General features: G+C 36.3%; 4 protein-coding genes across 6 annotated transcripts in view; 1 reads left to right on the forward strand and 3 right to left on the reverse strand.

The window, feature by feature from the left end:
- Positions 1–3,880: 3,880 nt before the first annotated feature.
- On the reverse strand, positions 3,881–18,834 carry LOC125665235 (adipolin-like). The gene is made up of 8 exons (XM_048897887.2): positions 17,091–18,834; positions 10,243–10,368; positions 8,618–8,729; positions 7,802–7,842; positions 7,469–7,627; positions 7,175–7,374; positions 4,528–4,606; positions 3,881–4,347 (listed from the first exon to the last, which is right to left on the reverse strand). The coding sequence occupies exons 1-8, from the start codon at positions 17,226–17,228 to the stop codon at positions 4,249–4,251; spliced, it is 954 nt and encodes a 317-aa protein (XP_048753844.2). The 5' UTR covers positions 17,229–18,834; the 3' UTR covers positions 3,881–4,248.
- A 13,888-nt stretch (positions 18,835–32,722) lies between these two features.
- LOC125663720 (nucleolar protein 10-like) lies at positions 32,723–39,782 on the forward strand. The gene is made up of 2 exons (XM_048896048.2): positions 32,723–32,910; positions 37,804–39,782. The coding sequence occupies exons 1-2, from the start codon at positions 32,831–32,833 to the stop codon at positions 39,752–39,754; spliced, it is 2,031 nt and encodes a 676-aa protein (XP_048752005.1). The 5' UTR covers positions 32,723–32,830; the 3' UTR covers positions 39,755–39,782.
- Positions 39,783–41,209: 1,427 nt separating this feature from the next.
- Positions 41,210–59,847, reverse strand: LOC125663721 (CUE domain-containing protein 1-like). 3 transcript variants are annotated; one of them, XM_056153081.1, is made up of 11 exons: positions 59,765–59,847; positions 58,644–58,904; positions 56,033–56,185; positions 53,662–53,819; positions 52,395–52,932; positions 51,127–51,331; positions 50,826–50,891; positions 50,056–50,172; positions 48,084–48,159; positions 47,803–47,917; positions 41,210–45,447 (listed from the first exon to the last, which is right to left on the reverse strand). In XM_056153081.1, the coding sequence occupies exons 2-11, from the start codon at positions 58,836–58,838 to the stop codon at positions 45,346–45,348; spliced, it is 1,725 nt and encodes a 574-aa protein (XP_056009056.1). In that variant the 5' UTR covers positions 58,839–58,904; positions 59,765–59,847; the 3' UTR covers positions 41,210–45,345. The 3 variants fall into 3 exon arrangements, with proteins under 3 accessions (XP_056009056.1, XP_048752007.1, XP_056009057.1); XM_048896050.2 differs by having other exon boundaries at positions 52,395–52,935; XM_056153082.1 differs by having other exon boundaries at positions 47,768–47,917; positions 52,395–52,935; positions 59,765–59,835.
- Positions 59,848–66,009: 6,162 nt separating this feature from the next.
- The window catches only part of LOC125663723 (protein MTO1 homolog, mitochondrial-like), a 71,504-nt gene continuing 67,945 nt past the window's right edge, over positions 66,010–69,568 (reverse strand). Inside the window, exons 15-16 of the mRNA XM_048896053.2 lie at positions 67,206–67,263; positions 66,010–66,154 (exon numbers count right to left, since the gene is read on the reverse strand). Of these exons, the coding sequence (XP_048752010.2) occupies positions 66,044–66,154; positions 67,206–67,263 (169 nt within the window). The 3' untranslated portion in view covers positions 66,010–66,043. The remainder of the gene's footprint in view (positions 66,155–67,205; positions 67,264–69,568) is intronic.

The raw sequence follows: 69,568 nt of genomic DNA on the forward strand, positions 1-69,568 counted from the left end.
CAGATTTTTTTTAGGTATTGCAGTCCATAATTTTGCAACAAATTTCATAAACGTGATTTCAACAAAAGAAAATTCGAATTAGATATACACTAGTATTATTGCTGGGATGATATTGTGATGTAAATCTTTAAACATTACAGAGTCTCTAACTGTTTCGGTTCTTGTTGTCCATGATACGAATTGATAGTTATGAATTGATTGCCGTACGATATTCTTCTAGACAAATTTTCCAGGGAACCTTGCTTCATTTAGAAATATCTGTAGATAATTTAGTAGATCACATTTTAACAAGATTTGCCAAATGTCCAGTACAAATCCAGTTACTCGTTTTCCTTCGTTGGTTATAAAGTCATATAATCTGTATAAGAAAATTCGTTTTGATAAGTTGTTCAATCCAAGGTTACATAGTCTACCAAAGAACTTTATTTGTCGATTTGCGCTTCGATGGGATATAGTCCAAGCATGCTCTTGCACATATCCGAACAGGTGGTAATCCTAAAGTTATATATGTCTTTTAAAACAAAACGTTGAAAACGATTCATTTGTTGTAGGTCTGATTCCTTTAAATTGTTCCAGATTTCACATCCATATAATGGAGATGGGAGTATCAGTATTTTGTAAAGACTTATCAGAAGTATTGGGTTATTGGTTTTGTGTTGTTTGAAAGGTCATTCCGAATGGCAAAGTATGATTCCCTGCCTTTGTTACATTTTAACATAGTTCTTTCTGTAGAATCAAATCTAACATGTTGAATAATAGTCTTTGTAATTATCATTTATAAGCATATACTATAATTTCCTAATGTCCAGGATCTTTGTACTGTGTGTTTCTTTTACCAAATATGACGACATTGGATTTCTGAGCATTAAAAGAGAAGTGCCATAAACACGAGTAGGTATAAGCATTGTCTAACAACTTTTGTAAACCAAGAGCACTTGAACTTAAGCATGCAATATCATCAGCTAATATTGGGTTTGTTGATTTTGCAATAAAAACACCAAAATTATGTTCGGTACATTCTAGCATATTTAACAATTCGATGATAAATACACAATAAAGAAACCCTGAGAGAACATCTCCTTGTCGGACACCTTGTTAGATAGCAAACCAGTTGGACATTTGGTTGTTAACAAGAATACTGCTTTCATTATCAATATGACAATCGTCTATAAGTGACCAAATCTATAGTAACGATACTTAATACAATACACTGTATTTTGGATGTTCAAAAGAATATCTTATAAATTTAAACAAAAACTGGTTTGTACCGGAGTTTAATTGAAAGGTGATGATAACGAACAGTGATCAGTCTCATAAATCCCATAAGCAATACAAAATAGATAGTTGGGCAAACACGGACCTCTGGACACACCAGAGGTGGGATCAGGTGCCTAAGGCTAGAAGTAAACATTCCCTGTCGGCCGGTCACATCCGGCGTGAGACCTATATCTTGATCAGATAAACGGAGTTATTTGTAGTGTCAAAATTAATGTGCCACGAACGGCCTAACAATTATTATGAAACACTTCAGACAGCATTTGACCCAATGATAGGTTGTATTTACGAACTAGATCGTTATAACGACCATAGAATTTGCGAAATGCTGATTTTAAACGAGACTGTTGAAACCCCTGTACTATCACCTTGTTTGTCAGTAGCTTGCCTCAATTTAAAAATTGACCATACGCAGAACAAGCTCTTGCGTATCGAATCAGTTGAGACATATAAACACCATATGCAGGTGATAATGGAATATTGCTTTATAAATATGGGAAGTTGACGATGGAGAAGCTGAAATCATCCCTTTTGTCATACATTTGAGTTGTTAGTTTGCCGTTAATATCTACTTTCAATAAGATATCTAAGTATGAAGCAGAAGTACATCACTCTGTGGTGTCTTTTATTTCGAGTTCACAGGGATATATCGAATCGACATATAATATGAATGAAAGTTATTATTGTTAATAGATAAAACGTTGTCGATATATCTAAATGTCGAATTGAAGGTCACAGCAAGAGATTTTTTTTTTTCAACGAAGAAGTTTCTGAATAAATTCTGCAATTTATGTAAAAGAAATCATATTTTTATATCATTGGAGAAGACAGAAAGTTGAATTCACCACATCTCGTGTAAAAGTCATTCGTCACAAAGGCAGTCTTGATGTCTGTAGCTGAGGAAATATTAGATGACGCCATTGATTTTCTTCGAGAAGTAAAGGAATGTCGAATTTGAATTGTCACGTGGGGTTGACAGATTTATCCGACATGTTAGACACGTGCATGTTTTGTTACGAAAAGCATAGAGCGCAAAGTTGGTTATACCTGTAGTTGATTCATGTGCTTTTCAGCTCGTGCTTCTTGTTAATTGTATTATATATAGTGCGGCTAAAATAAAAAAATATTTACGTACCCTTTTTATAATTAAGATATAAGCGTCAGAAGTAGACCTGCGATTTAATTACATTTTTCTAAAATGAATCATGCATCATACACGTATGAATGCATTCGAAATTTTGTCTTCCTGTAACCGAATTTCCGTTTTGTTACAAGTTTATAACCAGTTTATTAAGATGGGTATCCTCTTGTATGTTAAATCAGATACTGTGGCATTGTATTTGGTCATCACAACGTTTGGGCCATAAAAAACCCTAATCATACCTTGATTAAATTCTGGGGGCGATCTGTGGACGAAAACAGCTGTAGACAAATACAGGAAACTAGAGAATAGATGAAATGAATGCACGTTAGATTGGAGGAGCTTTGGTGTTAGCTGTGGTCTCTGAACGTCTTTGTGAAGAATTTGATTCGTGGATTTCAAGTGATGCTAGCCTTATTCATCCATCCAGGTTTCTTTCATAAATTACCATTTTTACTTTTTATACGGGTTGTGTATTTATAAGAGCAGGCTGGTATAAAGGATACTTATCACGCACGCAACATGACTGTAAATTTCTAAAACAGATGGCCAACAATCGTTATAGACATATTTTCTTGTACTTTTATATTCGATAATAAATCAATCCTTCTTCGATGTCTTCAACAGCTAGGTGAAGAATACTTACTGTCATTCATACATACACATCAATCAAGTCCATGCATGGCAATGCACTTAAAAGCATTAATTTTAATAAACTAGTTTATCATATTCCCATAATAACTAGGTCAGTACTACAAAATCCGTTGCCGATAAATTCGCAATAGCGATAAATCAGTTGTTATAAAACCCATAATTACTATTTTTAGGGAATTAATTGCCTCCAGTCTTTGTGTATACTATGCAACAGTGGACCACCATAAAGGAATGTCCAAAAGTAACCCTGTATTGACGGGAAGGGATGGTTTTCCAATAAACAATTGAATATTAGCTATTTTTTGACATTAAATCTCTTTGATATTTCCCAGACAATAATTCAATGTTAGCTGCTCTTTTCCTGGTTTTGAACTCTCACATCCTCGCCTATTTTCCGGTTTACCGCTCTAGTGCCTTACATGATACTTCCGGTAGAACTAACGTTTAGACTTGGACTACTGTGTTTTTATCCTCCGCAAGGAAATGATTCTCCCCTTGTGTGTTAATCAACCGATGCTGATTATGGTCAATTTTAATTCACATGCGGATTTAATAACTTACTCTAATTAAATCTAGCCATGGTACTTAATTAAAATCAATCGCAGAATAAAATTACTTTACCATCAATTCGCTTTTAATTAAATTTGGTGTTATTAATATCATATGTTATAAAATTTTTAATGAAAATCCAGAAGCTTACGTTTTAATAATGGTTTTTCTGGTGGCTTATAATCAATCATATACATCTTGAGCTATTAGACAAAACCAAGGAAGACATATCCCCCAGTAAGTACCTAGAAGAACAAAATGTGCAACATAAAACAATTCATTGTACAGAAACAAAACTGATAACAAATCTGCTGTATAGAGGTACAAAACAAACAATATCATGAGCAAAACATGTATAAACAATTCCCAATACTTATATAATAAATTAAAAGTTAAAAAGAACAACGTTGAATTTTCATCAACTTCATAAGTAAATCTCAGTGTGACTTGTCCTCCTTTTTCACAGAATGACTACATGTATCACATGACAACTATCAACGATCTGAGAACGCCAACGTCACGACTTGTAGCTGTCACTTTGAATGACGTGACATAAAGCGCACCTGTAACACTCCAGAAGGATGCACTCTCAGAAAAAGGTGCACCTGTCATACTCTGGTAAGGTGCACTCACGTTCCCATTATAATTCCGGTAAAGTCCGAATTTTTCTGTATCACGACGCTCATTTTCGAAGAGTTGTCAATGTAAACAGAAACGTACTGTGATTGCTGAAACGAAGAATTTGCTCATCTCAATAATTTGAATTTTCTGAAAATAATAGCAACTGAAATAAGTACTGTACATGTACAGGTGGTCTAAGCAGTTGCTATACTGAATATATTTAATTTGTATTTCAAAACCCTATACTATAGGTTTATACACGTACGTTATTCATATCTGACTCTTACCTGTAATTGTACAAATCCGGAAAAGCTGACAGTGAATATTTTACTATTACTCTCCATTCCTCGGACATGGCTTAAAGATCTGCAATACACAGCTGTGTTAGTAATGAGCAGAATGTCTATCGTAGTTGTGCATTTAGAACGGAATTATGGGTATATGATTGATTGTTTTGCTGTTTTCCGCCACATTCAACAATTTTTCAGTTATCTGGTGACGCCCAGTTTTTATTGGTGGATGAGAGAACCCAGATACAATGTACCTGGCAAGAGACCACGACCTTCCGAAAGTAAACTGGGAAACTTTCTCACTTACCAGCGCGAGCGGGATTCGAATCAGCGCCGACCAGAGGTGAGAGGCCGTGTGATTTTGCGCGCGATGCTCTAACCACGGAGGCCCCTAACTATGGGTATAACGAAAGACTATCAATGTAACTTTATCGAATAATGTGGTTTTCAACGGAATACCATGCTTGGTTGGGTAGTTAGACAAAGATTGTATCTACTGCCTTGACGTTAGAGACTAGTTCCTAAGATTTGCTTTTAAAAATGCCAAATTGTAAAATTTGTATTGACAGCATGCAAACTCAGGTCATACGAAGTAAGCATACACAATATTGGTATATATAGCATCTGGTTTAGAGAGGTACAATTCAATTGTTTCATTAACGAAAACTACGATTTTGAAAGTGATTTTCCATTCTGTCAGTCTCAGACCAGTCTACCTCATGAAATTGTAGCAGAAGTAGATAAGATATAGCTACAGACAAGGCTGTAATCTTTTAATCACATGTTTTCAATATTGGATGATATTGTATGAATTACGGGCAATTAGATTTTGGAACGCAGTTCGCAGTTCACTATTCGCAATTTAATAGTGAACTGCATTCTAGAACGCAGTTCGCAATTCAAATTTCTATATGCATACAACAACACCACACTGGAATTATAAGGATGGGAGTGTCAGTTACCAACCGCAAACACTGTGAAATTTTGGGGGTAAGGTATTAGTGGTCCTCTCCCACCACTATGAAGAAATGGTGAACTTACTCTCTCTAGTTACGGAGATCCGCCCCTCCAATTTTTATGCATAGTGCATTACACGAAGTGAATAAACATCGGGTTCGGAATCATCGAAGACCCCTACCCCGGGGACTGAAATTTTGGGGGTAAGGTATTAGTGGTCCTCTCCCACTTTGAATTGTGAACTGCGTTTTGGAATACAGTTTACTATTGAATTGCGAATAGTGAACTGCGAACTGCGTTCCAAAATCTGAAAGCCTGAATTACGGTTTATGTTATTTTTATTTTCGCTTTTGTGTCCGTATGTTGGAATAAAAAACGCAGATATTGAAAAATTATCATTTAGTTCTTTAATTTTATTGTATTCAATGTTAAGTGTCAATAATGTAAAAGATCTATATAATTTAGGAAAGTTTATAATCAAAGCCCTTGTGCTAAGAAATTACTCTAATGTGTAACCAGGCACTTGTATTGTTATTCTCCGAAAATGCATATAATGATATTTATTATACATCTCCGTATTAAATACAATTTTGAATTTTGTTAACTTGAACTAATATGTTTCAGAATGTGCTGTAAGATGTATGTCTTCCGCAACAAAAAGAACTGAAACTTGTATTATGCGACACCATTACTCTCGGCCAATATCCTCTCACTATCATTGAGGACCGTAAAGGGATTTTTCGCACTCAGTGCACTTCCTTGCCCATTGTTGTAATTTTTTCGTTTAACGATCGGAAAAAATAGTCAGGGGTATAACTGTTTACCATTGATAATTACGGGTTTTGTTATCCCAACCACGGGTGTATACACGATACACAAAGGGAGGATCGAGAACATATTTGCTTTTCTTTTCAATTTTCGAGTGTTTATCATCAGGTCAGTAGTTGAACAAACTTAATGAAAGGAACAATTACTCTGTTGTTTGTCTTCTTTTTGTGTCCCAGCGCTCAGTCTCTCGTTCGCAGTTTTTGCGGGTTCTTGTGTGTTTTAACCAAACCTCGTGTTGACATTAACATATACCGGTACTCATGACATTAAACTCGAAATGACAAAAACAAAATCCCACAGCAACTAGATTATAATAGATTGGGGCTGGGTGGGTTTGATATAATCATATTCAATATAAAAAAATGAATATGAGAATTTCAAATAGATACAATTTTCAATCAATGATACAGGTATATGCAACAGGTATGTGCATTGTACACAAGTGTCCAATTTTTATTTTAGAAGAACTCATGTTTTTGACATTTTGCTACATACACGAAAATATTAAAATTCATACGAATATACTAGGAATAAATAAATTTATAATATGACAGAAAATTTTGAAGAAAAAAACTGTATTTTACCAGCAGGGTAAACATTTGTTGGTTTGAACATATTTCATTGTATATATGTTATACAACAGGCTTGAACACGAGTTCTTACAACTTACAAGGTTCTCGCGCATTTGTTGGGATCGTATAAATCATTGCAGTACCATTTTCACGTGATTCTGTTGCTATGTGTGCCCTATTCAGTATAATTTATCCCTCAGCGGATTTCCTTCACTGTAAAATGGTTTGATTATATGTATTTTAATGTAAAACAGAGATAGAGAGTGGCGATGTTTTCAGATACTTACACATATTTATTACATAACGAATTTATGCAAATCTGTGCTTTTACGGCGTCTTTCCTCTTCAGTTTCGCCCTCCGACCCTTCCGCTTCACACGTACATGCAAATTTACGGAGAACTGGTATATCCCTGCTTTGGGGGCCGTAAAACGACCATTTCTGATGTTAAAAGCATTTCCCCTCTGGAAGGATCCGGCGGCAAAAGGCTGAAAAGCATCACAATGACCTTATAAACAACAGGAATTGATCGGAGGAAATACATGTCTGCTGAAATTCACTGAATGACTGATGCTCGCTTACTTGATGAAAAGAATGAAGTTCAATGAATGTTTTGCTATCCACTATGACATTCTTTTTTAGACGGAGATGGAAACCAGATGTGATTCTAGGTAGGGCCATGACGTCATTTGTCAGCATGGATACTTCTGCACTGCCGTTGTTCATGGTGCACATCCCACACTTATAAAGACAAAGTATAGACCTTGTCTTGATTTCAGTTGTTTAATGATATTGTCAACACTTTTATATCTGTCTTTTGTCATTTTAATGCTCGAGAGAAGAAAATTTTCGCTTACTGCAAGAGAGATTTTCTCTGATTTTTGTGACTTGATGTGAAAAAATCTATTAGATTACCTTTTCTGAAATTAATTTCTCTGCTTGTTTTTCAGCCGCCTCTGTCAATAAAGGAAAATATATTTTAATATGACAAACAAGGCAAAGTAAAGCACACCTTGTTTGTGTACAAATCGTTACAGTTGTCTGCATCTTCTGCTGCAAAAGCGTTTGAATAACAAGTGAAGAACAGTTGGCGTGTCGTTAAATAACAATCAGTATCGGGGTATTTTACTTCCATTGCCTATTTCCTTTCCTGAAATGTCTCCTTCAGGGGCTGCTTTGTTTGATTAGTCTCGTTGTGAAAAGTGTTGTTTGTGGTCATTGTTTATTTCGTTTTCCATACAATTAAACATCTTTGCTGTAACATCTTTTACGTATAAGTCCAATATTTGATAGTTGAAATTTTGTTTTCCTTATTTAAACATCTTTCCTGAGTACAAAATAGTTGGAGTTTTTAAATTTTGATTTAGATTTTGGTTGGGTTTTTTTTTTTGTAAACTCTATACCTGACTGTCATTCCCTACAGCCTTTGATGTTTTCGTCAACAAAATGTTTTTGAAGTTGACAAAGAAACATACCACTTATTCAGTGTATGAGAAAAAAGACTATATACTGGTAAAAAAAAATATCATAAGATATAGGGGTTATCTCTTGGTATTTTTGCTCAGATGAGGAAAAAAATACACGTGGTAAAATTGAGCTAAAATATAGCAGAATTTTGATCTGAAATTGACGGTTGGTTATATACTTATACATGGGTCCGTGGCAAATTCTCCAATCACAGTTGATATGCGAACCGCCGTTAAACACGAAGCATATCCCTATCCAACAAACCTTTAACGATGTCCAGAAATTCCGTCATGAGTTCCTGTATTGTAACCTTCGCTCCCTTTGGCCCTGGGGGTCCGGGTGGGCCTTGTGGCCCCGCTGGTCCAGCCGGGCACCCCTATAAAAATGGTTTGAAGGAGAGTTTAAATGAAAACTGAACAATTCGATTAGTAATCTGTAATAATTTCATTTTTGCTAAAAGATTATTTTGCATCCCAGTAAGCGTGAGCAGTGTCAGATGGTAGGGCTCATACTAGAGGTGAATGAGTTAAGAAATACTTAATGGTAAACTCCCGAGTCCATATATGTTTTAGAGTTGAATCTGTGCCACATTTAATACAGAAAGTCAGAGATTCCGTCTCTGAATTGCACATGTATAAAATAAACTGAATGCAATTCCTTTATGCGTTCTGGCCTATAACATTTTTACACTGAGATCACCAAATAATTTGGTAAATTACGCGGTCTATCAACAAACATTTGCTGAAAGTAGGACCCCTTATATTTATTTCGTGTCTTTGTGTTACACCCCTTTGATATTTTTTCATTCATATTGAGACATCACCAGCTGTAGGTGTACAACTTTAATCACATGCTTAGCTCTCATGGCCGCAGCACTGAGGGTTATTCAACGTGCGAACGCCTGTCGCAAAACAAGACCCCCGTTTCCGAAAGACCTGCGACTCTCCTACTAAATATTGAGCGTTTGGCGGAGGAACAACCACTAACTCCTTTAATGTCTTTGGTTTACCTCGGCTATGGTACGGACAGGGCTCGAACCCATGACCTGGTCACGAAGCAAACGCACTGACCACTTATATCGATCGATATGAGAAATGATGACCGTGTAGCAAGATATTGTTTGAGATGATAAGATTAGTTGGAAAAGAAAACCTAATCCGAAGGGCAATGCTTTTTAAAATTCCCAACAATATCTCGAGAATATGGGAATTATTCTTTAACAATTCTGACATCGAGGTAATTATTTCTATTCTACTATAGTTGTTGGTTGGTTGGTTAACGTCCCGTCGAGAATATTTCACTCACTGTAGATGAAGTGCTATCCTTTGCGCTCATGGCCGAAGCAGTGAGGGTTCCTCGTGATTCTCATTTCTAAATGCCGAGAGTTTGGCGAAAGAGCAATCACTACCATGTTTACGTGTTAGGTTTAACGCGGTCATGGTACGAGTGGGGATCGAATTCATGCTCTATCAGGTTCGAAGCGAACGCTCTACCACTGAGCTACCGTGAACTTAGAAAAAGTAAGTTGTTCTTTAGCAGATGCAGAAAACGTCAAGTTGCAAAATATCCAATAAATCCCTTGACGCAACAATATATTTTTAAATCAAAAAGATTACTGGAAATTGATCACTTGCGGACCATGGTAAAATGTTCAATGTTTATCCAGTGGACAGTAATAACAGTGAAACAGTAAAAGATTACTGGAAATTGATCACTGGCGGACCATGGTAAAATATTCAATGTATATCCAGTGAACAGTAATAAGAGTCAAACAGTAAATGCACTTAGAACTAGAAATGTGATCATGGTAAAGGAACTTGAATAGAGTCCTCGTTTCCAATGTTCATTAATTTTGAGTCAGTAGTTTAATGTAGAAAAGTGAGTTTTACCAGTCTCTGTAAGCGCTTGTTCTTCCGCTTCTTAGTGGTCTGTTTGGCGGGACGTGATCCGCGCCTTATGAACTGAAGCCAGCTGTCTTTGCTGTCCACGGGCCGCCGACGCCCGCCCCGCGGCTCCTGAAAAATAATCACGTCAGTTGATTCAGTCATAACTATTAGAATCAAAGCTGTTTAGATTAATATAAACATACAGTTTAAGGGGGCATAGGAATCACATGTGTCCATCTCGTAGAACTATAGGTTTGTAACTGAGAAATATCAATTAAAACCATGACACAAAGGTCGTTTATACCAGACAATTTATCATGACACGAACTAAGGTCATTGGGTCAAGGTCACTAGTAGATAAAGGTATACTGTCTTGTGGGAGTCCCGTTATGACAGATCTAGATTAGTGGATTGTAATTTTATTATATATATTTCCTGATTTTTCCCGAAGACGTCTACTGTAGAAAGGAAGTAGAACTAATAACGGTACACGTAATAATGAATAATAATGATAACAATAAAAGAAGGGTGTAGATAAATAATTAAATTAAGACATTGAAGAAATGATTATGAGGGCTTTTTAATCCTCCCTATGACAGTGGTGATTTTGCTTAGAAATTTAGGCTACAGTGTGCAATAATCTCGATGCAACACAGGTCTCATTATCAATTTGACCTAAATGACCTTGTTTCAGATTTCTTCTATAGTGGATATATGTTATGTATAACTGTAATGACCTATTTTTTAAAGAAATAAAAGATTTAGCTTTCTATAATTTTGCAATAAACCTGTTACCCTAAGAAGTCCTTTATGTATCATGAAATGTATATTGGCAATTCTCATGCTCTTGTGTACACATAAGGCCTGTGATAGAGAGGCACAGATACTACACTATTATTATTTATCTTATCAGATGATATTACAGTTTTGTGTACTCTTTATTCCCTTTTCTTATTCTTAATCCGCAAGAATTAGGGTCATTAACACTCATCTGTAAAAGTTTTCTTAATCTACTTATATTTCTTTTTTTCAATTAAAGCGTACAAGTGAATACTGATATACGATAGAATCCCGAGCCATTGAGTCGATAGATAGTAGGATCTTAATCGGCAGTATTCTTGACTGTATCGCCCCACACTCTCGTAATCGCTGAATTACCGCAAGGTGATCTTCCGATATCTTTTTTGAAGTGTTTTCGGAAAGAGGAAAGGTGAGAGGCACTCTTATGGAGTGGTATAAATAATTTCTAGATTTTAAGTGTCTATTGGTGTTGGTAAACAATTCATCGCATCAGAAATTGCTAAGTAAACTTTTCAATGATGTATAATTGATAACCAATTAATAAGACTGAAAACCTCCTCAAAAACTGACCTCCCGGGAAAAAAAATCGCTACAATTCCGGAAAATCTCCCTCAAACGTCAAGGCAGGTGTTGCCGTCGGATATCCATACTTTGTGACAATTTCAAACAAATATAAGAAAGCAGCTGAAAAGTTTACCTAATACAGTGCCGCGCCGCCAATTGCAAGAAAATAGTCCTTGGATCATATTTATTGCACAAAAGACAGGAAATGCACAATGCACTTAAAACGAACACATTTAATCCACAGGTACCAACAACAAACGAAGTACGAGACAAATTATGGAATTTTATTAGGAAACGGAATGGGGTTTCTGAGTGCTGGTCACACAAGGTAAATAGGTCCAACAATGACGTCATCGAAACTTTAAAATAAGTGTCCGTTAAATACTACATCTAATATCCCAAGAAAAGAAAGGCATCATTAAAAATTTAGATGTCATTAGGAAAACGGCACTTCTTACACATGAAGATTAATATAACAGGGACTTGTTCAGCTTTGATCTCAGTGTGTAGCGAGACTGAGATATGAACTGGTCTCATTTGATGTCTGAACGAGGTGAACGGGGACATTATCATCATATTTACAAAGAAAAACTCTATAGAATGAAATGGGACTTAATGTAAATATAAATCAAATTGATGACTGCGTTTACTAATATTGTTTGTAATTTCCCAAGACAAACTGCAGAATTTATCTATAATTCTTATAACATCAAACAAAAATACTTAAGGAAAGCCACATAATTCAATTATCTATGATAGTAATATATATCCAAATGATTGTACATGCGCAGACATCGTTGAATACATGTATGTTAAATTGCTTTAAGTGACATATAGGTCCGTTGGGCCGGGTGTAAAATTATATTAACATGTATCTTATTGAAATACAAAAGTTGTATTACACATGCCACTATAATAAAAGATTTACTTATTTACAAAGCACCACTGTCGTCAGTTTTACAAACATTATAGAATTTAGTTTGATCTTTTTCTCATCCTCACTTTTTGGTTTACCAAGATCTATACTGTAGCAAAACATTTCTATGGGGAAATCCTATTTCTGTAAAGTCCCACTGATGTCAGTTTTAAGTTGCAAATGTATCAGAGTAAGTATCGTTGTTTCGCCAGTTCTATCAAACGAAGAAATTATAATATACATGTATCTACCAATACTCAGTAGATCATTGAAAAACTGTATCCATGCACCTGATCGATCTGAAGATCCGTGTTTTGGTTTTTTGTTTATTTATTCTTTATTTGATTTATGAGATTGGCTTCACTTGTTCATTCATAATTATTTTAAATGTATCAAGAAATTGTTGACTGGGAGCTTAAATTTATGTGACAGTGCTGTCATATTTCTGCGACATGAATGACCTAGAGATACAACTTGCGGAACTTCTTGAAAGTTTTGAGTATCGATATTTCCTGCTATCGGTCGCTCGAATAAATAGAAGGCAAATTTCTTTCGGAAATGATTTATTCTGTATAGGAATTTAAAAGTCGTCTGTCTATGACTGATTTATCCGTAGTTAAACGAAGTAAACGTGTCTGAGAATAGATCGGCCCACACCTGTAGATTATTTATATACAGGGCCTCAAAGTCAACAACTGTTGGTCGTGTTGCTATTCCAGAAACGTGGAATCACCATACCGGTGGGGTTTCCATAAAAGTGATTTAGAAATCCCAGGCATAATATGATATGCAGTCCAACTGTATAGCTTGCCGTTGTATTGCGAATCTGAAAACTAGCTGCACTCGTGCTAGTCTGGTACAGTATAAAACATTTTCGGTACTTAAAAAGCTTTATCAATGACGTCAATATGTAGAGAATAAATACGAGAATACCGTTCTTTATATTCCCAGAATGCCACAATATGGAAGCCAAGCATGCGCACTACCTCCAAAAAATATCGTAGTACATGTACTTACATGTATTGCTAGCGCCCGACGGCCCTGATATTTAAGATCTAGAGATCCTAGGTCTATCACTTAGGTTTTTTCACACCCATATTACATTACTGAATTTCTCGATGTACCGATCTATTCTTTTCACAATATGCACTATGTTTCCAGTAGTTCAATTAGAGATAACCATCTGTAGCGCGAAAATCTTTAACCGAAGGTGAAACCGGAAGCGGAAACCAGATCCTTCCAGAGAAACATGATAATAAGAGAGAGTTAATTAAATTTTATCGGTGATATTTTTAAATATCCTATGTCTTACTCGTCTACAAAGACGATGGCCCATTACGATAAAGAATCAAACACGGTAAAGTAGTGGTTTTGTGCACCAGCGTACGGCCTCGGGCGGAGTCTCGGGGCGTCACATTGCAGAAGTGCCATGACTATGTGTATTTCATAGTCTGTGTAGCGATCATCAAATGATACGGGGACATTCAATCTTAGGCGGTACCCTATCATTGTTCTTTTGAGACTTGCAGACGACCCAAACAACGTATCAAACCTTCACAGACTTTGTTCAATTTGAATACTTGTATTCAAGTCATTTGACCTACATGTATCTTGTAGTCCTATCTATTGTATAAATCACATTTCCCCATCTAAATGTGCACGACTCGTATTTACGAATTATTGACAGTACATTAGCTCGTTACAAATACTTCTATATCCGAACTGTTTTAAAAAGGCTTTTGACATTTTCACTTTGTAGCCCCAAACAATGAGAAATTGATCGGGGATTTCTTTCTTTTCACTTTGTGCACTGTGCCGCCCACACTAGAAAGAGAAACAGTTGCAAATAAAAATCAAGTAAACATTTTCGGCTTGATCAAAGATATACAAAACCTAGGTGTAGGGTATCGGTTGTTACCACCCAAAATTGAATGGGAGTTCATGTTTAGGATACATTCTACAATCAATGTCCACAACTACTGATTACCTAAAAAAGACACGATGTATTTTTGTAATCTACGCGTTATCAGTATGATAAGTCAAAGGTCAAGGTTGGAATTCAAGCAAAGCAGTTGACTCGCAGGTATGCAGATCTGTATTATTGTAAAACACAGTGTGATTTTAAAATGCTGTAAAATGGAATTGATTTGCTTTATATAAGGTGCGTACAAAAAGGAAAAGTAGATACAGAAATAAGAAATATTCGTCAACGCTTCCATAAATTGAGAACCCGTTATCTACTGAACATCAAGCTTCCTTGGTGGGCCAAGGATAACTAGTGACTGACCTTTATAGATTTTCAGGTCATGGGCTTTCTCCTATCAACTGGTATGCACTAATTGTCACACAGCTATACCTTGACTGGATCATAGGCAGGTTGAACATGACTAGCTGATTTTCAGGTCAAAGGTCATCACCTTCCAACAACATAGATTTTATTATGGAGGAAGGGGCATTTAAGTTTCAAAAGTATTTCTTGTTTCATGGTGTGTTTTTATGTTTAAAGTGTCATTGGTGTGTGTAAATGACAATGAATAAAACTTATATTTTTCGTTGAGCAGAAAGTTAATATCATGTCGTATTTTTAACAAACTCTGGTGACGAGAGAATAAGGAAAAAACATCACATAAAGACACTAAATAGATATACAAAATGACTTTTGGTGTTTTGACGTAATCATCTATACTTTAGAATAACTTCCTACAGTCTGATTAAAATCAAACCTTCACTAGCTCTTTTTTTTTTATTTCGATTGTCGCATTCAGATTGAACTTTCTATGTAATCAAAGAGAAAATCTACTCAATGACTGGTATTTTTTTTAAGGTAAAGTTCACATATCATTGATAAGGCATAGTATCCCAACCCCCGTACGTTTCTGTCTGTCTGTCTCTATCTATCTCTTCATACCAAGCATTAAAATCAATCCATTTTAGGCCACTCTCAAGGAGTCCTAAATTTTCACGTCACCAAAAGGGCTCAGTACTTACGACTTTCGTATTTAAGACTTGCAGTTACAATATTATCAGCGCATAAAAATTAAGCTCTTATTGCATTATATATTGACGTCACAAAGAATGGATGGGAACGCCGAGTACCTCCGCCGGCAATATTTAAGCATTCCTTTCATTTTGTTGCGATTAGATTATACGAATATTCTAAGATTTAATCAAATCTTTTTAAATGTATCTTTTCGGGCAATTTAATTAGCACATATATCCTCTCTGTTTATAAACATAGATTTTTCCCCCATTTGTTTCTGCATATCTATGAATTACGACAGACTTAATCGGTCATTGCTTAACACTAGTAAGAGGGAGCGACGCGGTTCTCACGGGGTTATTTTTGTGCATTGAGAGAAAATCTTACAAGATCAATGTATCTGTTTATTCTCAAATTTGTATCTCGTACAAGAGGCTGAAGGCAGTGGAGCGTGAAGCGCGCCCAATCCATCACTGCTACATGTTCTGACAACCAGCGAAATATGTGAAGAAAAAGATTATACGACTTCCGTGCATGGATACACGGCGGTAGAGAGAACACGGAAGCGTGTCATTATCTCTGCTAAAATTCCAAAAACCACTAATTCCTATCCTAATACACCAAAGTTAATTCAGTTGTGATAATTTCTGTGCAATACTCCATCCCTTTGACGAATTACTAATATATTGAATTTATTGAAAATTAATTACCAAAAGTTTGTCATATCTATACTTTATATTTAATGTGGTTAATGGTATGTACATTTTCGATGTTATCTGCCGCACATTGAAAGTTAAAAATCAGAGATTTCAGTTACAGATAAGTAATTTCCATAATAGCTTTGAAGTTTTTTTCTCTCTAAGATTCTTTAGAGACGTGGTATATATATCAAATAAAAATGTCACATCGACCCTTCTATTCAGGTCCTTCACAAAAGAATTCAAAAATTTAATTATCTTTCTACATTTGAATTTCTTTTTTAAGATCAATTCGGAATTAAAAGAAATATTTTTTTACTTAAAAAGTCGCCAAGACGACAGAACGTTATATAGAGGTAAAAAGTGCAAAATCGTCTCGACAGAAATCGCAGACGATATGTCTGTATTCCCATTAATTACCAAAAAATGCCTTCATAAAAAGTTTGAAATTTACATTCCCCATTTAGAGCTGGGTACTCAATTTATTTCGATGCTGTTATCTCCTACTCTAACCCGACTCCAATACCATGCACTTATAGTTTAAATTCTTTTGTACGAGCATGTAAGAAGGCGTGTGTCAAATTTACCAGGACCCAATAATAAAGGGGTGCAAACCCAGGTTTCCACTCTCATCAACCGACGACTTCATTCCACCAACTGATTCAAAGTGTATTATTTCACCCCAGAGCGTGTAATTTCAGCTTTTTATTTCTATTCGCGCGCCTTTCACTCGTTTCCGTATTATTCTGCGGAATTTAAATAAGCACAGTAAAAATCTTTACCTTTTTTGTCAGTGTTTTAAAAAATTGATGTATTCATCATTATTTATCATCCGCGTAATTTAAGTTTTTTGATACATTTGTTTTTATCTATTAATGAACAAAATACATACCTCTTCATTGGTCTCGAGGTTAGAAGAGGAGTCCGGGTCTGCCATAAAGTCCTTAAAGGCAATAGCACTTTCAAAGGTTAGAAGCTGGAGAAAAATCGTGCTAAGCACCATAATATGGAAGAATCGAAAGACTTCCATTCTGAAAATTCACCGTAATATCGCCCCTGTGGTCCGCTAAGCAGTCATACACGTAATGTTCCAATCCAAAGGTAGCATAAGAATTAACTGTACCTTCACGTTCAATTGCAGGGTATTCAAAATTTATAACACGTAAACATACATGTATCACAGCTTATCAAATGGAAAAGAATTTATTAAGTGTTTACGCACACTTACACTTAAAATTGAAACGGAATTCAATTAATGCTTTTTTTTATTATTATCCAGTGCAAGCAAGACTGAATTCTTGATATTTTTGTATAATAAAACATAACCGACATTAACAGTTCGGGGTCTCTTGTCGCGTTGACGCTCTCTGATTCGGTCCGCGTTTGATTTGAAAGAAGAAAGCTTCTCGCTTTGATAGGCACCGGCAAAGAAAGCCAATCAGCTTTACAACGAACTACAAGTGCTTTACGACGAATGTCTAGGTGTTTGCTGTACGGCCTAGTGGATACTCGCAAGTCTACGTATCCTTTTAAATAAACAGACTGGACCACGTGAAAATCAAATAAACTCGCTAGAACATCAATAGTGGGATTAATTAGAACGGGTAAACTGTTATAACTGTGATGAAGGCCTTTATTACAGGATCAAACAACATACACACACATTCCTTTTATCTTAATTCTTACTTTGTATTGAAATTTAAAGAATGGTGTCTATTTTTGCCATGGGAAATATTTTAATGGCTCTGTAATACCTGCTTTTGATAAATATTCTTAAAATGCCACATTAATAAGGTAGCAGAAGACTTTGATAGATCAATGTTTACATACTTATTTTAGAATCCACTCTATATGTGTGTTTTCTTTGTTCAAGGATATTTACAAAACAATAATTGAACCAAGTTTCTTTTACGAATAACAACAAATCGATCACGATACAAATTCTTTGTCACGTAATTGCTTAGTTGAATACTTGCATATATAGTGGAGTTTTTTTTCTTCTAAAAATCAACAGACACAAGAAAACTGATAAAGACCGACAAATCTAAGTAGATTTATTACATAAATGAGAATAAATAAACAGAAACACAGAAGTAATACAGGCCTACAAAGTGACTATTATCAAAAACATATAATATAATGATAACATTATTGTAATTCTGGTGAAAAAATACATATAATACTGTTTTTCTTTTTTCGAAAATATATACTAGTACAAATATATCTAAATATATATTAATGTACATTTTCTTTAAACATGATGATTTACTATCGATATCCTCTTTTGATCTGCGTAGTAATTTATGATTTCACATGATCCAGTATGCACCGGTGTAAGTAATCTAGAAGACATTCAAGGCAACAGTTTTTAAATGTATACTTTTCCTACCTATTCTACGAAAGCCATAAAAAAAAAAAATTCACCTTCCACTATCTCGTAATTACGAGATCTTTTCTCGTAATAACGAGATCTTTTCTATCTCGTAATAACGAGATCTTTAATACGAGATCTTTTCAATCTCGTAATAACGAGATCTTTTCTCGTAATTACGAGATAATGGAATGTGAATTTATTTTTTACATGATACTAATAGGCCTTCGTATCAAAGCGTTCTCCTCAGATATGAGAATAAACCCAGCAGTTCCCTTTCCGACTGGAGGAGATCTTTCTGTCCAAATATTTTGTGATAGCTTATGTGTTTACGTTCAACAAACTTCACATTGTGTTTATTCTGATGATAACCAACACTTCGTTATACAGTATATCACAGGTCTTGTCCAGAGCAACTGTTGCCAATGTGTAATTATATATTCTTTGACTATATATGAATAGCGACCTAATATGCCCCCCCCCCCCCCAAATAAAAACGAAAAAATGTAGATCTTCACTCCTGTATAGGAGAAAATCCGGAATTTCAACTTTAAGCTTGAAAGTTCTTTAAAAAGGTATCATTCCCACAAATCTGGCAAATAAAGCTATTACCTTGTAATGTAAAACTTATACGGTGCCAATTTTGGTGCACCAGATGCGCATTTCGAAAAATAATGTCTCTTCAGTGATGCTCAACCGAAAGTTTTGAAATCCGAAATAACATTAAACTTGTAAGAGCTATTTTAGGGGAAAACAGAGTGCCAAAAGGTGGAGTCAAATTCGTCTAAGGATAAGAGCCATGCATGAGGGAGATAATCCTTAATTTTGAAATGAATTTCTAAATTTTATCACAGCAATTAAATATACATCTGTATTTTCAAAGTAGTAACGAAGTACTTAGCTACTGGGCTGTAGAGACCCCCGGGGATTAACAGTCCACCGGCAGAGGCCTCGACCCAGGGATCATAATGTAAAACTTATACAGTACCAATTTTGATGCACCAGATGCGCATTTCGACAAATAATGTTTGATGTTTGAAATTTGCTTTACTGTGACCTTAACCTTACACATGTAGTCTAATATCCTACAGGCACTAAGGTAGGTACCATTCTTGCAAGTTTGGTAAAAAATATGGATAAGAAATCTTGTATAATGGCCAAGGCAATGGACTCACTAGTGAATGGACAAGTTAATTACTATATCCATCTACAACTCTGTTGAAAGTTTCCTTTAAATATTGTCAATCATTATTTAAAAAGATATTTACATACTAGTAATAAGTGATTGTATCACAATGCACAAAGCGTAGCCGAGCCGAAATTTATTTTCCCTGGATCTCATATATTTTCTTATCATTCCAGACTATAAACTAATGAATTTAGTGCGTCGATGATATAAACAAATGCCCACAAACAGTTTTTGTTGTTATTTACAGCAATATTAGCCCCAAATTTGTTGTAAATATATGCTGTCATGATAGTTTTGTATATAACTTTAACCATATTCATTGATAAATGCCACACTTATATAGTAATATTCCATTATCACTTACATACAGTGTCTAGATCTCTCAACTGATTCGATACACGAGAGCATGTTCTGTGATGATCAATTTTTAAATCGAGACAGACTACTGACAAATAAGTTGATTTTACAGGGGTTTCAACAGTCTCGTTTGAAGTCAGCATTTCGCAAATTCGACGGTCGTTATAATGAATCTATTGGTAAATACAACCTGTCGTTGTGAGAATGAACATTAATATTGTCTGACGTGTTTCACGCCTATTGTTAAGCCTTTCTTAACATACTGATTTTGATTACGGATTACTCCATTTACCTTATCAAGATTAAAGACTCACGGCGGGTGTGACCGGTCAACAGGGGATTATAGCTCCTCCGAGACACATGAGTCCATCTCTGGTGTATCCAGGGGTCCGTGTTTACCCTGCTCTTGATTTTTATGGGATTTATCAGATAGATCACTGTTCGATATTTTCACTTTTCATTGTACAGATATTCTGTGCAGGTGTTGTTCCTTCTTCTCTTATCTAACTTCCCATATTATGTTTGAGTTATATTTGAGTCCAGATTAACTTTCGATTCTACCCTCGCTCAGTTTCTTAACGTTAGATGTCATCTGAACTTGGTCATCTTGAATTCGTGTGTAGTGGTAACGTTGTGCCCAAACTCATCTCATCAGCTGGCCAGTTTGCTGATTTGATAGAATTTACATCTGGTCTAAATGTTTACAATGTCAAGTGCTTGTAATGTTCATCTACATATATCTTAGATAGCCATCTTTGTGCTGATTGTCAGGTCATCCATAAAAGTTCACACACTTCATACATTAGCTGTAGATCTGTAGGTCTCTGAGAAAATATTCGAATGGATGGATGCCTAACATGGCTACGCCAACAAACAAAACCATGTGAAGCAGTGAGTTTTCGGACCGCATGGGATCTGAAGGTATTGTTGGACACAAGTCCGGGTAGCGCTCTCGCTTCTCACCGCTGCGACTCGAGTTCGATCCCCTTGATCGGCAGTGGTTGTATGTGAGAGAGTATGGCGGTCGCCCGCTCGGACACATGGGTTTCCTCTGGTTTCCTCCCACATAAATGACCCTCTAGCGCAAACATCCGTGCATCAAAGGACCCCATTGGAAATAAGCTATCAAGCTTTCATGGGTTATCCTTGGTATCTATGTATGTATGTTTGTATGTATGTATGTATATACCGAATAAACTTTTTTATATTTTATTTAAGTATAGTGGGAAAATATGCTAGGAATTTTTTTAAATATTATTTTATTCATTTATAAAGCGCAAAATTACATATAGTTTCTATGAGCTGTGCAATGTTTGTGCTAATAATCAATGATAATACACCAATAAAAGACCTGCAAGAGCTATAAAATAGAGAATTAAACAATAGAAAGAATTGAAATAAAACATGGTAGTAAGATGACAAGGTGGTTAATATTGACTAGACAAGATACAATTGGCACACGCGTAATTGCTTTCATATACTTGGTAATGTTCAGTTTGCAAGATATTGCACATGGAGTCCTTGATATTGCACTGAATTTAACATTCACAGGGCATATTCACGCTTGAGCAAGAGTGTTTTAGGTTCTTGCGGAATGCTCCATGTGCTTCAAGCTCTCGAAGTTCCGATGGCAGTTTATTCCACAAGTGTGCGCCTAGTGTTTTTATGGCTCTTGCACCGTTTTGTTTGATGATTTCTGCACCACCAGTTTCAAATGGTCAGATGATGATAGCTCTCTCATGTATAGTGGTACTGAGAAAGAGTGTATTGACTTATGTATGGTTGTAAGCACTTTAAACACAACACGTTGCTTTACAAGCAGCCAGTGTAGTTGTTGAAGTACCGGCGAAATATGTTGTCTGTAGCATGTTCTTGTGAGACAATGTGCAGCGTTGTTCTGAGCCACTTGTAGTCGGTGCATGGGGCGATCGGTTATGCCAAGCAGGAGGGCATTGTGATAGTCAAGGTGGGATATGCTTGTTGCATTTATGACCTTCGCACACGCTTAATGGGTGAGATGGTGTTTCACCTTGGAGATTCTCCTGATGTTGAAGTACATTCTCCTTACTGCGGAGCTGACTTGTATTTCCATTGATAAGGCGGTGTCCAGGGTAGCACCGAGTTTTTTAACAGTAGATTTAGGTGTCAATATTGCCTCACCAATCTTCAGACAGACATCTTTCACACGGCACTGCCATGTTGTGGGCACTGGCAACCACCATTATCTCAATTTTTATATCATTTAGTTTGAGTTTGTTCACAGTCATCTAGGTTCGGACACTCGTTTTTCGTTCCTCCATAATGTTGACTTGATAGGTATACATGGCAGCGTTTTTTACAATCAAACGGCTGTAGAGTTGAGTATCATCTGCGAACCCATGACGGTTTATGGCATACTGGTTGATAACTCTCCTGAGTGAGAGAAGGTACACCAGGAAGAGAAGGGGGTCGAGAACAGACTCTTGGGGCACTCCGGTGGACAGTGGTACATCTGAGGACACATTGGTGTTGATCTTCACTGCTTGGATGTGGTCACTCAGGTAAGACTGTACCCAACGGAGTGTTGTGTCTGTCAATCCAGCTTCCTCGCGCAGTCTCTCCAGCAAGAGGGTATGATCGATGGTATCAAATGCCGCAATGTCAAGAAGGACCAGGAGCATGGCGTCACCTTCATCCAGTACTGCTTCTACGTATGCTTTTATTCGCAGGATGGCTGTCTCAGTGCTGGTACTGGTTTTATAGGCTGACTGCAGATCATCATGTAGATCATTCCCTGTGAGATGACCATTAATCTGTTGTGCAACAACATGCTCGATAACCTTGCTGATGAATGGGATATTTGAAACTGTCTATAGTTACTAAAAGTTCTCATATCAAGTCCAGGCTTTTTCAGACGTGGTGTAACAAGTGCACGTTTCAGCTCATTGGAAAGAACCCAGTTGAAAGTGATGCATTCACCAGCTCAGTAATGGTCGGCAGCACCACAGAGAGAACAGTGCTGTTCTTCAAGAGCGCAGTGGGGATGACATCCAGTGAGCAGGTCTCAATAACACAGCTCCTGATGACCTTGTCCACTTCTTTCTGCGTCTGGACCTTGAAGGAACCAAAATGAGGCACTGGTCTGTCCAGATCTGAAGAAGCTGTATTGTCATGGAGATCTGAGGCATCGAGACCCTGTCTGATCTTTTAAACTTTGCTGTAGAAGAACTGCACGAAGTCGTCGGCAAGGGTCTGGTCACTGGTAGCCGGTGGTAAGGGAGTCCCTGCATTATAATTCACTAGACTGCTAACAACTCTGAAAGTCTCATTACTGTCAACTGTGGTGAGCTTTTCCTAATAATAGCTGAACTTGGAGGAGTTGATCATATGCAACACAGCTTGGGTCTGCTCCGCAAGCATATGTCTATGCACCTCCAGGCCTGAACTCATGGCTTTATGCTCCAACTGTCTTCTCCGTTGCCTGGTTTCATGAATTGAGTCATTTTACCACGGTTTGGGGGAGTCGCCTTTGATGGTGATGGTCCGAAGGGGTGCTATGTTGTCCAGAACCTTATTTGCTCTGGTGGAATCAAAATCTGACAGCAGATCGTTGACATTGCTCCCCTCTTTGATGGAAGACAGCGATTCTCCTAGCTGCTGTGCCAATATTTCTACAAGGATGCGCTACAATGACCTAGCTAGCCGAGTTTTGTTTGCCAGGTGTAATGGACAGATATGGAGTTGGCATGTAACAGCATAATGGTCTGATATCCCTATATTAATCACAGACATTGTCTTCACTAGTGAGTACATATTAAATTTATGAGACGGTGATCCAAGAATACAGCGATATATAAGGCTTCAACCGTGCGCATTTTGTTCTGCGCAGTAAATCGAAGGTTTTAATAAGGGATGTCTCTGATCTGTCTAAAAATATTCTCAGAGAGCTAAATGTCTACAGCTATCCAGACATCAACATGGACCTCTACTTCCCTTTTCAACACACTCACCATATTCACCACTGGAGTGTAAAATAGAATAATAGATGAAATACATCCTGAGATCGATCCGTGAACCTTGTTGTTTCCATCATCCAAACGACCTTTTGTCTTTGTAGTCTCACGGATGATTTGTACAAGTACGCTTGTATGCTCAATATAGCCCTACACTACGGCGAAACCTTCTTTCTATACACAAAGTCAATGCACTGGTTGATGTTAATGTAGTGGTCATATCTTTTGCCAGAATGGCAAGAAATATGTTTTTCCATGTTCAATAGGAGTATGGTAAGGAATTACCTCATCGTGACTGAGCTCCCCATTGGTATAACGTATTCCTCCGCTGGAACTAGCAATCCGCCAAATGCGTCCTCCCCCATATCAAACTAAAGAAGATCTAGGAAAGTCTTGTCAGCATTTTGCAGTTCTTATGTGATCCTAGAGATAATCCTGTAGCTTCTTTACACTTTGGAGTTTATTCTTTCACTGGTGTACTGAATAGGTGAGGGGTCAAATGCGGCATCTATCTAGAGGGGTGTTTTAATGCCGCTATGTCTCACCATTAAAAAAACAACGATGCCAGTCGTCTCAAACAGGTTCTGTCAGCAAATCCAGTGCCACATCTCCCCCTTTGGTGGTCCTGGAAATGCTTTAGAAGCTGAGTGAAAATGGTGAAAGTTTAACGTATAGCCGTCACCCAGCCAATTGCTGATCACGTTCGCCGTTGCTTAACTTGCGTGATTAAGACAGAGAGACTCTACCACATAATAGAAAAGCTAGTTCATTGGCGAGGCAGTATAAATTGCCTCTTATATTGTCCGCTACACTTCCACCCGCTCAGGGAAGCTTCGTCCCAAAGCATAGCGTGAGTTCTCTAAGAATGTTTGGCACCTCTTCATCAACGGCATCCGCCATTACTGACACAATCACTCGTCGTCCCTGGACGAAACCACGTCCGTATTCAGAGATCTGAAGAGACTCTACCTAAAGAAGGCCCTTTAAACACCAGAGTCAATACGCTGCCACCAATTTGTAACGTGTAGCGGTCACCTAGCAAAGTGCTGAACACGCTTTCCGTTGCTTAACTTGTGTGATCAAGAGAGACACTCTACCGCATCACTAGAAAAGCTAGTCACTAGCAAGGTAGTATAAATTCCCTCTTATACTGTTCGTTACAAAAGGTAAGCCCGATCTGAACGCGCACTCGACATGAAAGGTGAAGATAACGAACAGTGATCAATCTCATAACTTCTATAAGCAATACAAAATAGATAATTGGAAAAACATGGACCTCTGGACACACCAGAGGTGGAATAAGGTGCCTAGGAGGAGTAAGCATCTCCTGTAGAACGGTTACACCCGCCGTGAACCCTATATCCTGATCAGGTCAACGGAGTTTGTCAGTAACTTGCCTCGATTTAAAAACTGACCATACGCAGAACAAGCTCTTGTGTATCGAATCAGTTGAGAGATATAAACACCATATGCAGGTGATCATGGAATATTGCTACATAACAATGGGAAGTTGACGATGAAGAAGCTGAAATCATCCCGTTTGTCATACAGTTGAGTTGTCAGTTTGCGTTAATGTCTACTTTCAATAAGATATCTAAGTATGAAACAGAAGTGGACGACTCTGTGGTGCCTTTTATTTCGAGCTCACAGGGATATATCGAATCGACATATGAATGAAAGTTATTATTTTTGATAGACAAAATGTCGTCGAAATATCTAAATTTTAAATTGAAGGCCACAGCAAGAGATTTTTTCTTCTCACGTAGACGGTTTTGAATAAATTCTGCTTCATATGAATATAGAAACAGGTCAGCTAACAATTCGTCCCCATGGAAATTCCAACAGACATAGATCTCAGATGTCACTCCGATCACCTCGGTCGATTCCATCTAGATGTAGGGTAAACTGGTTCCCCGCTGATTGGTGCTACACACAAACAACTGGTAAGCGGTACTTTGCAATTGGTTAGCCCAAATGAGCCGATTTCATTGGTCAGTTGATTTATAGCGAGCGAAGCAATTGGGTCAAGTGATTTGCTCTTCATCAGCTGAAAAAATGATGGGGAATACCCATAATGCTTCCGGAAAATTGTCGCCGTCACTGCGGAATACTTCATCGACAATTCCGTAGATAAAACAAATAAATAGTTTGGAAAGTACTACAAATTATTTTAAATTCCAGACAAGCTTTCCCATACTTTCGTACGTTTTGTTGTAGATAATTGCTTGATTTGAAAGAAAAACAGTCGCAGCTAATGCTGACGTCACAATGTACTGTTTACATCAACCGCGTTGTATTTCCCGCGTTAAATGAATTGCCTCAAGTCGAGGTATAAGTTGTTATCAGGTCTTCTCTCGTCTCAACGGTCACACCGTAAACATACTTTATCACGCCTCAGACAAAATTGTTGAAATCTAATTGGTCAGATCTTGGTCACATGACGCCGTGAAAAAAACCGTATCATGCGAGTAAAATCCGTATTGGGCGAGTAATTTTATTTATCGTCGGGTTCGACTTGCAGCCGTGTCAAAAGGAAAGCCATTTGACTAAGTTGTATGATATAGACCCCCCACATATCCAGTTAGAGGTCTTCGACGTGATAAATTCGTTACACAGTTAGTTAGTGACCTGATACGGAAAAATACATGGTGTGAAAAGAAAACCCGTATCGGGCGAGGCGAAAAGAAAACCCGTATCGGGCGAGGCGAAGCCTCGCCCGATACGGGTTTTCTTTTCACACCATGTATTTTTCCGTATCAGGTCACTAACTAACTGTGTAACTAATAATGTCTCACTAGAGAGATTCCAAATGGTAGAGTCGTTGTAGTAAAGAAAACCCGTATCGGGCGAGACTTCGGGCGAGGTCGTTGTAGTAAAGAAAACCCGTATCGGGCGAGGCTTCGGGCGAGGTTTTCTTTTCACACCATGTATTTTTCCGTATCAGGTCACTAACTAACTGTAACTAATAATGTCTCACTAGAGATATTCCAAATGGTAGAGTCGTTGTAGTCTAGTTATGACGTCAAAGTCTACTGTGCTACGTTACGAAGTTTCGCGCTTCATAGGCCTACTTCACTGTATATTCGTAACGCAGTGTAGTCGATTGTGACGTCAAAGTTAGCGTTGTTGTTGTTTTGAAATGAACTCTCGTTATACGCGTGAGATATCAAAAATTGGCGCTTACCTGTTGTACCCGAGAGAAGCGGGGTCAACAGGGTACCAGTTTAAATGTAGGGTACCGAAATCTGCCGAAGTTTACCGAATGCTCAGATGTAATACGATGGGATTCATAAGAGAATTTGTTGCATTGTTAACTATGACGTCATAGCCTACTGTACTACGTTACATACATGTACGTCATAGATTACAATGTATCAAATTCTCTCATGGATACCATCGTATTACATCTGAGATCTATGTCGAGAGCGCGAAACATTCGAGGAGTTCCGATTGAGGTAAGCTTCCGCCTTAAAATATCCGTAACCTTGTGGTTATAAACCCCAGCAGAAAACATGTGGTTCTCCAAGTTCAGGAGGAGAGGTGACTGAATCGCTGGGATGTTTTAACTGCTCAAATCTCCTTAGTTCTCTCTTCTAGGATCGCTATGCCTTTCCTTCCTCCGATATCCCTTCTCTCCGTTTCTGAGATCTATATAGTTTTTAAATAACAGATTCATTATGCACGGATGATAAAAATTTCCATGAATTTAAAAACTTTAAAAGTGTATATACATATGTGTAATGACCTGTTATACCCGGAATAATAACCCCCAAAAATGAACGTAAAGAATTACAAAAAAATTATTAACATATATCATTTACGAACTCTTACAATCCATACATTTAGTCGTTTCTGACTTCCTAATTTGTTTATTTAATCTGACATCGTGGATGTTCAACCTCTGGCGACGTTTTGTACAATTAAGAACGTAGCGGCTAACCTAACCTAGGTGACGTCTGTTGAATGCACTGTATGAATGAACGCTCGTTATCCTGATATGTATGGCTAGCCTAGAAGTTCGTTCAATTTCATAGCAGTCCTGCAGGACACACCCACCTCCCACAAAACATTTAACACAGGATCGAGTGTTTTCATTTCAATAAAATAGACACATCCCACATAGAAACCGACTTTATACATGTCATATCACAGAACATGAACTTAGTTTTGAACATCAGGCGATCCACGTTTGTCGAAAGTTCGATTGCGGAAACCAAACCCGTTCCAAAATGTGATAAGTTTCTTTTATTTTCCTAATTATTCCTCTTTTTCTGGTTATCCCTTTTCAAGTAGACCCGTGACTGCCACAACCTGAAACGAACAAGTGAAAATAACGAATAGTGATCAAATTCATAAATCATGTAGAATAAAAACAATTTTTTTATGAGAAGGGCAATTATCACTTTGACGTCATAGATAGTTCAACGTCATAATACCATGTGTCGTTATAGTTAGTCCAACAAGTGTTGCTGTTAATTAACCATGGCTGATACCTTTGATTTTTATTTAGTAGAAGAAGATATTAAACAGAACAAAGATTCTATTCGTCTTCAGGAGGCTGTAAGTCGGATAATACTGAACCGCGCACATGCAGAATTATAACTTATGTACAAGAAATTGAAAATTGGAGGAAAATCTATTGCAATGTATTGCGTAAAGAAGTTGGTAGTAGAGACCTACTTGATTTCTTCGAATCAGCGCCGTCTGGGGATATGGGCCATTTGGCAGGGATTCATAAAAACGTCTATGATAAACTCATGGCCACGGATGGTCCCTATCAGAAACTTCTACAACACACCCGACCGGAAAGGGAAACAAGGTTGACAGAAAGCACTGTCAACAAACAGAAGCAGTTGATAGACAATATGAAAGCTCTTTTAATCTAAATGGAAAGAAAGCTTTCCAAGAGCAGCAAAAGACATTCTACCAAGAGCGCACGCAAGATAGATTCCTTGAAAACAAAGATGTCGGATATCAAAAACGCATTGAAACAACCTCTGCAGCATGCACTGAAGCTGAGACAGAGTTACGTTCATTCATTGGTAGTAAAACGGAAATTCTTCAGACAATGTTTCAAAAGCTCAAAGAATTAGACAAGGCCAGATTTCCTAGGCCTTTAATTCCTGATGCAATATCACAATTTGTGAAACGTATCGTTCCGCCATATGACTTAATTTGTGAAAATATAAATGAGATATCTGATGCCTTCCAAAACCAACAAGAAATTGATATTCTTGCAATTCACAACCAGAAATGGTATCAAATAGAAGAAAGGGCAAGACTCAAGAAGGCGGGGCTCGTTACTGGGGTTGACATGTTTTTGGTGACCCGTTCTTCGAATATGGATTCATGTTACAGGGGAGGGAACAGAGACCTGGGAGATACAAATAGTCCCACCTCATCCTTTACCCCGTGGACAGCAAGATTCACTATAGAGAAAGAGAAGAGTACCCACATTGCTCAAAATACGCGTACGATAGCCTCTCCTACAAATGCTGATATAATGCTAATAAGCAAACTAACCATAAAAGTCCCATCACCGTTGGTGACAGAATATTCGGAAGAAGACAGAGAAACTTTAGAACTACCAGACGAGACATACTGTCGTCTACCAAATCCGTTCAAGGTCAAGGAATTCTGTGTCGGTGAGGTCGAAACAAGCAAGGCGATAGAAGACAACCATCCCAGCAGAAAAGCGAAGAGGGGTTATTTAGTGATGAACAACGATATTGGAAGACTGCGTGACATAAAGAGTGATCGCCACCACCAACTATAAAACCCGGAGCAGCAAACAATTCAGTGCCCAAAAAGGACAAGTTATCAAACAGATCATGGGAGACGGTGAAAGATTTGCTTATGACTACACTCGAAGAAATAAACTAGCAATGAAACGATATGGATGGTACCCAATCATTATCGTTTCACGCAAGTAAAACTGTTAGATTTAGAATTGACGGTACTGTACATTGGTACGTTGTATCTGGAGTATAATGTCAAATGAAGAAATAAAATTATTCAAGCATTGGAAATAGTTATCACCTGTTATGATTACTTTATGCATTACTCTCATGGTGGAACACGGGGACCTGCTCCCATAAAAACGTAAGCAATACTGTGTTTTCAACATAGTATATTGTTTACATTTTATTTAAATGAGAGCAAGTCCCCGAGGTTGGAACGTGTAAAAGAACTGGAATGAGAACATGTTAGAGAAACACAGTAAGAAACCCAGTGAATAAGAGTGATAGGGGTCGGTGATATTCATTGATATGATAAAGGTGTAATATAGTGAATAAAGGCGTTATAACGCGAAAAGCGTGGCGATGCGAAGCAAAGCCGCAAGGACGCGAAACCAAGGCGTTTTAAGAGCAGGGTCTAAAGTTCATCGCCTGACAAAAAACTAGTTTTCACTACCCCTTAAAAAACTAATTATGATGAATGTTGAAAGTAATCGATTAATAAGTAAAAACAAATGAGTATAAGATTAGTAACACTCTGTGTACCTTTCTACTGTTTATTCACAAATGAAAGAGCCCCCCCCACCCCCCTCCCTTCCCCATATCATTTGAATTAAGATTTTTATCCGACATCGATCTTTTGATCTCGCCCCTTAATTTACGCAGATTAAACATCTGCATTAACGTATCGAGCGACAAATGAACATAAACTCAATTTTTTGATTATTTGAAGATATCATCAATTCAATTGAAAGTTGCAAAGTTGGCACAAAGCTTTCCAAGAAAAATGTCTTGTCTGTGACCGACTCATGTTTTATATATTGTGCATATATACCTAGCAATGCATAATTCATCTGTAGAAGTGTAATGCAAATAACAATATATGTATGTATATACAGTATTAATTTCTTCAATAAATACACATACAATATGCATTGCTATGTATATATGCATGAGTTTGTCACATGTCCCAAACAAAAAGAATGCATCAAATTATATTCTAAAGTGTTGAACAACTCCAGGGGGGGATCCAGGAATTCTGGTTAGGGGGGCGTTAAATTTTTTCCAGAGGCAGGGCGTCTGGGGGCCGCCTTAAGGCCCCAATTTTAGTGGGTACAGGGCAAAGCCCTGGTGGGGCCAAGGGGGCAAAGCCACCGGAAGCTCCTGAATTTTCGTAATTTTAAGAGTAAAATTTAACCATATAATTAGCCTTCATAGGTGAAGTTACATCCCCTTTTATAAACAGAAACACACCTTTATCAACACTACTCAAATGAGGCAAAATTTATCATCAATAAATTTCTCTCTAGTCAAACTTATTTGCTCGTCATTGAGCTGTGATTTGACTCCATTTATTTGTATTTCTTGGACTTGAATCCCCCTACACTCTTTTCATCACATGTTACGCCTCTTGTCTCAACAGATGTTTCTCGTTTTTGAAATAAGAAGTAGATTTTTTGTTGAAATTATAATAGCCAATAAAAAAAATTAATGAATGATTCTGGGGAGGGAGGGAGGGAAGGGCTGCAAAACATTAAACCAAGGTGTATATAAACAATTCTCAAGAAACTCATACTAGTATTTCTATTGAAAAAAATATAATCAACTCGGAATCTCTATACAGTTATTCATTTATGTGTGTACAATATTAGAGCAAGATATAATGCTTATTTCTCCTACTTACATAAAATATTGTAAGTGATAAAATATTTCCCAAAACATCTTCAGCAGTCAGTCATGAAAGGGAAAGTGCTTACTGATTTCACATAAAATGTGATAGATATAAAAGATTACACATTAATTTATTGTTACAAGTATTTGTTTTTGACATATTCTTGAATTGACTCAGTGTCATAACTTGTCGACATTTCATTGTAGATTTTCAGCATGGAACAAAAATTACGTCACAATCACATTCGTTTACAAACTGCGCAGTGTTTCCCGAAAGTGACGGAATTGGGGACTATATGTATTTTGACATTCACCTTTTAGAATGATTTATAGATATGATTTGATTTCCCCTCTTTTTATAATACGCACTGATTTGTAGCCGAAACTTTGAAGGGGGGGGGGGGGGGGGGGGGGGGGGGGGGGGCGTGCGCCCCCTCTAAATCCGCCAATGAACTCACCATGTGTACTTGAACTGTTTTACAAACTGTCCACTTATTTTCATTGTTTTCGACTGATATATAAAATTATGGTAAATATTACTGATAACAAAGAATATCCTAAATCCGTCTACTGCATTAGATTAGTACTGTGTTACTGATCCGTCTACTGCATTAGATTAGTACTGTGTTACTGTACATACATATGATGTACATTATCTTATTTTTATTAAGTGACTTTGAATTTGATTGAATGATGTTGATTAAATTACAAATCAGAACTATATAAAGAAAAGTTAATTTTGAGGCATTTTTAAAAATATCTATCTCTCTCAAAGGATGTGTACGCAGAACTTTGCGTACTTGCATGTAGGCAGCTATGCGCCTGGTTGTGACACATGGGTCTCTTGTAAATTTTTTCTTACTTCCTTTTGACTCCCCTGGGGAAAATCCTAAACCGCACAGGCTGTATTTAACGAATCAAGGGTCTCATGTGCCTCAGTATGATTAAAAAAGACAACAGATGTGTTCAAAAATATCCGGAGAAGATAATTTGCTTATTCGGTATACTTCCGCTTTGAGAGGTAAACATATTACATAGGCCAAATGCACGTGTTGACGGGTTATGTTTGATATATATTAAGCTGAGAGAGACAAAATGCAGGTTTCAAACCCAAATAATGTGAAGATATACAATCTAAGCGCTGGAAAGTCACTACCAGAATGGCTGTCGGACAGGTAAATTGCAGATCATGTAAACATGGCCTTATGTGCGCAGGGGAAAGTTTATAGGCTAAATATTCCCCAGTGCATTAGACAAAGTACATTGTATTTTCAGATCCAGTATTGAAAATTTTATGGTTATTTTAATTTTTTAAAAAGATACTTATATGTAGATGATTTATACTCCAGATTCAATGTCACATATATATTTTTCTATTAGTCATACATATTAGAAAATTTAGGAGAATAATTCCTGTGGTCTCGAGATTTTGTTGAAACTCGAGGGTGTTATTATTCAACAATGAGGTTATTATTACTATTATGCATTCTACTACGATGGCATTGTAATACTACAATACAAAGTACATTTTATCAGGTAAGTTGAAGACAGAGTGAGTCTGACTTCAGACTAATTTTGTTTCTGAACAATATTTCAGAAGAAACATTACCAAACTAATTATTTCTGCACACAAGCAGAAAATGAAACTGGTATAGATACCAAAATTAGTCTAGAAAGATGCAATCAATTGTATGTATAATGTGATTTAAACAGGTACGTTTAACAGGAATACTTCCCTTACATTGAAATCTTCTCGCTAAAACATAATTATCCCTCTTTAGCGAGAGTAAATGTATCCCGTACAACTGAGAAAAACAGCTGTGAAGTACATCTCTTAAATTCACGTTCCACGTATAAAGAAGAAAAAGTGCTAAAATGTCTGATACTTTTGCAAATGTATAATTATATATAAATCAAAACAAAAACATGATGTGCATTGGATTTCAGCCTCCTTCCCTATTACACAACAACATTAATATGTAATTTCTTGACTGTATTCTCAATATTATAGAGACAATTCGCTTCATGCTGAGTGTCACACTTATTCAGCATTGCACGGAGTTTGTCATTATTTTCAATAAAACCACCAAAACACCTGTTTATAGTAATGTTTACTTTCTCACTAAAGAGGAATAATTGCGTTTTAGTGAGATCAGTGTTCCCAACCTGTTAAAAGATGTTGAAGATGAAGTTCGTTGTTGTTGGGTTTTTTTTTTGGATAGTCTAGACTGTCAATAAGAATGGAGAGGAACAAGGACATTGACTGACTTAAAATCCAACCCCAGTTTAAATCTTAACTATGATTGTAACTCATATTAGGAAATTCTTTTAATGAATTATGAAAATACTATTAGATATCAGAATTATATGTAATACTTGTATAGAGTTTTATATAATTATAGTTTTATATAATTTTTCCAAAGTTGCCATCATACACAGTAGCTTAGTGGGTAGAGCTTCTGCCTTTCATACGAAAAGTCTTGGGTTTGATTCTCACCTGTGCCTTTAGGTTTTAGTATGAAAATTATTCTTTACATTTTGTTAAAGTAGTGACAGAGGCCAAGGTGATTAAGGGGAATGTGTTCATAACAAAATATCATATTCCACCCAACAGAACATTTATTACTACATGTACATGTAAGTGGTTGTCTGAAACTCTCCATTCCTGAAAAATAATGGAGCGCTATTACAATAAAATGACGTTGCTTAATCCTCTTCGTGCTAGAAAGCACATAAGGCCTTCACTGAGGATCGCCATCTCTGTCTGTCTGCTGCCATGTTCTGAATCCGGCCCCAAGTCCATCCACACTCCTTCATCTCTTTTACTGATCGCCGCCATGTTTCCTTTGGTCTCCCTCTATTTCTCTTTCCTGCTGGTGTCCATCTCATAGCGATCTTTGGGATTGATGTTGCTCCCATCCTGTGGACATGTCCGATCCATTTCCATCGTCTCATCTTGATCATCTCAGATATTGGTGATGTTGACGTTCTCTGATATAGATCTTTGTTGCTGATGGTGTTGGGCCAGAAGACCTTCAGGATCCGTCATAGGCATTTGGTCTGGAAGACATCCAGTCTGTGGACAATACCTTTGGTCACCTTCCATGACTCGGCACCATATAGGAGGACTCCAATGATGTTACTCTTGAATATCCTAATCTTGGTCTTGATGCTGATGGCTGCTGACTTCCATATGTTCCTCAGGCTTGCGAAGGCTGCTCTTGCTTTGGCTATTCTGCTCTCTACATCAGATGTTGAATCCCCATCGGCTGTGATCTTACTGCCGAGGTAAACAAACTCTTGAGACTTCCTCTACTACGTTGTTCCCAATAGTCACTTCTCTTTCTGTTTTGTTGTTAACTTTCATGATCTTCGTCTTTCCGGCGTTGATGTTGAGACCTATCTGGCTGCCGTAGAGTGCGAAGTCGGTTGTCTTCCTTTGGATGTGTTGGAAACGATGAGCCAGGAGTGCGATGTCATCCGCGAAGTCTAGATCTTCTAGAGACTTTCAAATGTCCAAAGCAATCCCCTGTTGTTCTGACTGGTTGTCTTCTTCATCACCCAGTCAATACACATCACAATAAAGTGCACCGCCACGGCACATGATACACCTGTCACATATTGTTAACAGTATAGATTGTACCCATTAAAACATTTTTTTTTAATATCACCTTAATTAAATGTCACAGTGACCTTAAAGTAGGATGCGACACACCTTCTACCTAAGATGCATTAGTTGACCAATTTTGGTGATTCTAGGTCTAATAGTTTTCAAGTTATGAGCCGGACAAGTTTTTGCCATATATGGCCATATCTTCGTAATGAAAAGTCACAGTGACCTGGTTTTAATGTGCGACACACCTTCTACCCAAGATGTATCTACAGACAAAGTTTGATGATTCTAGGCCTTGTAGTATTTAAAGTTACGGGTCGGACACGAAAAAGCTAACAGACGGACGGACAGACGGATATCTTCTTAATGAAAAGTCACAGTGACCTGGTTTTAATGTGCGACACACCTTCTACCCAAGATGTATCTACAGACAAAGTTTGATGATTCTAGGCCTTGTAGTATTTAAGTTACGGGTCGGACACGAAAAAGCTAACAGACGGACGGACAGACGGATATCTTCTTAATGAAAAGTCACAGTGACCTGGTTTTAATGTGCGACACACCTTCTACCCAAGATGTATTTACAGACAAAGTTTGATGATTCTAGGCCTTGTAGTATTTAAGTTACGGGTCGGACACGAAAAAGCTAACAGACGGACGGACAGACGGATATCTTCTTAATGAAAAGTCACAGTGACCTGGTTTTAATGTGCGACACACCTTCTACCCAAGATGTATCTACAGACAAAGTTTGATGATTCTAGGCCTTGTAGTATTTAAGTTACGGGTCGGACACGAAAAAGCTAACAGACGGACGGACATGAACGCCATACCATAATATGTCCCGTCTTAAGACGGGCGTATAAAAAGTAGGGGAGATAGTAAACATCCCTGTCTCACTCCAGTCTGTAGTGGGAAGCTGTTCGTGAGGTTTGTGCCACAGATCACTCTGGCCTGGAAGTCCTGATAAAACATCTTGATGATGGATATGATCTTGTCTGGTATTCCGTAGTGTGCCATGATCTTCCACATTGCAGGTCGATGGATACTGTCAAATACCTTGGCGAAGTCTATGAAATTGGCATATACTGTGGCATTCCATTCGTTACTCTGTTCCATAATCTGTCTCAATGTGAAGATATGGTCTGCGCACGACCTTGCTCTCCGAAACCCTGCCTGCTCATTCCATAGGAGAGGGTCCACCATGTCTGTTATTCTGTTCAAGATGACACTGCAGAGGACCTTGCTTGTGATGGACAGTAGCATGATTCCCCTCCAGTTGTTGGTGTCTGTCAGGTCTCCTTTCTTGGGCAGCTTCACAATCAGGCCAATTTTCCATTGGCTGGGTGCTGTCTCTGTCTCCCAGATGTTCTGCAGGATATCCATCAGTACTCTTGGTGTTACCACGTCCTCTGCTTTCAGCATCTCTGCGTGTACCTGGTCACATCCCGGTGCTTTTCCATTTTTGAGGGTCCTGATGGCTTTGGTGACCTCTTCCAGTGTTGGTTTATCAGTGTCTATATCCAGGACTTCATCCGAAGGGCTGATCTCTGCTTCTGCTGATGGGTCCTCTCTGTTGAGCACTCGTTCAAAGTGTTCCTTCCAACATGTTAGCTCCTCTTCCGTACAGCTTGATTTTAATTAAAATGATTATGAAATGTTGTGGATTGTGACATGCGCCTGAGCTTAGAAACGTCCAGTTCAGTATAAAGATGACATGTGAAAATACTAAAGTGCTGTACCTACCTATTGAGTTTTGTCTTGTATGAATAAATTTTAAAATAGATGTACTTGAGCACATTCTATCTTAGTCTGTTACTATTTTGACATCAACCCTTATTCTATATATGCTTAGATATGGATCCTACCTTAATTATCTTGAGGAGATCTACAATCATTGCACTTTGCATCAAAGTATCCTACATGTATAAAACCCTCAACAAATTTTATGACATCAAGGTGTTTATTGGTAGTTTAACAATTGCAGAGCACAGTAAAATGATTTAGATCTACATGTAGCATAACACCACAAAGGTCCTAGGGAGATATTCAACAGCCCCCCTTCCCAGCTTTTTATTTATTCACTTACTTCTACACCTATGTACATACCGTATAAGCAGAATTTTTAGTGAGGATTTAATGTTGGCATTATTAGCGAAGGTGTTGAGATCGCTAAAATTGAATACCGATTACAATTTATTCTGTGTTGTAGGTAATGGTTATATTTCTTGGAATTATAAAGTCGCTAAAATTAACTCTCGCTATCAGAATATAGGAGCAGATCAAAAGATCTGATTTTAATTAGATTGGATGCCTTTGTTAAGCTTTTATCACCATGATTGTGGGTAGAAGCAAATAATGATATTAAACAAAAAGTAAGGTATCTCTAAAATTAGTAATGACAGTGTTAGAGAGTAACCAATCATGTCTTGATTATTTTAATTTCTATTTTCAGACAGAGGCGCTCTCTACAGAAACAGGACATAGATGTAAGGAGAAGAATCGAACTCCTCCAGGATTTTGAAATGCCCACCGCCAGTCATTGTGTGGGCGTGTCACCAGATGGACAATATATCTGTGCCACAGGAACTTACAAACCAAGAATCAAGTGCTTCGACACTGCACAAATGTCACTCAAGTTTGAAAGAGGTCTTGATTCTGATGTTGTCAAGTTTCAATTTCTTGGAGAGGATTATGGGAAACTCGTGTTTCTGCAGTGTGATCGGTACATTGAACTGCATTCACAATTTGGAAGATATTACAGACTTAGAATACCAAAATATGGAAGAGATATGGCTTATGATTTCCCAAGTTCTGACTTGTACATTGGTGGAATTGGATCAGAGGTCTACAGAATCAATTTAGAGCAAGGTCGATTTTTGAGTCCCCTCACCACTAAGTCTCCAGACATTAATTGTTGTGAGATAAACCCAGCACATGGCCTGCTAGCATGTGGAACAGCATCAGGAACTGTGGAGTGCTTTGACCCTCGAGTACGCAAAGCTTCAGGAATATTAGACATTACATTTACTGGTCATATTGAAGAAATTCACGAGCTACCAAAAGTTACTGCACTTAAGTTTCGCGATGCGTTAAACATGGCTGTAGGAACTAGTACTGGCCACATCTTGCTGTATGATATTCGTTCCAGTAAACCACTACTAGTGAAAGATCATCAGTATGAACTGCCAATCAAATCAATCCAGTTTCAAGACTCACTTAATCTTGTCCTCTCTATGGATACAAAGATCCTTAAGTTGTGGGATTTTGAGACTGGAAAAGCTTTCACGTCAATCGAGCCAGGCACAAATCTCAATGATCTAAGTCTACTGCCCAATTCAGGACTTTTGTTCATGGCAAATGAAGGCCAGAAAATCTTGTCGTATTACATTCCAACACTAGGAACTGCTCCCAAGTGGTGCTCATTTCTGGACAATTTGACAGAGGAGTTGGAAGAAAGCACAGCTCAGATTGTGTATGATGATTACAAATTTGTGACCAGGAAAGAATTGGAGGAACTGGGTCTGACACACCTAATTGGATCAACATTACTGAGAGCCTACATGCATGGCTTTTTCTTGGACAACAGGTTGTACAATAAGGCTAAAACCATTGCAGAACCATTTGCCTATGAAGAGTACAGGAAGAACAAGATTCGGGAGAAGATTGAACAGGAGAGAGCCAATCGAGTTAGGTTAAAGAAACTTCCAAAAGTTAATAGAGACTTGGCAGAGAAGCTTTTGGACGTGAAAGAAATTGGAACCAACAAAAAAAAAGTCAAAGAAACGACGTCTTTATTGGAGGATAACAGATTCTCTGCCATGTTCTCCAATCCCGAGTTCCAGATCAATGTGAATAGTGACGAATACAAGCTGGTCAACCCGGTGGTTTCAAAGCTGGACAAAGTGCGCAGAAAAAAGCAGGCCAAGATGGAACAGTTTGCAGAAGTCAGTGATGAAGAGGGCAAAAGTCCAAGTGACAGCGATAGCTCAGATGATGAACACACATGGACAAAAGAACTCAAAGAACAGCACAAGAAGTTACGCAAAGAAGCAGCTCAAGCCAGGCACGCAGAGTACTTGGAAAAGAAAAATGCACCAAAATTCTACGAAATTAAGGATGGAGAGGAACTTGATAGTAAGAATACAAGTCAGAAGAAGCTCGCCAAGAAGTCTCTGGCGGAAAGACTGCAAGATACTCGGGATGACAGTTTTATCTCCAAATCTGGTACCCTTGGTAACAGGGAGTTGACCTTCAGTTTTAAGAAAAGCGAGAGGGAGATGAAAAATCAGCAGAAATCCAGGGAGCATCACAAAGAACGTAAAAATATTCGACGGTCAGCAGGAGATATTACCAAGACTCTGAAACAGAAACCAAAGTTTTGGTTAGGTAAAAGAGTCAAATGAAACTTGAAATAAATGAACCATTTATGTCTATACTGTTGTATTTTGTCTTGTATTATATAGGGAAGAAGAAAATTTATGAATTAAACTTGGGACCCCTGCATTACCAGTCAGGTGTTCTAACCACTTGGCTATCCAGGTTGATATTTAAGGTCCATGTAGCCCAAACCACTACATTCCTCCCTCCTTAAATTGTCTTTACTTTCAAAGATATACAACTATATTCTTTTGCCCCTGACAGAACTTTCACTCACAAGTCCAGGCCTGGAGGTTATAAAACATTTTTGAGCACATTCTCAGACTCAAACTCTGTGTTCTAAATCGTACTCATACTGAAAAGTGGTTATAAAACTTTTATAAAATCATTCTCGCACTCAAATGGAGTACATGCTCAAGATTTTTCGAGTATGTTTCGAATCTTGCTCAGAGTTATACCCAAAACAAAAATAGCTGAGTTTGAGTACAAGTACGATAAAAGTTTTGTAACATCCAGGCCAGGTGTGGTCAGCAGCACCTTAAACAAAGAAAAGGATAATTACAACTGGATCAGAAATAAAACATGGGATCACTGGTCAGGTGCTCTAACCACTGAGCTATCCAGACTAATGTCCACTTTCCATATAGCCCAAACCACTGCATTCCTCTTCCTTAAAGACGCACAACCCAGATTCTTTCGCCCCTGGCAGGACTTTCACTTGCAAGTCCTGGGGTGGTCAGCAGCACCAAATGTTGCAGGAAAGGAGAAAATTTGGGGCTGGACTTGGAATCAAACCTGGGACTCTGGAACTATATTACTTGTCAGGTGGTCAAACCACTGAGCTAACCAAACCGACATCCACAGTTCATATAGTCCAAACCATATTACAGTCCAATAGAGCAGAATCTTACAGACAGTATGTTCCAATGTCCAGAGTGGATTGACCCTTGACCTGAAAATCAATTGGGGGGGGGGGGGGGGGGGGGGGGTCCTCTTCTACTTAAAAAAAAGGGATAAAGTAAAAGACACCAAATAAATGGTTCAGAAAAATCCTTGTCAGTAAATGACCTTGACCCTTCAAATCAACCACTAATTGTGGATTAACCACTTTACATCAAAGTGAATGACCAGTATAATGCTACTTGAATAATGCCACATTGTACACTTCTCAATTCCTCTCCATCATGTGCTGCTTTATACCAAAATGCATGAAGTATAGTTCTCTGAATGTGAGAATTTGATTTTCACATAAATTCACAAGATTAACTTGCATTAAAATAAAATTATCATGGAAATTTATATATATAGACATAGTGGTTACAAAATTTAGAGGTTTTGCAGTTAAAAATGAGGCAAGGTTTCATAAAGTATGTGATATACACAATTCTGAAGCAGATACTGTTTACTTGGACCATTTACTGGGAGCAATTCCACTTTTAACATTTGTTCACAAATACGAAGTTAAATTAACAAAACCGAAATTAACAAGTTAACTTTTATTATCTACACACATAATAAACAGATTACGTAATGATCTAAGTAACAAGATTATAACACGACCTTAATACAAGTTAACTGACACTTGTTCACTTACAGAGGTAGCCTGTACAACCATTTTTATAACTGTACAATAAGTATTTGGTCACAATAACTCACAACTGTCAGCATTTCACAAGCTCACTGCTTTGAAATAAAAAAAATCTCTTGTGGAGTTTAATACAAATCCAGGTCCTATGGACCTGGGTTATCTTCCCTTACATTAAACCTGTGCAATTTTATATCTATATGGAAAGGAAACTTCTGTAAATCTAACAAAACAATTTTTCTTACAGAATTCTGATAAAATGGGGAAATACAAGCTTCTTTTTCATTCACTCTTTAATTAAAACACATTTTTCACTATAAAATGAAGGCTGTTGAATATATTAAGCACAATTAGCTTCACATTTGTGCCAGTTTAATATATGAAAATTAATGGCAGGCAGATATTGAGTATTTGATGCAATGACATAGAACTGCATTAAAAAAGTATATTTATAGGGAGTACACATTTGTTATTTATGAAATGTAGATCACATAGCTTTGATTAATGCTAGTGGGTTTGGCGTCGAGTTTTATTTTGTACATCAATGTACATGGAGCCCTATTGCATGCACGTGACATCTATGCATCAAGCTGGGGGAATAAGTTCGATTATACTGTACATAAAATTGACATCACTTGGACAGTTTTACAATGATGTATACCCAAACATCAATGAACAAATACAGGCAATTCAAGTTGGAGCAAACTCTAGAATCACATGAAAGGGAGGTAAGTCTGAGGGTAGACATAGGCACAGATATATATCTCATAGTTTGTGAAAAGGGTGATGACAAGAACAGTGCATAAACTAAATACAACTAGATAATATTTGTTAAAACTCAAGAATTTCTATAAAATGTATCAAAACTTGGCAGAAAATATGAACAAAATAGCAAATGATGGGGATGAAATTGTAATTACAAGAATGTATTTGTTCACTATGCATATCTCAACAAACTTTAAATTAACTAAATGGTTTATTAAATAGGGATGATCATTCCCTTGATATACAATGTACATGGATTTAGAACCAAAAGTTCAATTTGCACAATTGTTTAGCTTATTGCCTAAATTCTTCAGCATTTTATACAAATGTGCACTCTAGTTAGTACGATTCATTTAGAGTTGTAATTTTGTGTAAACTAAAAAGATTTATCAATGCAGACAAAGTATTGCACTGTTTTGTGAGGCTGGCACTTAGTAAAGTAGAATATGTACTCATTGTTTTTTTATTTAAAAACTAAATTTGAGCAGGTGTTTAGAGTAACTTTGCTTGCCTGGATTCAAACGTGAGCAGTATTTATTCATAAATGTCTATTTCAGAAAGTTGGTTCTGTGTAAGTTTCAGTATTTCACACAATTCTGGCATACTGATACTCTCTTACACTGGTAAATCTCCTATATTTTACAACGCACTATATTAAATTGCATAATATTGTAATCTGAAGAATTTATCCACTAAGATCAAAACTTGGGGTTACTCGCACCGTACTGATGAATACAAATATCACATACATGTATAACAACAATTTGTCTCATATTCTGAGCATATCACCATAGCACAAATTGACTCATAGGGCTGAGGCCTGTTTTGTAACAAGGCTTATATATACTATGTTGATCTACATTTATGAAACAGGCATTTAGGCCTCTGTGAAACCAACTCACAATACACGCACAGGTAATCTGTAAAGTAACCATCATGTATGTCATCGAATATAACTGACTCGACATTTCATCATCTAGAAATATGAATACAATGCAAACTCAAATTATGTGTAGTAGTTGAATAATATTACTGACGAGCTGAATAACGTATATCGGGTAACCTTGACACACTAGAAATGCTGACACCTTCCTCTGAAATTGTACTCCCTCCAAAAAAAAAAAGTGCTATTAGGATGTTGAACTACTTTTTCGAGAAAGATTCACAAAGTATTTCCGACGTCAAAATTACCAGATATACGGTAACATTTCTGACAAGTTATGTGAACTAGTTAAAGTACATTACCGAAAGATATGTGTACAAGTTGAACAACATCATTGGCATATTATGAAACTAGTTAAATACAATTCCTGAAAAATTATGTGAACTAGTTGAGTAACATTTCAAAGACTTGGTGTTGACTTCTCCGACATTTGTGTTCCTGCAGCTGATAAAGAAGGAACTTTTTTATGTAACATATTTGATAAATTAAACTGTACATGAACCATATACATAGACAATGATGAATCATAAATTTGTATCTTAACTGTGAAACAATAAATCAATTACCAATTATGTGATAATTAAATGAATATGCTGCAAATATAAGAGTATTATGAAATGTAATTTCTCTAATCACATCCAACAGCGCATCCTTCTCACATTTACGTCTCTTATTTGATGGTGTTCCTTCCCTCTGAGTCCACTCTAGTCTACAGGGTTTAATTGGAGAAACAGATTCCATAACCCTCGCTTATTATTTACCATTTTCTACCAAGTCCCTTATTTGTTATATTTTTAAGATTCACAAAAGACAAGCTTCATGTAAATGTGAAATTTCTTTAAACAAACTCAACTTTGAAGAAAAACTACCTTATATGAAATCTATATTTATCAAATTCCTTTCTTTTCTTGGAGAGTTTTGTTCCATCTTACCCTGTTTGTATATAGTACCATGAACAAGTACTTGTAATACCAATGAAATAATCACAAGTCTGAACATCGAAGTGTCAGTTACCAAAATATGTAGAATCAATTAATCCATGGACTAAGTCGTGCTTTAAAAAAGAAAATTCCAAAAGGTCAATGACCTGAGTAACAAGAATCATGAACAAAAATGTTTGAATTTTCCCAGAGCGGTTTGTCCAGCACTTTGAAATCTGAATCTAGTAATGATACAAACACAAGACTATACAAATAATAAATATAATAGTAAGACTATTTACAACTGCTACAACTTATTTGATTGTATACAAGCACCTTAAGGAGAATTCTTTCAAAAAATTAACATCGTGACAAAAATGAAGATCATAAGTTACAAAAAAAAAGTTTTGGGTAGATCATTCAAGATTAAAGAAAGGCATTCCTCACTACTCCATATTGTACAGAACAATGCCTTCAGCATGGATTTATCTGATCAGAATTCTGTTAATGTGTACAGCTTGGAGGAATACAGATTACTTTGTTTCAACCAAGAATTGGATAGATCGGTGTTAACATGTACTGATAAAAAGCAAATCTGTGAAGATATCAAAAAGCAACTGAAGAAATTCTTGGTAAAGTAAATTTCCCCGACATAATATAAGTATTTATTGAACATTCTAGTCTTCATACACTTTATAAACATACAAAAAATAGGGATAAACTCTTTTCCTGTGAGAGGAACACAGAAGGTACACAGGTAATACTGCAATCAAGTTTTACAGGCACTGGCAGATTTTACATGAAGATCAATTAGATTAGACTTCTGATAGTCCTAGACAATCACAATCCAAAATAAACATAGTTCATCTAGTTTTCCATTTAAAAAATCAATTAAAATACAATGTGTAAGTAGATATCTCTCATTACAATTATGCACTCCTTTCCTTCTTCACCATATACATGTAATTTAGAATATATGTAACTCATTTACAAAGACTGTACAGTTTTTATATGAACCAGTGAGTATATGCCACGAGACACTTGCTTATTACTAAAAGGATATTGAAACTGCCAAATAAAGTGAGACAGTTACAAGTACAAATGATGATTTCTTAATATATATATATATATATAGGGATATATATATATATTGCATTTAAAAACATTACACTTTAGAAAATTTAAATACGTCAACAATGACTATTACTTAATATGAAGTGCAAGAACTACTTCATAACACAAAAACTTGTATAGCTTCAGAGATTCACTAAAAAAAAAAGGTGTGCTCTGAATGGACACAAATTGCTTGGAGGACTTGCTATACCCTGAATCTGAACTGTCCCTATCAGTAACTGGCCTAGTAATTTACCATGATAGACCTCGATAGTGTCTAACATGGTGATATTATATAAAGTCTGTGGCTTTGTTGTCATGATAGATGGGCGTGTTGTTGGACTGGTGGCGATCATGTGCCCGCTCATTTGGTATTCTTAGTAAACTGTCAGGCTGCAATGGAAAAGCACACATATAGATACATGTATCAATTTTCTTTATCATTATCATTTTCAATTTAATCATCAAATGCAATAAAACAGACCCATTGTGAATATGTGTTTACATACAAGGTAAAATTACCACAAACAAGAGGCCCATGGGCCACATCGCTCACCTGAGTCACCTTGGAACATATCTAAAGCTTTTCCTTATATATTCGCATGTAAAACTTTGATCCCTATTGTGGCCCCAACTTATCCCCAGGGGCCATGATTTTTACAAACTAGAATCTGCATTATGTCAGGAAGTCTTCATATAAATGTAAATTTTTTGGTCCAATGATTCTTGAGAGGAAGACTTTTAAAGATTTTCCCTACATATTTCTATGTAAAACTTGGATCCCCTTTTTTGCCCCCCCCAACCTTTCTGACCCATTGGTTCTTCAGAAGTGTGTGTGTGTGTGTTGTTAATTGATTGATTTTTGCTGTTGTTCACCACACACAACAATTTTTCAGTTATCTGGTGGTGCCCAGTTTTTTATTGGTGGAAGAGAGAAAGAGAGAACCCAGATACAATGTATTTGGGAAGAGACCACCGACCGTCTGAAAGTAAACTTTCTCACTTACTGGCGCGAGCAGAATTCGAACCCACGCCAACCAGAGGTGAGAGGCTGTGTGATTTTGAGCTCGATGCTCTAACCACTCGGCCATGGAGGCCCGGGGGGTTAATTAAAATTGATGCCAAATTACGGAAGTCTGAAATGATGTTACCAGTGTCTCTTCTACTGACAGTGGGAAAATTACACCCTACATGGCATTTTTTCCCACCTGTACAACATTACCCTCTAATCACATGTATGTAAACAGCCCAAGTGCACACTGATAAGCAGCCTCAGTTACCAACATTAAATAATTCCCTTACAAAGAATGCCCCCCCCCCCTCCCCCTACAAATTACTGAAAATATCGTATCAGGGTACAAAAATTAAGATAGAAAAATAATGGGAAATGAGAGAAATCAGGTATGGAAAGTATATATAAATCAATAATATAATACATGTAATATTTAATTACACTGTATACGGAACTATAATACAAATTTGTTCATATTTTCACAAATAAACGGGGAGAGGGGGGGAATGGACAGGATCTACATATTTGGTAATTTGTCCTCTAACTAAAGGAAAAACATATCAGCATTGTTTTGTAAGTTATTCGATACAAAAATGTTACATTATAAATGCAGTATAGACATTCATCCAATAGCTAGTAACATTATAGACTAAAAGTGTGATAACAAGTTCTAGAATATCCATCATCTTTATCACTGAAAAATTAGCCTAAATTACAATTTGAAAGGATAATTTTTATGCATGTAAATTGTCAAAATTTTATTCCCTTGATCGTGCAAAAAACAGTGGCAGATTTGTCCAAAGGGCGTCATGAGGTTACATCCAGACCCTGTTTTGGTTCAACATCTTTAACAGATAGTATATTTCTTAATTTGCTATTTTGGGCCCTTCAACTTTCCCTCATGGAGAGAAATGGTACATATTTGTCACAATTCATCATGCACCGTTAAATAGAAAATTTTCTGGATCTGCCCATGAAAACCATCTCTTAACTTGACCTAAATGTAAACTTAAACTGGCTAATCTATCTATATTTTACCTTGATTTTAATTTCTTCATATGAATATGAAGTGTTCAAATCTTAGTGTGAATTTCACTTTAATCAATTTTCTTTTGAAATTTATAACGTGAATCGCTTTTCACATGAAATTTGGGTGAAATTTTGTGTGTGAATTTCACTTGAACAGCAATTCGCGTGAAATTCATGCGAGGCGCATTTGCTTGTGTATGTCAGGAAGCTTTCATGTAAATTTGTACTTTCGTGGCCCAGTGCTTCTTGAGAAGAAAATTTTCATAGATTTTACCTATACATTCACATGCAAAACTTTGATCCCCTATTGTGGCCCCAACCTACCCCCGGGGTCATGGCTTTAACAAACTTGAATCTGCACTATGTCAGAAAGTTTTCATGTAATTTCAGCTCTTCTGGCCCAGTGGTTCTTGAGAAGATTTTTAAATGACCCCACCCTATTTTTGCATCTTTGAAGGAGGCATGGCCCTTCATTTAAACAAACTTGAAAGCCCTTCACAAAAGGATGCTTTTTGCCAAGTTTGGTTGAAATTGGTCCAGTGGTTCTGGAGAAGAAGTTGAAAATGTGAAAAGTTTACAGACAGACAGATGACGGACAACAGGTGATCAGAAAAGCTCACTTGAGCTTTCAGCTCAGGTGAGCTAAAAACATTATGGAAAAATACTATGTACTTCACTGCTGTTGGTCAGTGTTGACCAACCCTTACCAGAGGTTCTATCTCTGTCCTTTGGTCATAAGGATTAGTGTCCTCATCTGGGACAAAGTCTTCTTCATCGCTGTCCAGCAGATTGACCATAGATGGGGCCAGTTTCTCTTTTTGACTGACACAGGGTTAAGGAATGCACAAGACTTTTCCAAAATTTGGATCCAATCAATGCCATTATCAGACAATATCATTATAAACATGTGTGTGTGATTTGATAAAGACTATACTTGTGTTTGTCAACATAGTCTAGTCCTCACAATAAATAATTTGAATAAGGATACATTTGTTTCAGTGTCATTTTCTTCTTCTTTCTGGAGAAGAACTTCCTGGCTAGTGCAATAAACTGCTTTTTCGATGCTGTACAATGAAATAAATTATGCTGACATTGGATACAAATTCTTCCGTGGTGGTAAACCTTATCAAATTCATTTACCTGTTCTTACTGCACAAATTTATACATGCAAATGCACGTTCAATGATTAAACACTCATGCATTCAACTGTATACATCATCAAAGAATGCCTTTAATTCTTACAAACAAACAAAAAAATGGGAGAGGGCTAAATTATTGCAGTTATAACAAAGGGTCTATTGCTCATCCGAAGACTGAAACAGGCCATAGTGACTAAATGCATTGTGAAGAGCATGTGATGTTTGAAGGAATACACACAAAGAATGTTGGTTCAGAATTGTCATAATTGTACACAGTTTCTAAAGAAAGTTTGGGTATATTGTTATTACCCTGGTCCGTCCATCTGTCAAACTTCCTTCTTCCTAAAACTCCTCTTTTATTTAAAACAGTAACCAATTAATCTTTTGGAATATGATAAGTGGTGTCCTGTAGATGTGTAATAAGGTTTCAGAATTTTCAATTTTACCCTGGGGATAAAAATAAATAAATCAAGAGGCCCATGGGCATTAACCATCACCCGAGAATCATTATCCATACAGGGAGTCTCATATTTGCAATTAAACCTCAATATGGAGTCCTTTGTGCACATGTTTATGATCTTACAAAATATGCAAACAATTTCTATTCATTTACAGAAGGAAAAATGGAAGTTTGAAGTATATATTTTGACCCCCCTTCCCACAACCCATGGGCCGTGAATTTCACAATTCAAGAAGAGGACATTAAGGACATCATAACCATACATTTCGTTTATTTCCCATGACTATGAAAGTAGAAAAGAAAACATATCTTTGGTTTTTACACATTTTTATGATGTGGCCATATTGGCCTTGTCCAGGGGCATGAACCCCCAACCCGTGAATTTCACATTTTAGTAGAGAGTTTCACAAACATCATAATCATGCATAAGTTTTTTCAAATATATATATGGGAGTAGAGAAAAAGATTTTCTAAGATTCATTACAATTCACCATATGGCCATGTTGGCCCCACACTAGGGCCTGAACCCCTGACCCAAGGAGTCAAGAATTTCACATTTTAGGTAGAGAGCTTCATAGACATCATAATCATGCATTTAGTTTTTCTCAAATATATATGGGAGTAGAGAAAAAGATTTAATATATTTTCACTATATGGCCATATTGGCCCTGCCATAGGGCCTGAACCCATGACCCAGGGGCCACGAATTTCACAATTTTAGTAGAGGGCTTCATGGACATCATATCAATGGATTTAGTTTTTCTCCCACATGTGTGGCAGTAGAGAAGATTTTTGAAAATATGGCCTTTTATACGAGTCCTCATTGGTGGTAAGGTCATAAAGTTCACAATTTATATTCCTCTTATCCTAGAGATGCTTTACACCAAAAATAGTAACAACTGGCCTCGTAGTTTACGAAATTAAAAATGTAAAATTGTTAACGGACGATGGACAACACACCACGATGACCTGAGTGACTCTGGTGACCTAAAAAATACCTGGTTCCCAGAACTCCTTATATATTTTATACAATAAATAACCAAATCATCTTTTGGAAAATGATTGGTAGTATACTGTACATGTTCAATAAGGTTTTGGAATTTTCATTTTCACCCTAAGGCCCGAAAAATGACATTTTTCTACAAAACCCTGGTTCCCAGAACTCCTCTTACATTTTAAGCAGTACCCAAATGATCTTTTGGAAGGTAATTGTTGGTGTCCCATAAATGTGCAATAAGGTTTCAGAATTTTCATTTTCACCCTAGGTACCAAATGGGGGTTGAAAATGTCAAAAATACACCAACAGTTTTGATGACATACATAATGTACAATGAATCAGTAAAAATGTTTCCTGTACTTACCACCTCCCATGTTGTTCAACTGTCGTCGCAATTCAGCATCTTCATCTTTCTGTTTGGGGGAAGGTTGTGTAAAAGGAAATGGCTCCAAGCGTGTCTGCCTGTCATCACCATAACCTTCTGACAATTCAACAGAAAGCACAGCAACTAGTACAGAACTGATTTGTTATATGTACAGATCATTCCCATATATAATGTTGCAATATAAAGAAGTAGGTACAGTTTCCACAGACATCTCGCCCAGAAAATGGATAATTTCAGTAGGAGTCACAAATTCTGGCCTTCAAATAAGGAATATAAAAGTGAACTCAAACTACATTTAAATTTATCCAAAACTGCTTTGTGTTGTATGACAGGAGCGTGGGTGGGTGGGGGGGTTTCCTTTCAGAAACCATACAGCCCATGCGTCGAGCAAAGTCAAATACATTTTTTTTTTATCTTCTATTAATGCACAATATATATTAATTTTATTTTGCTCGACGAATGGGCACACCTTTACCTAAGCAATAATCTGGATGAAATTTAACAGTTGTCAAGCTCTTTTTGTAAAAAGGCAGGAAAGTCTTATTCATGAAATAATAATGCTATCAAACATGCAATAAGTTTGATTTAAGTTGAATAGTATACTTGGCATATATTTAACTTACTTAAAACACAGATCAAACTTGATTCAAGACACTTTTAAAACAGAATTTTTTGGGGGCCTTTTTATGTACACAATTGTACTTTGTTCTTTCCTTCAATAAACAGAAACAAACAATTTAACTCTATACCTGTTGTTTCTGCTGGTTGAATAACAGGAGGCAATGGGGGCTCAAATGTTGTCATATCCTTGCGATCTGAAAACAATTTCAAGATATATCTTCTTATTCTTGTCTGTGTGCTGTATTGATCGTTTGCTCGTAACTTAGTCCGTGTCTAAATGTTCGAGATTCTTCCAACATAGATCTGGCCAAGTCACAATTCATATTTCTTGTGTAGAATATAAGTTGATTTAATTTACACTGAGGCAATACAAACAGTGAATAAATAGTGAGAAATACTTCCTCAACCTACACAATAACACTCCCATACCTTTCTCTAGTGTTTTCATAAAGTCTTCATTTCCTCTCAGCTCCTGTAAGAATTCACTGTTCTGCAGAGCAATGGCAAGTCGTTCATCTTCCAAATATTGTGACATTTCAAGGTCTACATTTTTAACAGCCTTTCGTCTTCGTCGCTCATTTTCCTTTAATTTTTCATCCAGCATATCCTGACTGAATTCATGTGAAGAGATAATCTGGAACGTGGAAGTAAATTTTAAAAAAAAAAAATGGTACAAGGAAATTCACTGAATAATGAATAAAGCTAGATGCACATCTTCCCATGTACTCATGTACATCTCAAAACACAATACAGTGAAACGCACTGTTAGGGTACATAATTCATACATAGAGATCAGGGTTTTATCCAGCATTTAGATGTTACTACCAATTTTATATTTAAGGGGAATTTTTGAGAATGCAGTCATGAGCTTCCAGGGGATGGGGGTAGGGGACATCCATGGAATATAATATCCACAGATTATTACAGCCATATAAATTGATTGATTACACATTTTATCTACATTGTACATGTAAGTCTGACAATTATAGAAAATTACTTAGAATATATAAAAATGATTTTTGTTGAAAATTATTATACAATTTTGTCAAGTCTCTACAAATGAAGTTGTTTTTTTTTATCTGTGGAAGGGGAAATATTCATTTGTTGCCAAAGGGGAAAGGTACCTTATACCGGTAGTAAAAACAACCTAGATAAATCCCTGGTGATACATAGCTGTATCTGGAAATACATGCAAATGATGCATGCTTGAAGTTAAAAGCTGCGAAGCTGTCAATTGCAATTCCAAAATGAGGTCACAGTGACCTATTTTGGTTCATGACACACCTTCCTCCCAAGCTGCATCAACTGACCAAGTTTGATGTTCCTAGGCCTCACAGTGTGCAAGATATGATTCAGACACAATTTGAGTATGTACTGCCATACAATTCCAAAAGGAAGCCAGTGAACTATTTTTGCTTCAGAAAACACTTTCCCCCAAGCTGTGTCAGCTGACCAAGTTTGATAGTCCTGGGCCTAACAGTGTGAAAGACGTAACTCCTACATGAAAAAGCTAACAGACAGACAGACTACACCATAATATGGCCCATCAAAATGCGAGTGCAAAAAAAAATCAGTTAATACCATTTATAACTTGTACAAGAAAATCTCAAACAAGACATGTATCAACGTCATTTGATGCACCTCAAAAACAAAATCTTTTAACTTAATATATTAACTTAAAAAGATAATCTGCTGACCAGTGATTTGGACATCCCTGGAGACCCATTAAGGATTTGTCCATGTGAATGAACCATAGGTAAATGTTCACCACCATGAGACCACTTGGGTCTTTCTGGAGCTCGCTCACTGCGGCTTCGAGAAATCTTCTTCTTGTGCTCACTGCTACTGTTTGACAGTCTCTCAGTGTGTCTGTTTTTTCTGTTGATATTGTGATGAGTCCTCTCTGTACTGCTTTGTGGTAGAAATCCCTCTAATGAAAGAGGGTCTTGTGACTTTGGCACGGTTAATCTCAGAAAGTCATCGGGAAGTGTTCCCAGCATTGGGGGGTTCCAATTGCGAAAGCCCCTCTTGACAGGGGTGCTGTGACTTATGGGGGAGCTGGGAAGGGGGCGCTTTGGTTCTGTATTGGACAAAGCAAGGGAGTCCACCATGTCGTCACTATGTCGACTTCGATGGCTCCTTCGATGGTGATGATGGTGCGATGATCTGCTGTGATGATGAGATGATTTGTTTTGTCCATGACTGTGAGTCTTTGGGGTATGGGTTGTATTTGATCTACTAAATAAAACAAAAATATTATTGCTTTCACTTTTATACATCAACAAAGATGTGTTTGTCAGACAGCTGACAAAGTGTTTGAATTGTATCATACATGTACAAATTGTTTTGTTTGTTCCTTTGTTCTTTTTATCTGCCTTCAAGAATTTTTCACTCATATCAAGGTGACACCAGCTGTGGGCGATGAGACACAAATTCAGACCTATGCATGGTGCTCTGGGCACTAGTAGTGAGGGTTATTGTGCCAATGCCTCTCAAAGTTATCATTCAAAAAGACCTGTGACTCTCAATCTAAATGCAGAGCATTTGGCAAAGAGCGGTCACTAGTTATTTTTACATCTTGAATAGGTCTAAGTTGCTAAGGTACAAGTAGGACTCGAACCAATAACCTCCCGGTCTTGTGTACAAACTATAAACGTACAAAAGATTTAGCAACACTACATGTGTATATATGTATCTTTGGCATCTTATATAACCTATTTTTACAAATTTTACCAAAAAACTTACTTCAATTAACATCTGCAATTCCTATAAAATTGAAAATCCAAGCAATCTACACAGTAACACATTGTAATATTTTGATCATTTAGCAACACACTTTTCGTGTAGCATGGTAGACACCTTTTCGTTTGAGATCATTTGACTTTCAATGAACATGTACACAAATGTGTCTTGTACTAAACGGCACCATATATTTTTCTTGTACATTGTCTGTAAAATGCTGACCTTATTGGGCTCCTCTTTGGTGGGGTGGGAGAGGTTTTACTTGTTGTTTGAGTGATGGGGGTGGTCCAGATACTGTTATCTGATTGCACAGCTTCAGTGTAGGAAGGTGGGGAGTCTTCAGTTCGCTTCTCGTGATAGGTGGGACAGCCATCCTCCTCCTGTAAAAACAAGTCACTTTCAAATAACCTGACAAGTCACTCTCAAATAACCTGACAACAAGTCACTCTCAAATAACCTGACAACAAGTCACTCTCAAATAACCTGACAACAAGACACTCTCAAATAACCTGACAACAAGACACTCTCAAATAACCTGACAATCACTCTCAAATAACCTCACAACAAGACACTCTCAAATAACCTCACAGGACACTCTCAAATAACCTCACAACAAGACACTCTCAAATAACTTGACAACAAGTCACTCTCAAATAACCTGACAACAAGACACTCTCAAATAACCTCACAACAAGACACTCTCAAATAACCTCACAGGACACTCTCAAATAACCTCAAAACAAGACACTCTCAAATAACCTGACAACAAGACACTCTCAAATAACCTCACAGGACACTCTCAAATAACCTGACAACAAGACACTCTCAAATAACCTGACAACAAGTCACTCTCAAATAACCTGACAACAAGACACTCTCAAATAACCTGACAACAAGTCACTCTCAAATAACCTGACAAGTCACTCTCAAATAACCTGACAACAAGTCACTCTCAAATAACCTGACAAGACACTCTCAAATAACCTCACAGGACACTCTCAAATAACCTCACAACAAGACACTCTCAAATAACCTAACAACAAGTCACTCTCAAATAACCTCACAACAAGACACTCTCAAATAACCTCACAGGACACTCTCAAATAACCTGACAACAAGACACTCTCAAATAACCTGACAACAAGTCACTCTCAAATAACCTGACAACAAGACACTCTCAAATAACCTGACAACAAGTCACTCTCAAATAACCTGACAAGTCACTCTCAAATAACCTGACAACAAGTCACTCTCAAATAACCTGACAAGACACTCTCAAATAACCTCACAGGACACTCTCAAATAACCTCACAACAAGACACTCTCAAATAACCTGACAACAAGTCACTCTCAAATAACCTCACAACAAGACACTCTCAAATAACCTCACAGGACACTCTCAAATAACCTCACAACAAGACACTCTCAAATAACCTGACAACAAGTCACTCTCAAATAACCTGACAACAAGACACTCTCAAATAACCTGACAACAAGTCACTCTCAAATAACCTCACAACAAGTCACTCTCAAATAACCTCACAACAAGACACTCTCAAATAACCTCACAACAAGACACTCTCAAATAACCTCACAGGACACTCTCAAATAACCTCACAACAAGACACTCTCAAATAACCTCACAACAAGACACTCTCAAATAACCTCACAACAAGACACTCTCAAATAACCTCACAACAAGACACTCTCAAATAACCTCACAGGACACTCTCAAATAACATCACAACAAGACACTCTCAAATAACCTGACAACAAGTCACTCTCAAATAACCTCACAACAAGACACTCTCAAATAACCTCACAGGACACTCTCAAATAACCTCACAACAAGACACTCTCAAATAACCTCACAACAAGACACTCTCAAATAACCTCACAACAAGTCGCTCTCAAATAACCTCACAAGACACTCTCAAATAACCTCACAAGTCACTCTCAAATAATCTGACAACAAGTCACTCTCAAATAACCTGACAACAAGACAAGCATTTCCAAGTCTTTCTTGAAGACCTAGATATAGCGAAACCTGTCTACTCCGAAGCTGTATTTTTCTGTCTTGAAGACCTAGATATAGTGAAACCTGTCTATTCCAAAGCTGTATTATTCTGTCTTGAAGACCTAGTTATAGTGAAACCTGTCTCTTGCAATATGCAGTGGGGGACAAATTTAATGTCTGGTTTAATGTCAGGTCACACGTTATAAAGAGAATTGAAAACAGAGAATTGGGAATGGAAATTAGGGTCAGAATATTCAGTAATATGAATTATGCAGATGTCAACTATACAAGTTTAACTGTAGTCACCAAAATATTTCTATGAAAGGGGTAAAGGTGGGCATGGAGTCAACTAAGATTTGATTAGAGGCGGATCTTGTTATACAGTAAATCCGGGATATGAAGTGCAGTCAATTTTTCTAAATACGTATGTAAACATTGATTTACTATAACACAAATTTTTAACTTGTATATCAACAATGTAAACATTTCATACATCTGCAAAAACTCATTTCAGTGTTGTCTGTAGTTAATAAAACCGATATTGTAGTTAATAAAACCTATATTGTATGTACATACAGGAGAAATGAGCTCCGGGGGTATGTCCACAAAGTCTTTGTCATCAGCATCAATACTCATAGTCAGTAGCTGATCAATCGTGTCGTCAACAGCACCATCATTGGACCTCAGGACCGCCTCAATCACATCAGTGTCCATAGAAGGAAACATGGCCTGCAATTCAGAAGAGATATCATTGATGACCTCAATCTATGAGAAAATGTCCTTAATCATATTAGATATCATCAAATACAAATCTTATTCATATTTAATTTAAAAATTTGATCTTATAATTATCAATGGAGTAATTATTATGTAGATTTATGTTCTCAGTTTAGTTTGCTGGGTCCCAATTCTGTGGATTTGTGAGGAAAGTATCTGTTTTTGATAGTTTAATTATATCTATATCTTAATGGTACCACATGTATTACATAATATATACGATTTGATTTCACTGAAATCAAATGTGTATTCTTCTATCATTTAATGAATATGTTGAGATTTGATGTCATGATGTGCAAAAACTTTACAATATATCCATTTGACACCCAAAATTTGACATCAGGGTCAATGTCAGTACAAGGTCACAATCTTTTCATGCCTTGAAATTCCATTAAAGCATACATGAGTTGTATATGTATCTGAAAGTACTTTATAGAGATTGCTTGATAGAAGATTTCATGTTTAAAGGGACTGATTCATGATTTCCCCCCCAAATTTTGTTTTTCACTTTTAATCATCAAAATCTACTGTCTAATGTGTTTAAAAGGTTTCACAAAAAATCAAGGTTATACATTATCACAGAAGCTCATTTTAGAGAGTTTGTTATTTGTTTTGTAAACAAAGATTGTGGTATATTATTGTTTACGAAGTTTTCAAAAGAAATGGATATCGATCTGAGTTTATTATATATATACATATAATTATATATATCACATTTTAAGTAATTTTTAGGTAAAATGTGTCATCTAAAAGTTAACTCTCTGACTGTACAAAAAATACAGATGCTTTGAATTACAAAATTAACATTTCACTGGTTTGAAAACATGAACCAGCCCCTTTAAAACAAAGTGAGATGTAATAGCAGCTGTCAATTATGTTCAGAATTAACTTGTAAATTGAAAAATTTAAACGAAACTTTCACTTGTACATTTAACATATGTAAACAAAAACATGACACAAGCCTTGTTCACATAACATAGAATTGTGAGCTCTGTATCTCTCTTGTAACTCGACAATAGATATTCAAATTTTTGCTGACCATTAGAATTACTTTAGTTAAGCATTGTAAACATTAAAATTGGAAAAATAAAATTTGAATTTTTTATAGCTCAAATCAAGTCCATGTCCCTTTAAACATCGACTTTGAAGTCACTCTGATAGATATTGAGAAAATATAGGAAATTGCATTGTTTAGTCTTTGACATTACCCAAAACAAGTCTTCAAATATCAGAAAATGCAATAATTTGCAGCTTTTTGATTTTATGAAAGTTTCGACTACATCAAAACTTACCATTGCATGCAAAATTGTTGCTAATAATAAATCAGACACAGGAAAAATATATAAGCATTTGACTTCCACATGTCAATGTGAGATGACATCATTATGATAAAATGTGACACAATTGGTTTTTATTTATTCTTCTTTTTTTTTCATTTAAGAGGTGGATCAAGCAATCCCTCCCCCCTTTCCCAATGAGAAATGTATTTCAAAATGAACAGAGCAGTGTTTACAAATACTTGGTATTACATTGCATAGAAACTATTTGTAATTTTGCACTTTATAAAGGAATAAAATAATAATAATAACATTAATTTGAATCTATTATTTAAAACATCACACAGAGGGCTGTTTCATTAAAACATATGGGGTACCAAGGGAAGGCAGTTTTTATATAAAAAAAAATCTATGGGTGGTTCACACTGGTGAGATAGTGATTCTATGGTGGGTGGCTTTTGCACAAAAATTGCTTCTATGGGTGTACATTTCACAAAACCATATAATCTGTGAGAAAATAATCAGAACACATGATTTACAGAGGCAATCTTAGCATTCCGTAACTTATGCTTGAAAGGGAATTGCATGTATTGAATACTGAAATAAAGTCGATATCAAGATGAAAAAGTATGTTGTGCTGTATGATGGGGAAAAAAATTCTGATTTGGGAATATTTCAAATTAATTTTTAAGTGCCTTCCCTCATCCCATGTATGTTTTACTGGAACGGCCCAGAAAATATATTGCTATTTTACTACAAAAATTAGCATACAAGTAGATTCTATACGTCTTGCTTCACATCGAGAAAACAATCTGTGTATTAAACCGAAGTATCTTATTGCACACATTGATTTCTCATTTCATACAAGGCCCAAAACAGTGTTGTGATGTAAATTAAAAGAAAGAAAAGCAGTTCTGGCTGCTGGACGACAAGGGTGTGTGTCCCTATACCAAACCATTTCATACAAAAATAACTTCATTCCCTAATTTGAATTTGACTAATAAGAGACTAGAATACAATAAGAATTAAATTACATGGATATAGGAAATTACAGATAAAACAAACTAATTCCACGGGACCCCATAAATTTGCTGTAACTGAGCATAATGAGAAAGTATTTGAAAATAAGTTACTTTGAAGTCAGACATGGCTTGGTAGAAGTCTAGCTGCTTTGTTGGCCGTTCTCTGTGTGAATGGGATCGCTGTAAGGGTGGGGGTCTAGCTGGTGGCTCCCCATCTCCTGGTGCAAAGTCATTTTCTACCTGTGGATTATGCAGCCTACGACGGCTGCTTCGAGGCTTTGCAGATTGTGTATCAGCTGTTGCCATTTCCTAAATTTGTAAGCTATACCATTGTTTATGCTACCTTCTTGTACTGTACAGCATGTATCTAACCTGCAAATTCAACAATTCTTGTACTTTCTACAATATCATCATTCACAAGATGACTCATTTGTCTTCATGATAATCACTATAAACATCCATAATCAGTTCATCACAAAATTTCAACGTTCTGCCTATCTACTCACAAGAAGAATTATATAAACCCACAAACATCTCATGAAATGAACAGAAATATAGATATAAACTGACAATCTACCATAATAAAACATAATTGTCTGCTTTTTAACTTCAATAAGAGGGAAACATCATGGCCAATTCCAGGCTTTGAAGTTAGGCAGGGTGAAGACAAGCCATCATAGGCCTAAGGACCGTCAAGATTTCCAACAGAAAGTAACTCCTAGTCCTGAATGACTTCAAAATGGCTCGACTCCTTCATATTTAAAAATACCCATTACATCCTTCACTCAATCATAGTAGACAGTGTTTCAGTGTAAATATAGATACTAACAGTAAATAGAAACCTTAAGCGGATATACCCGTTTACATCCTATTTACATACATACAAGTGTATACTTAATCTTGAAATATTCCCCATGTACATCACATTCATTGAGACAGAATGAGCCCCGAACGAGTTTTAAAACCGATACACAGAAACAAAACTTCATATTTCAAAGCTATAACAATGGATAGAAATTTCACAAACCAGTTAACAACTTATCCTATGGTATAGTAACTGTAGTACCCAAACGCATTCTGATAACTCGACTGGTCAATGATCAATCTCAAGATTACTCTTACGAAAGCCCAGGCAGAGCTCAAAATAACAACAAAACCGATTACCTAAAACCATATCTACATACTCAGTCTTATTGTGCGTGCAATACAAGAATAAATGAGTAATTTTTTACCCAATTTCAACGAAATTCCATTTTCATGGGATCGACCGGATGTTGAATAAATGAATCCCATTCATGATCATAAGGTTCTGAATAACTAAAACATGTATTTTCGGATAAGATTGGAAATAGGTCATGCTCATAAAAGGGAATTACAAATAGATTTATAATTTGTATATCATAAAAAGGTTCGGAAACTAACTGACAAGAATATATAGACCTGTTTCCTTAATTGATTACAGTAATACGATTGACTTAACCAAACTGAAACAATTTATACAAGTCTAATAAAATTATTGCATATGTTGAAAGGAAAGAAATACAAGTATGAAAAGAGGAATGTCATAATTAAACAGAGATAAGCTAATATTGATATCTGCTACAGAGGTATACAAAGGGTATAATATAATGAATCAACACGGAATTTTTTGGATTCGTCAATAGATTGATGAAAGGGAGGTAAATCACTTACACTTTAGAAGCAAATTAAAATCTCTTGGATTTTCCTTGACATCTAGAATTGGTATATCAACCATTATTCATAATTGTGAATTAAAAATTGTTTGTGATGATCAAACTGCAAGACCAAGGAGATTCCACTAATCCATAAAATGTATTTATAAATTTGGGGGGGGGGGGGGTAATTATAAAAGAATTTTTATAAAACATCACTGATTTTTAGAAATGTTTTTGGTGCCCTCAACAAAGCATCTAACCTAGCGACCAGATCTGAACTAGGAGTACTTCCATTACGTATTATATTCAAGTACTAGTCTTTACGGAATACATTATACAACTTGAAATAAACTATTTTAATTTACAGTATTTAAATACTGTAAACACTGGCCAATGCAAACACACTGTTCATCGTCGCAAACCACGGCCAATATTTACGATCCTCTCCCATAGGAGAGAGCTATATGCGGACTCCGGACCGTGGCTTGAGACGATGACAAGGGTTAGGATAGTTTACTTTTAAAAACAAACGTGTGCAGTTCTAAGATGTTAAAACGTGTTCTGTACTTAGTATTTAAACACTATTGGTTGAAAAACGTAAAATTCATATATAAGAAAATAATAAATTTTAATGACTATACTGTGAAACGCCTCTCAAGGATCAACTGTAAACTGTATTTGCGTCTGTCTTTCTAAAAAGCTCCGTCAGATTTAATCAACTGTAAATTGAAACAGGTTGATACTGCTAACCTAAATATTCCTAGAGAGGAACACTTTCCATATCATCGTCAAATATTGTAGAAGCTAAATCAGTATAAAGTACGAGTTTTTGCTTGTGTGTTTTTTCTAGAGATTATGCAATGAGCATAAGTATTGTTGTTATATTTTGATGTACTACATATTGGTTGGCTCGATCACCAAGTGGTTACGGATTGGGGGGGGGGGGCATTTAAAAAAAAATACATGTAGTCTTTCATCTTGAAATGCAACCTCTCTCTTTCTCTCTCTCTATATATACATGTACTGTATATCCCTTGAGAGATAAAAAAAAAATTGCTGTTTAGTTGTTCACACTTCGCTTCAGTAATTCATCTATTTACAAGTTTCGGGGGAATAACAAATTTAGAGTTGAAAAGGAGTATTACCAGTTCAAAATACTGCAGTTTACCTACGTTTAAATTGTAAATAAAAAGGATAAGATGTCGTATTCGTTTTTCCTAAGAAAACGCTTACTTTTTTATGTAAAATTTTGAACGGCTTTGAATATTTCTTTATGTGTGTCTTTGCTTGGATTTTTGCTCTCGTATAACAGAACATTCAAGATTGTGTTTAATGGCAATTTTTAGAAGTTTTTTTTTTCTCGAAAGTGTGTGTAATTTGGACATTTTGCCATGGTATTATACTTTTTCTTTTCACATGTGATCTACAAATGTTAATGCTATGGGTGTCAATACTATTTAAAGTTAACATAGGGAGGCGGACTAGCAGAAGTTGTAAAAATTGTTTCCGAATCATTTTGCTACGGATCTTCATACCGATTGTTAGACCGTTCTTGGCACACTGATTTTGACTACGGATAACTCCGTTTACCTGATCAAGATATAGGACTCACAGCGGCTGTGACCGGTCGACAGGGGATGTTTACTCCTCCTAGGCACCTGATCCCACCTCTGGTTTGTCATGGGGTCCGTGTTTGCCCAACTCTCTATTTTGTATTGCTTATAGGAGTAATGAGATTGATCACTGTTCGTTATCTTCACCTTTCATGATAATGATTGTTTTATTTATATATGTGATTAACAATGCAATAAAGTATGTTTAAACTTACATAATTTTGATTATTGATCTAGAAACATTCCAAGAAAAAAATAACATCAGTAGGCAGATCAAAATCTTTGAAGATTACTAATGTAGAACTCTAGCAGTGTGTGTTTTTATTGTAATTGATTATATACATGTTTTAAATATTTTCGATAAAAATATTATTCAAATATGTACACGTTTTAACTTATAGATCCACCCCATACACCTAGTGGTCAAGTTTGTTTTTGTGTATTGTGAGTACTAGTTGTATTCAGATGATTTGAAAGTACCAGTTGACAAAGACCTAGCCAAGATATTTTAGACCTAGTACAAACTGGACAGTAAGTATTTTCTTTATCATCATATCTGTATGATTGAAATATAAGGGGGGGGGGGGGGGGGGGAGTAAATTTGAAGCAAAATCTTGTAATTTTCATTGAAGTGAAACAAGTTGAGTGGTTTTACAAACGAAATATTGCATAGACTTTTTTTATTCATCAGACTCAGTTTTGGAACAACCAGTTAGCACATCAGTAGTAAGGACACTGGACTCTGTTCTATTCAATGTTTATATATTATGACATAGAGTATTGTAATGCGCTGATAATGAAATGCGAGATACATATATATAATCTACACTAACGAATAACTGTTTGTTATTTGATTTTATTGTGATTCGATCTGAAGATAACGCATGTGATATCTATATCAGGGTCAAAGTGTATACCGGGGTACACAGTTATACGTAATAGACAATAAATGGATTAACCTAAGCCACGAGTTGCGGGTTTGACTTCCAATATATACATAGTAATCAAACCGGATTCACAGTGAAGATTTTTCCTTCTCGTAATAATGAGAAAAGATATCGGAGCTAGGTAATTAATTGAAAGGATCGCATGGGTAATTACGAGAAAAGATCTCAGAGGTAATTACGAGAAAGGAACTCGTAATCATGAGAAAATCTCGTTTTTGAAAAGAAGATTTAAAGTCATCATTTCCTCACTTCATAGAGAGAGAAGGGGTAGACCAAAGGAACCTTTCGTGTGTGTGTGTGTGTGAGAGAGAGTGCGTGTGTACCCCGGTATACACTCTACAGCCCACATTTTTTGCTCATTGATTTGATACTTTGGTGTGTAAGTGAGCATTCTACACGTGTGTGCGTAACACTGAGCTTGTAGACACTCTGGAGACCACATTTTTTGTTCGATTGATTCGCATGTAGCTTTGTAATCAAAAGAGGAAGAACCCCATCAAGAACCCCATCGATTTTCAGATCAAAAGGTCACAATGGAACTTCATTTGAAAAACTTGTAGACACACTATAGGTCACATGGCTCGATTTATTTAATACTTGTATAGCTTTACTAACGGGAGAGAGAACAATATTGATTTTGTGGTCAAAAGTCACTACGGGATTGCCTACATTGCGCAGAGATGACCCGCTTTGCGAAGCTCTTGTTACAAATATTTCTCGTTATTCAAATATCTCGTAATTACAAGGTAATATTTAATTCACAAATAAATTAATTTCATAGAATAACAAGAGGTACTGTGAGCAATGCTCACTAAGAATACCCCCCGCTTATCCCAATCTCCCAAAGGGTGTTGGTAATAGGTATAAACTACCTCTTTTCTGAGTGTAAAAAACAAATGGCATGACAAACCGAACCATATTGCTACTTCGATGTCCAGTGCGCGTGACCTTTGACCTTTTGACCCCAAAATCAATAGGGAACATCTTCATCCCATGGGTAGTCCATATGTATGATATGGTGACTGTAGGTGGAAAGGATAACGCTTTAGAGCCCGGAAACCATATTGCTACTTCGATGTCCAGTGCGCTTGACCTTTGACCTTTTGACCCCAAAATCAATAGGGAACATCTTCATCCCATGGGTAGTCCATATGTATGATATGGTGACGGTAGGTGGAAAGGATAATGCTTTAGAGTCCGGAAACCATTGCGTCTACAGACGGACGGACGGACGGACAGACAGACGGACAACCCGATTCCAGTATACCCCCCCCCCCACAACTTGTTGCGGGGGGTATAATAAACCGACAAATTGTTACCATCCATATTATTTTGTTTTTCTTTACGCAACGGTGAGGAGTAGGTTTGTGATTATATTTCAGACGACAAGACATGGTCCAACTGTCCCAGTGTTAATCACATTTCGTGGCACACAGTCACATCATACTTCACCTATAACACGATCCGTCATCTGAATGAATGCGATATATTGAAAAAATGTCCTTCAGATCTCAAAACAAGAAACTGTCACGTCAACAAGTAATATAAAAAGTCTCCGTTTATCGAGGAATACCGTTTAGAATCAAGGGGGGGGGGGGGGGGGGGGGGCAAAAATAAAACCCCACAAAACCCTTCTTCCTCGATATTACTATACCAGTGTTTTAAATTTTCCTCGATGTTAACTCAAATAAAGAATACAAGATATATATTAATAAATGTCTAACCCCCCCCCCCCCCCAATACTTTATTCAAACAAAGAATAGAATAGGAACCAAGTTACAAACATTTATGTCCTTAATTCAATCCAGTTAACATTATTTTATTAGATGTGAGGGAATTCAACATTGAATTTTGATTACTATTGTCCTTAATGTTGGTTATGTAGGTAAGTCAGGTGTTTAATATGGACACTTTTTTTTTCTTTATTTGCACGACATTCGGAAAACGTTTAAGAACAATATCCTAAGCCTTTACATGTCGATTGCAATCAAAGACAGTGACCCTTTCTAAAAGTCTTGCGACCAATAAAATACATTTCTAATGTCGCTGGCTTATACTTTAGATAACTTTTATTTTGCGAGACTTTATTTTCACGTGAATACAATAATGTATTTATTCACGAAACATAATTTTTCTGATTCATTATCTATTGCTCAAGTCTTCAATATGCAAGAGTTTATTTGTGAGAGATAAGTTTCGCTAATGGCTAGTCTCACGAAATTACACGTAAATAATATTCTCGCGAATTATGTTTTATAGTACTCATGCGAGTTTACTATACCTCAAGTAAACACGGTACATAATACACCCGTGAAATGCTTACATAGGGTGTTTTTCTTGTGCTATAATTTGTATAACTTTGCTTCAGGTAGTATCAGCCATCATGAGGCTGTGACAAACTTTCATATGAACAAAGGGTCTTAGCTTAAAAATTGAGATTTCCTCAAAATGGACCAAGTTCAACAACCTGCAATTTTTTCAAAAATGGAAGAAAATCAAAATCCTTCCCCAGATGCACATCTTCAGTACCTATACAAACACTCCACAAAATAAGAAGGTCCTCACTTGAAAACTGTGGGAGGAGTTGGGCAGACAAATTATGTACCCTTCATAGAATATTAATTTCTAAATAGACTAAGTTCAACAACCTGTAATTTTCTCAAAAATTGTAGAAAATCAAAATCCATCCCACATGCACATCTTCAATACCCATACAAACACTCCACAAAATAAGAAGGCTCTCACTTGAAAACTGTGGGAGGAGTAGGGTGGAGAAATTATGTACCCTCCATATAATAATTATTTCCAAATAAAGGGGCAAAACTCCTGGAAAAAAGGTCGAAATGGATCAAAATTGCAGTATGATCCAGAGTGACCCACAAAGAAGCTACACAACAAGTTTCAGCATGATATGTGAAAGGGAAATGAAATTATAAAGAGAAAACCCCGAACGGACGGACAGACAGACGTACAGACATCGCTGTACCATAATACGTCCCGTCTAAAGACGGGCGTATAAAAAAACAACCAAAACAAGTTCTACCACCTGCATGTATTTATAAAATACTTAGTTTTGCTCATTCAGGAATATATGAGTGAAGAATTAGAAATAGTGTTTTAAGATGTTCATGTTGATTGTAAGAGTTTTTGTGAAAAGGACCACAGTTTCTTAATGGACTGAACAATATATGATATGGAAGTGTTATTGTTGTACGAATCATTTCCCAGAAAAAAACAAGAGTCAAGATAAAATAATTTAATTAGACTTTCTTTCATCATCCCCCTGTGCCAGCACTGTGGGGTTTTGTCAATCTTTTTTTCACAAATTGCAACAACTTTAACAAGGCTAGTGGGGTGACTCCCGGGATTCTACTGGCTGCAGCAATCTGAAAATACCCATATATTCCTATCAACATACATCTAATCAAGCATTTAAATTATAAACTAAAAGCAGAAGAAAGATCTGAACAAAGGAAGGTTTCTCAATTTTTTTGTTTAATAGCAAATCTCATTTGTAGTAGAGATTACAGTAGAACATGCTTACAGCGAAGTGCTGGGGACAAATACTTTTAAATTTGATTCATTATAAATGTAATTCATTTTATCCAATAAGTTCATAATACATTTTAAAACTACAGAGGTTGAAAATCATTAAGTGTGAAATAATTATAAACATGTTTGATGAAACCATAATTTACTACAAGTGTGAATTCAATGCATATTCATTGTAACTGTGTTTTACTGTAAGTGTGAATTCATTATAAGCGTGTTCGCTGTACCCATGTTTTACTGAAGGTGTGAAATCATTATAAGCGTGTTCACTGTAACTGTGTTTTACTGTAAGTGTGAAATCATTATAAGTGTGTTCACTGTAACCCTGTTTTACTGTAAGTGTGAAATCATTATAAGCGTGTTCATTGTAACCCTGTTTTACTGTAAGTGTGAAATCATTATAAGCGTGTTCACTGTAACTGTGATTTACTGTAAGTGTGAAATCATTATAAGTGTGTTCACTGTAACCATGTTTTACTGTAAGTGTAAAATCATTACAAGTATGTTCACTATAAATGTGTTTTACTGTAAGTGTGAAATCATTATAAGCATGTTCACTGTAACTGTGATTTACTGTAAGTGTGAATTCATTATAAGCATGTTCACTGTAACCGTGATTTACTGTACCAGTATGTGGTTAACAAAGAAAGATGTAAATAAACACCTATATGTACAGTAAAACACGGATAAATATCACACCTCCATGCAGGGCCAATGGAAAACAGTTTGTTATAATCAAACTTCACAATATCCAATACAATTTTCGTTATTTTATTTTCATAGGGAATGCATATCACTTCGCATATCATTATAAGCATGCTTTACTGTACGTAAGTTGTCTGTAACTAGAAAATATTTCAATCGTAGGTTATTTTGTGAACATACAGAAGCTGGCCGGGCATCATCCAGTTTTACTCGAACCTCCAGAGGAATCTCGTTTAATCTAAATAGCAAAAGAATCTTACGTATGAATTATTGTATTAGCTTTAGAATTTTACTTCAATTGTTTATGCCATATTATAATACATTATGTGATACACAATAAATATTTGTTATCAACCAGTTTTGAATTCCCATTTCTACAGTTTCTATTCAATATACATTATAAATGTTATAACAAGTTCACACATGTACTTTTCATTTTTTCACACAACTTGGTTTACATTGCAATTAGTACGAATTAAACTGCAGTGAAAACAAAGCTGTATACAATATATATAGTACACATATATAGTACAATACCTGAGGTAATCTATGTGTGTATACAGTATATATATAGTACAATACCTGAGGTAATCTATGTGTCTATACAGTATATATACAGTACAATACCTGAGGTAATCTATGTGTGTATACAGTATATATATAGTACAATACCTGAGATAATCTATGTGTGTATACAGTATATATATAGTACAATACCTGAGGTAATCTATGTGTGTATACAGTATATATATAGTACAATACCTGAGGTAATCTATGTGTCTGTATACAGTATATATATATAGTACAATACCTGAGGTAATCTATGTGTCTGTATACAGTATATATATACATATATATAGTACAATACCTGAGGTAATCTATGTGTGTATACAGTATATATATAGTACAATACCTGAGGTAATCTATGTGTGTATACAGTATATATATAGTACAATACCTGAGATAATCTATGTGTCTGTATACAGTATATATATAGTACAATACCTGAGGTAATCTATGTGTGTATACAGTATATATATAGTACAATACCTGAGATAATCTATGTGTGTATACAGTATATATATAGTACAATACCTGAGGTAATCTATGTGTGTATACAGTATATATATAGTACAATACCTGAGGTAATCTATGTGTGTATACAGTATATATATAGTACAACACCTGAGATAATCTATGTGTGTATACAGTATATATATAGTACAATACCTGAGGTAATCTATGTGTGTATACAGTATATATATAGTACAATACCTGAGGTAATCTATGTGTGTATACAGTATATATATAGTACAATACCTGAGGTAATCTATGTGTGTATACAGTATATATATAGTACAATACCTGAGGTAATCTATGTGTCTATACAGTATATATATATAGTACAACACCTGAGATAATCTATGTGTGTATACAGTATATATATAGTACAACACCTGAGGTAATCTATGTGTCTATACAGTATATATATATAGTACAATACCTGAGGTAATCTATGTCTGTATACAGTATATATATAGTACAATACCTGAGGTAATCTATGTGTGTATACAGTATATATATACATATATATAGTACAATACCTGAGATAATCTATGTGTCTGTATACAGTACATATATAGTACAATACCTGAGGTAATCTATGTGTCTGTATATAGTACATATATATAGTACAATACCTGAGGTAATCTATGTGTCTGTATACAGTATATATATACATATATATAGTACAATACCTGAGATAATCTATGTGTGTATACAGTATATATATAGTACAACACCTGAGATAATCTATGTGTCTGTATACAGTACATATATATAGTACAATACCTGAGGTAATCTATGTGTGTATACAGTATATATATAGTACAATACCTGAGATAATCTATGTGTGTATACAGTATATATATAGTACAATACCTGAGGTAATCTATGTGTGTATACAGTATATATATAGTACAATACCTGAGGTAATCTATGTGTCTGTATACAGTATATATATAGTACAACACCTGAGATAATCTATGTGTGTATACAGTATATATATACATATATATAGTACAATACCTGAGGTAATCTATGTGTGTATACAGTATATATATAGTACAATACCTGAGGTAATCTATGTGTGTATACAGTATATATATAGTACAATACCTGAGGTAATCTATGTGTGTATACAGTATATATATAGTACAATACCTGAGGTAATCTATGTGTCTGTATATAGTACATATATATAGTACAATACCTGAGGTAATCTATGTGTCTATATACAGTATATATATAGTACAATACCTGAGGTAATCTATGTGTCTGTATACAGTATATATATACATATATATAGTACAATACCTGAGGTAATCTATGTGTGTATACAGTATATATATATAGTACAATACCTGAGGTAATCTATGTGTGTATACAGTATATATATAGTACATTACCTGAGGTAATCTATGTGTCTGTATACAGTACATATATAGTACAACACCTGAGGTAATCTATGTGTCTGTATATAG

This window comes from Ostrea edulis, chromosome 1, assembly GCF_947568905.1.
Source record: "Ostrea edulis chromosome 1, xbOstEdul1.1, whole genome shotgun sequence".
In the NCBI taxonomy this organism is placed as follows: domain Eukaryota; kingdom Metazoa; phylum Mollusca; class Bivalvia; order Ostreida; family Ostreidae; genus Ostrea; species Ostrea edulis.

Coding starts and splice junctions, on each gene's coding strand:
- LOC125663721 (XM_048896050.2), bottom strand. CDS start 58,838: ATGGCAACAGCTGATACACAATCTGCAAAGCCTCGAAGCAGCCGTCGT. Junction 56,186..58,643: donor AAGCCATGTCTGACTTCAAA/GTAACTTATTTT, acceptor TCTGAATTGCAG/GCCATGTTTCCTTCTATGGA. Junction 50,173..50,825: donor TCAACCAGCAGAAACAACAG/GTATAGAGTTAA, acceptor TTGAATTGTCAG/AAGGTTATGGTGATGACAGG.
- LOC125665235 (XM_048897887.2), bottom strand. CDS start 17,228: ATGGAAGTCTTTCGATTCTTCCATATTATGGTGCTTAGCACGATTTTT. Junction 7,628..7,801: donor AGAAATTAATTTCAGAAAAG/GTAATCTAATAG, acceptor TGTCTTTATAAG/TGTGGGATGTGCACCATGAA. Junction 7,375..7,468: donor AACTTCATTCTTTTCATCAA/GTAAGCGAGCAT, acceptor GATGCTTTTCAG/CCTTTTGCCGCCGGATCCTT.
- LOC125663720 (XM_048896048.2), top strand. CDS start 32,831: ATGCAGGTTTCAAACCCAAATAATGTGAAGATATACAATCTAAGCGCT. Junction 32,911..37,803: donor CCAGAATGGCTGTCGGACAG/GTAAATTGCAGA, acceptor TTCTATTTTCAG/ACAGAGGCGCTCTCTACAGA.